Here is a 65,335-nt window from a genome sequence, read left to right on the forward strand (position 1 = left end):
GGAGCTCGGGCGGAGCCCTGCTGAGACAAGATCATCACCAACCTCCGGAGCGCCGTCACGCTGCCGGAGAACTCTTCTACCTCTCCGTCTCTCTTGCTGGATCAAGAAGGCCGAGATCATCGTCGAGCTGTACGTGTGCTGAACGCGGAGGTGCCGTCCGTTCGGTACTAGATCGTGGGACTGATCGCGGGATTGTTCGCGGGGCGGATCAAGGGACGTGAGGACGTTCCACTACATCAACCGCGATCTCTAATCGCTTCTGCTGTACGATCTACAAGGGTACGTAGATCACTCATCCCCTCTCGTAGATGGACATCACCATGATAGGTCTTCGTGCGCGTAGGAAATTTTTTGTTTCCCATGCGACGTTCCCCAACAATTGTTTCACATCGGTTGAAGCTTTTCTCGACACCGGTTGAATCTTTTTTCCATGTTTGAAACTTTTCTTCTACGTCGGTTGTACCTTTTTTTCATGGTTGAAGATTTTTCCGATGCCATTTGAAGATTTTTTTTAAGCCGGTTGAAGCACGCTTGACTAGTTCTGTAGTTCCCATACCAACAACACCTCGCTCCAGCACCGGTTCTAACACCCAGAGATGTCGTCTCCAGCTCCGATTGGTGTCGGTTACAACACTGCCATCGGGTGTGTCGTTGCAACAGGGGGTGGGTGCTCATGGGACGGACCATCGGGTCTGTGATGGCGGCGAGCCTGAGTGTGCCGCGACGCTTTGTCCTCCGACAAGGGGAATACAATGAGGGTCCCCGGCGCTCGCCGCGGTCTTTCTTCCTCCGACGTGCGGCGACTGCTCCTTTTTTCCGATTGACGATGCGGGAAAAAAGGAAGCCAGGATGAAGAAGAAGGGGATGATGCGGGATGAGAAGGACGCTGAATCGTGCGACATCATGGGGCTGCGGTGCGGCCGACGCACCGGCGCCTAGCAGTGTCCTTGATCAATCGACTGTCAGACAGATAGTCCATACAGCATGAAAGTGGGCTGTTTTAGAAGAAAAATTAAACGGATTTGATGAAACTCAGGCCTGTTTGGAACCATAATAGATTATAATAATCTGGATTATGAAGATAGATTATATAATCTGGTTTATAAAAATAATCTAGGTGGACATGTTTGGAGGTCAGATTATATAAACTGTAATTCAGGTTTTACATTGCATAATGACCTGTCTGCCCTTTGTTTTTTGAAGAAAAAGGAGGATGGCGGTGACAGGAATGTAATTATCTCCAACTTTACAAGGGTAATGGGTCATTATCAATCCATAATCTGATTTTAGCTAGGGTAGAGTAGATTGTGAGTTTTTAATAATCTGTCCATCTAGTTTTTATAATCTACACGATAATCTGTCTTGTTTGGAGACATAATAAATTATAAAAACTGAATTATGTAATCTGAGTGGTTCCAAACAGAGCCTCAGCTAGCTGAGATTCAGGTTTGGTCGCATTCATCGTGTCAGCCGTTCGATCGGTTATGCTCCGCGATTCGTGTGTTTCGGCCTTTTCTGTTTTGTTGCGGCCCGTTTTCTGTTTCGGGGTGTAGCGGGCTGTTTTTTTCCTGCTAGACGACGGCCCGTTATGTGTCTCTGCTAAGTCGAAGCGTCGTGGAGGAAAAGCACTCGTTTCCCATTTCTCCTCCTCGCCTGTTATCTCCCCATCTTATCTGTTTGCCTGACAGGAGAAAAGTTTCAGATCGGCGGAAGGAGGAGAGCTGAAAGGGGAGGGGAGTCCGCTGTCTCTTTTCGCGCCCTTGTTCAAGTGATTCATTCTCTCCCTCTTCTGTGTTTCCCTTTTGTTGTAGTAAAGTTTTTTTTCTATGATTTGTGCAGATGTGATGTATAGAACCGGGGGGGGGGGGGGGGGGTTATGAATGATGTAGATTTGTCTCTTGTAGGTGGGAGGGGGAGAGGATTTTAAGTGGTTGATTTTTGTTTTTCTTAGTGGGTTAACCTAGAGTTCTTTCGTCAAGAGAATCTGTGGCGGATATGATGAAGGGGATGAGCTTTTCTTATTTTGGAAAGCAGCAGAAGTTTTCTGTTGTGTGTAGTTTTTTATCTTTTTTTGTAGGATTTGTAGATGGATGGTAGTGCATTTTCGTCCCTTTTTTTGTTAAGGCATCTTGGTTTTGCTAGTGTAGTTTAGTTCTTATAAGAAGGTGTCATACATTTTTTTAGTTTTTCAGTTATGACATATTGCAGGTTGATGTTCTGTAGCATATGTTTTCTCCAAGCTTTTGTTAAAGCTGTTAAATGTAGTGGTGTGAGTGTTTACAATGAGGTAGGGAGTATACAGTTACTTGTGTTACATTTGTCTAGATGCGAGCATGAAGGTAATATTAGCAAAGAAGGCAAAGGACCCAGGTTTGTTTGAGTTCCTCTCGGTCGTCAGGTCGTTGTGCCAATTTAACTGTATTTTCTACTTTTTTAATATTGAAACAAAATCAAGTTATTACCTTGTTGGAGCCTGTAGTAGTTGAGTTCGTCGACGAGGTTGGCCGCATCATAGAGCAGCTCCTTGATATCAGCAATAGATTCAGTCCGAGGCTCTTTGCCGCTGGAAATCTCTAGTTTTAGCAGAACTCTGGTTTTCTGTTTTTTTATGTTCACTGAAATGGCAACATGTGGACTGTAATGATGCCCTTGTAGCTAGTATTTTTTGTTTGTTTGTTTGATTGTCCATTGTGAGTTTGAGTGGTCGTCCTTTTTGTGTAGGTTGGTACTGCCTTTTTTAATTGATATATATATATATATGATACTTTAATTTTTATGAGGGGGGATGAAAATATAGCATAATTCATAATTAATGTGAAGCACTCATCTACCAGGAGTTTAACATTTTTTGGTGATCTTTTGGTCCATTTTTAGTTGAAGCATTTTTCCTTCTTCCTACAGTCTCTGTGAAGCACTTATCTGATTATATACAGTTTTATGTTTTTGTTTGATTATATATAGGGATTGTTATTGTAGGAGCTTCTGGTTTATCTGGCAGCTCTACATTATTTGTCTAAAAAAGCATTAGTGGTATTTACTATTATGTCCTTTTTTTTAAAAAAAATATGGCAGGATGGTTTGCCCAGTTTGCCATTCTTACTGTGGTGTCGACACAGCGAAGAGGTGAGGAATCTTTGTGAATAACGCTGATGAGACCTACAGAGTAAGTTTTCAGAGACAGGCCGCAACTGCAAGTTTTCCGAGACATGCTACAACCGCAAGTTTTTCGAGGCAGCCCACAACTGCAAGTTTTCCGAGACAGGCCGCGACCGTAAGTTTTCCGAGGCAGACCACAACTGTAAGTTTTTCAAGGCAGCCCGCAACTGCAAGTTTTCTAAGGCCGCCCGCAACTGCAAGTTTTCCGAGGCGGCCCGCAACTACAAGTTTTCTGAGATAGGCCGCAACTGCAAGTTTTTTGAGGCAGGCCGCAACCGCAAGTTTTCTGAGGCAGCCCGCAACCGCAAGTTTTTTGAGACAGGCCGCAACTGCAAGTTTGACGAGGTAGGCCGCAACTGCAAGTTTCCTGATGCAGGCCGCAACTGCGAGTTTTATAACAGAGGTTGCAACTGCAAGCTTTTCGAGACAAGCCGCAACCGCAAGTTTGACGAGGCGGGCCGCAACTGCAAGTTTTCCGAGACATGCTGCAACCGCAAGTTTTCCGAGGCAGCCCACAACTGCAAGTTTTCTGAGACAGACCGCAACCGCAAGTTTTTTGAGGAAGCCCACAACTGCAAGTTTTCCAAGGCAGCCCGCAACTGCAAGTTTTCTGAGACAGGCCGCAACTGCAAGTTTTTCGAGGCAGGCCGCAACCGCAAGTTTTTCGAGACAGGCCACAACTGCAAGTTTGACGAGGCAGGCCGCAACTGCGAGTTTTATAATAGAGGTTGCAACTGCAAGCTTTTCGAGACAAGTCGCAACCGCAAGTTTGACGAGGCGGGCCACAACTGCAAGTTTTCTAACAGAGGTTGCAACTACAAGCTTTTCGATACAAGCCGCAACTGCAAGTTTTCTCACGAAGGATGCAATCACAAGTTTTCCGATGTGGGACGCAGTTGCAACTGCAAGTTTTTTTGTGAAGGTCGCAACCCGCAAGTTTTCTGAAGCAGGCCGTAACCGCAAGTTTTCCGAGGCAGCCCGTGACTGCAAGTTTTTTGAGACACGCCGCAATCGCAAGTTTGACGAGGCAGACTGCAACTGCAAGTTTTCTAACAGAGGTTGTAACTGCAAGTTTTTTTAGACAAGCTGCAACCGCAAGTTCTCTAACGAAAGATGCAACCGCAAGTTTTCCGATGCAGGCCGCAATTGCAAGTTTTGTAAGAGAGGTTGCAACTACGAGGTTTTTATCAATCATGATTGCATTTCTTCAGGAATGGTTTGATTGTAGGTATCCTTTCACGGTTGCATGTCTTATCAATTAACTTTTCTCTTTAGGAATGGTTCGATCTTTTTTTGCTTCAGGAAATGTTTTTGGCCGGGATGTAATAGGTTTTCACTGATGAGTCTGTCTCCCTCGAGGCGTTGTTGTCGTTCGAGTTTTTATTAAGATAGGCCGGAGTTGCAAATCTCATTTGCATACAATTTTTGAAGTTTCTTTCTTTCCCTATAGTCATTTTCTTTACTTTTTTACTTTTTTAGTTATTCTTGTTTTCATTTTTGGTGTAGTCATTGTATTTTTTTAAAATACTCATTTTTTTTACTTTTTCAATATTTTAGTGCAACTCCGTCGCCATTTGTATCATTTTCTGTTGCCATTTATATTTGGTGTGCACCTTGGATTTTTTTCTCTTATTTTTTTAATTTCAAAATTAACCTTGGATTCTTAGGCTAGTTCAAAAATTTTATTACATTTTTTTGTTTTAGTATACGTTTTTATTTTTATTTTTTATTTTGCAAACACAACACTTTTCGTAAATACGGGTATTTCAGTTTTTTATTGCTTTTTCAGGCAATCAAAATTTTCTTGCTTGTTAAATTCGAAATCGTCATTTGTCCTCTTACAGGAGCGTCGAGTAAAAGGCCTACTCGCTGTTTTTTTTTCGTTAGTGGCCTTGTCCACATAAAACAGAAAAGTTACTGCTAGATGGGGTTTGAGTACTTGTGTGAGTTAGTTGTTTGGACAACCCAGAACAAAACCCAACACAATCAAAGGCCCAATAGACAAGCAACGTCGGGCTGGGACAATTAAAGCCAATGGGCCACTGCAACTTCAAGTTTCAAAACACACAACAGTGGGCTGGGACAACTAACAGTGACATCATCCGACGTCAGATGACTGAGAGCATACAAAATCTCAGCTAGCGGAACTCCGGACGCTCCCGAAATGCAAGTATAAGCGCGATATCACTGGCAATTCCCAATATTATTTCTTTTATCGCGTAGTCACGTACAAGAGCCTGAACACAATCTAATCTCACTGAACTACTCGTGTGTGTGTAGGTAACGCGTCAGCACTGGCAATGCTCCGACGCATTGCCCCGCGAGCTCTGCCTCCTCGTCTCCGCACAAGGATGCTCCTCGCTCGCCCACGGAGAGGGAGCGTCGGAGGAGGCCGGCTCGTCGGAAATAACGATCTCCAAACGGTCCATATGGTCTGTCGCCGGCGCCGCGGCCGGGTTTGCTTGCCGCAGCGCGTCGTGGTCTGACGAAGGCGTTGTGACCTGGAATGGCGGAGCAAGGTTCGCGATCGGACTGGTGGCGCCGGAGGAGGCCGGCTCGTCGGAAACAAGGATCTCCAGACGGGTGGACGCCACGTCCATGCGCTCCATGCCAGCCGTCGGCGTGGCTGCTTCTGCTCGCTGCGGTGCGGTCTGGTCGGACGAAGATGTCGGCGGGCCGGGCATGGCGACGGCGTAGTAGACGGGCGGCATTGCCCCGGCGGCGGCGCGGTGCTTGGTGGTGGAGCGGCAGATGGGGCAGGTGGGGTGGTGCCTGAGCCAGGTGTCGATGCAGGCGGCGTGGAAGGCGTGGCCGCAGTAGGGCAGCACGCGCACCACGTCCTTGGCCTCGTACTCCTCCAGGCACACCGTGCACCTGCATCGCTCACGCGCGTCAGTATCAGAGTTCAGAGCTGAAACAGAGTAATGCCCTCAACTCCGAACTGAAACAGGAACAGAGTAATGTGCAGTGATTCTTTCTGTTGTGGAAGAACCGAGAGGTGGAGCTCTCTTAACTGCGACTCCTCCTGGGCGGGCGGCCGCCGCGAGTCGTCGCCGGCCCCGAGCTTGGCCGTCGGGAACGTGGTCACCACGGACGGCTCCAGCCCACGGATGCCGCGCTCCACCTGCCCAAGAGATAGATACTACAATCGTAAGTTCGCAATCGAACGGCAGTGTGCTTGCAGCACGTACGAGGGAAACCGAAGAATCAACTAGCAAGAAGATACGGTGAGAGGAGGAAGGATGCCTAACGTGAATGGGCGGGAAGGAGGAGGCGGCGTCGCTGGCCTGGGCGGCAGCGGCGTGGTCCGCCGCGGCGGCCGTGAGGTGGATGCGCGCGCAGAAGAGCCTGGTGAAGACGAAGAGCACGAAGAAGGCGCTGACGGAGAAGGCCATGACCGTGGTGACCGTGTTCATGCCCATGCCGCTCGGCCCCGCCGGCGCGGACGACATTGCCCCTCCTCCGCTCCTGTAGGCTTCCTCGGCTTGTTTCCTTTCCTCCACACGTACGTCTGTCGGACACAGGAGAAATTCACCTCCAAGGAAAGGGAATTGATCTCTGGAAAACAAGTTTGGGAGTAGATCGATGTCTGGAACGAGGCCTGCTTGTCGGCAAGAATCCTAGTATTATGTGCGTAATAAAGAGGAGGAAGAAGATGCGTTGCGGATAGAGGCCAGGCGTAGCGACAGGAAGCCCGCCCTGCCCCCTGATGCCCGTCTCGCCCCACAGAGATTGTTGTTTAATTACGTGCTAACTAGTAATAATCTATGCTCGCCTGTGGACTACTCATGGAGAATCCAACCTAGTTGCTCATGCGCTAACTTGTAATTACATGTAGGAGTATTAACTAGTCAATTATAGAGTAGGCTGGCCGTCGGTCTCATCCGTGGTGGCGCCCGCCCGTCGTCGCGTTATGAATTGCAGCGTGAGCGGGCGGGCGAGTTTTTGTCCGTGCGGCCTTTTCCACGGAACCAACACCGTGGCCAAAACGCCCTGCTTCATCTATCAATCGTTTGGACTCCAGCAAAACGGCCTCAGTTTCTTATGAGTATGAAGAAAGATGGTGGTCTACGTGGGTAGACGACGCACCGACCCGCCGGGGAGGCAAGGTGTGTGTGCGTGCTGTTGGAGCAGATAGCACGTCACGGCGAACGGGGGAACAAAATCTAAAGAGGGCGTCCACAATTTTTTCCGCTTGTACAAACCAGTGGCCAAGTGGCGCGACAATCGTCCAAGATCTCAAAAGTTTTGTGGTTTGCTCTATGTGTTTGTCATTTCATTGATTTCCTCAACGTTGCAACCTGTTGACGATCCATTGTGTTCCTTTGCTAGCCCATATGTGAGTGGATCGTTATATGCAAAGATGGAAAAGAAGCACTTGATCTATATGAAAAATAATTCTATAACGAAATTATCGTGACTTTAGACCGTCAAGCAAGCAAACAGGGAATTACTACAAAAAGGTAAGCAAAAAGATGGAGAGAAGTGAGAAAAATCATTTCTACATCACGAAAAGATACTTGTGTCAAAAAGGTAAATAAAAATAACAAAGAGATCCTGCCTGCACCTATTACTATTACTCCACCTACCGACCGCTATCCAACATGCATCTACAGTATTAAGTAAAACATAAGTAATGCTTGGAGAACAATGACATGATGCAGATAAAAAAACTTAATAATATGAATTAACCCCATCGTGTTGTCCTTAGTGGCAACAATACAAAGACGTAACTTGTCCCTTTCTGTCACTTGGGTATAGAAACCCGCCAGCTTAACCCAATAGAACGCACGCCACTTACTGAAGAAATATAAATTTATTTATTTATTTTTCTTTCATTTTTTCCTTTCTCTTTATTTTTAATTTTTTTCATTTTTGTCCGGAATCTCATCCCAACTTATGGGGAACCATAGTCTTCATCTTCCTTTCCTCACTGGGACAATGCTCTAATAATGATGAACATCATAATTTTATCTACTTACAACTTGATATAACAACTCAATGATGACAAAAGAAATGACTCTATATGAATGCCTGTGACAGTGTACGAGGATGTCTAATGATCAAGCATAACATGTAAATAATGATGAAAGTGGCCTTGCCATGAATGCTATGTCAACTACATGATCATGCAAAGCAATATGATGATGAACACACAAGTCATGTGGTGTAACGGTGGAAGTTGCATGGCAAATATTTTAAAATGTCTATGAAAATGTCATAATAGGTAGGTTGGTGGCTGTTTTGAGGAAGATGTAATGAGATTTAGGTGTGATATAGCGTATTATATCACGGGGTTTGGATGCACCGATAGTTGCATCCAGTGGTGGAGGCAGGAACAATTTTTAGATGTGGCGAGTTCAAGGAGTGAATGAATGTATACTATGACTGTGTGCCCGTTCTCCTTCTTGGCCCGCTAGCCGGTGGGCGTTGCCAAGTGCACACCCGACTGCCTTAGTGTGAAATGCTAAACGGAACCCGAAAATTGAAAAATGCATATAACCAAATTGTTCCCCAATTTTTAAGAGAGGTGGTAAGGGTTAAGAAAACAAATGTGGTCCTATTTTTTGTAACCAAATGAAAGCACTGTTTCATCTCATACATAAATTTTAGGACTAGCAAAGACCGAGAAAAGGAGAAAGAAAACCTTAACAGGCTTCTTTAATGACTTGTTCCGTACTGTAATTACCATGTGCAATCGAAATGGGGACATGTAAAATTGAATGTATGACATGAAGAAATACCTCACTCTTGCTACCGCACATTTCAGAACTTTTTGTTCACTTATCCGACTGCCTTAGTCTCAACAGAATGACCATTAATTAATCTATAATGCATGAATGATCAGTAATGAATAATAAATGAGTAATTTATATTGTTGCTTCATGGTTCATATGGTCAACATGCACACACGTATAAAATGTATATGAAATCTGCATGGCTCACCTATCCACATATCACGCATGTTCGGATGTTCTCCGCAGAACATAGAAGGACGACCATCTCCACCTGTTGGACGTCGTCGTGCTCCGCTGCTTCGCGCCCTAGGGGTTAGGAATTAGGTTCCTCGTTGCCTTGCCTGCCTCGACCCAAGGTTAACCTTAACAGGCTTCTTTGATGACTTGTTACAGACTGGGTCGCAAACTCACAATCACCCTTTGATGATTACGTTTCCAATTCATCAGGCCCAAGGTCCAAATAACGGTTTCGCCATCTTCTTCTTTCCCATTCCTTTTTTTTTAAAGATCCAGCTGCTGGCTGGCATATATTTAGATAGCAGGAAGCATGGCGGGAATACAAAAGGGTGGGGTTGATCAAAAGATCAAAAGGACATAAGAGGAAGAAAACCGCGGAAAAAAATTGTGAAGCCAAGATAGCCTGGCACAGACGCCGTACTCCTCACGTAATTTCCCAAACGGGTGCTTTAGGAAAACTGCTCCTGCTTGCCTCCAAGACTGGAGAGTTGTAGAGATGGAGGTGGATATGCTTGCTGCTCTTGCTGTTTTGTTTCTGAAAGTGCACTCATTCCTTTCTTTCTATATTTCTGACAGAACGAGCACGATCATTGTCCCGGTTCCTTTTTTGTACTCTGGTCTTGCCTTGCTTATCATTGTAGTGATGATCTCTCTGGCTGTTTTATTGTGGGCCCAAATTGTTGGGCTTAGTGAGGCGCATCCGGTGCGAGATGCCGTCTCCCCCCATACTGTTGTTGCGACGTTGCATTTTCAGAAAAGATGATCGGCTGATTCTAAATTTCTGAGGCATAGCTGACAGAAGTAGCTGTTTTGCCAGCCCCTTCTTTGCAATCTGTCGTTGCACCAGAGCCTATTTTTTGTCAGCAGCCATATGAATATCTTGATCCTTTGCGGTGCCCAAGTCTTCCATGTGAAGTTGCTGATTTCCAACGTTGTTCTTCCTAGGAATTGGGCTTTGTATGCTGAGTTGGCAGTGTAAGTCCCCGAGGCCTCATGTCTCCATTTGATTTGGTCTCTTGCTTGCTCTATCAGCTGGATGTCTGCTTCCTGGATCCATCTATGCAGACGGAGGACGTCAACCCAAAGGTGCGTCGTGTCTCCGTGCGCAAGGTCAGCTATCCATGTGTTTCCTTGTAGCGCCTCTTTCACATTCCTATTTTTTCTCCGTGAGTGCCTGAAGAGCGATGGGTATATCGTCTTTAGCGCCCCCTCACCCGTCCAGTGGCAGTTCCAGAAGGAGGCCGTTTTTCCATCCCCCAGGGTGACTGACGTGGAGGCGGTAAAAAGGGCTCGATCGTCGTCATTGCATGGCAGCTGCATGTCGTTCCATGGCCTTTGCGGACTTGTCCATGACAGCCATAGCCATCGCAGCCGGAGCGCTCTCGAGAAGCGATGCAGATCCAATACCCCAAGGCCACCGCTCTCCATGGGGGAGCAAACTATTGGCCAACTAACCTTGCATTTTCCTCCGCTGAAATCTTCTTCATGTGCCCATAGGAAGCGACGCCTAACCTTGTCTATCTCGTCTAGGAATTTTTTGGGCGTTCTCAGGACGGCTAGGGCGAAAGTTGGCAGCGCGGTGAGTACGCTACGAACCAGGACCCGCCTTCCTGCGATGTTCATTAGCTTCCCTTTCCATCCGGCTAGCTTAGCTCTAATCCTATCTAGGATGAATTGAATGTGTACCAAGCGAATCCTGCTAAGGGTGAGAGGTAGTCCCAGGTATTTTAATGGGAAGCCTACCCTCTCCCCTCCGAAGGCTGCGAGCACAACGTCGAGATTTATACCTTCGCAGCGTATTGCCGAGACAGTGGACTTGGCAGGGTTGATGTGCAGACCCGTGGCTCTTCCGAAGTCTACCAGGATGCCCATAATCTCTTCAATTTCGTCTTGTATGGGGTTTGCGAAGATGACGGCATCATCCGCATAAAGACTGAGCCGTAGCGAGATGTCTCTATTTGGCAGAGGTTGTAGCTTGTTCATCTCAGAGGCCCTACACAGGAGCCTGTGCATGGTGTCGATGGCTAGGATGAAAAGGAGTGGGGACAGCGGGTCTCCCTGTCGCAGACCCCTTTTGTGCCAGATGGGTCTGCCCGCGACGCCATTTTGTGTTACCATAGACGATGCAGAGCTAAGGAGTAGTGATATCCAATCTCGCCATCTTGCTGGGAACCCTAGATGCTGCAGAAGTTCTAATAGGTATTCCCAGGAGACGTTGTCGAAGGCTCTTGCAATGTCTAGCTTCAGCAGCAGCGCGGGGGTCTTCTTTCGGTGTAGGGTTCTAACGGCATTTTGTACGTAGAGGAAGTTGTCTTGTGTTGACTTGGCACATAAGAAAGCTGATTGTGCTGGCGAGATTAAGCTGTCGATGACCGTAGCTAGTCTTCTTGAAAGAACCTTAGCTATAAGCTTGGAGATCGAGTGAATTAGACTTATCGGTCTGTAGTCCTGTACCTCGGAGGCTCCTTCCTTTCTTGGCACTAGTACTATCGTGGCAGAGTTAAGTTTGGAGAAGTCTCCTCTAGTGAGGTGATAGAAGCTGTGAAAAGCCTCCATCACGTCTTCCTTAATTAGAGCCCAGCTCGTTTTGAAGAAGGTCCCCATGAAACCATCCGGTCCCGGTGCCTTCTCCGAAGGTGATGCCTTGACTGCATCCCATACTTCTCGTTCTGTGAAAGGGTTGTCCAAGCCTCTCCCATGAACCGATGGTAGTTGTAAGGAAGCCCAGTCTACTGTGACGGTGCGTGTAGCTGTTTTCCCTAACCCTTCGTTAAAATGCCTATAGATGACTTCCTCTTTGTGTTGGTGTGTCGTGGCTATGTCGTCTCCAGCCTTTAAAGTGTGGATGAAGTTTTTTCGCCGCCTTGCTCTCATCTTGATGTGGAAGAATTTTGTTCCCGCGTCGCCCATCCTAAGCCATGTAAGTCTAGATGCCTGTCGTCGTCGTGCACGCTCGACCGCAGCGAGTCCGAGCATACGCAGCTTGAGGAGTTTTCGAAGCTCAAACTCTGCATGTGAGAGACGCCTACTTTCTTGCGCTACATCGAACCTAAGCACTAATTCCGCCGCCAGGTGGAATTGCAATTTTGTATCGCTGAAGAAGGATTTGCTCCATATCTTTAGGTCCCGTGCCGTTCGCGTCATTTTGGTGAGGAGACGATGGAAAGCACAGGTAGACTGCACTGGTCTATTCCAGGCCCGTTCAACCGTGTCGTGGAACCGCGGGAACCCTGGCCAGAAGTTTTCAAATTTGAACACGGCAGGGCGTGCGGTTGCTGATGTGTCGGTGAGTACTAACGGGCAGTGGTCGGAGGTGGCCGTGGATGCCGCGTGCAGAGACGCAGAGGGGAATTGGCATTCCCAATGAAGGTTGCAGAAGAACTTGTCGATGCTGACTAGCGTCGGGTTTTGTCGCTCGTTACTCCACATGTAGCGGCGGTTTTTACATCTAATTTCCTTCAACCCGGCAGTGTCGATGGCCTGCCTGAACCTGCCTATGAGCCTCCTGTTGAGGTTAAGGTTATTTTTGTCCCTCGCCTCGTAAAATAGGTTGAAATTGCCGTTTATCAACCACGGCTCCGCAGGCGGTGGCGTAGAGAAGGATAGCTCGCGGAGGAACGCCTCCTTCCTGGCATCGTCCGCTGGTCCATAGACCGAGGATAGCCAGAAAGGCTGGGTCTGTCCTAGCAGGGTGACCTTTGCAGTGATCGCAAAAATTCCTACCGCATGTGAAACTATTGTGGCGAGCTCTTTATTCCATAGGATTCCCCCCCCCCCCCCGCTCGTGCCGATCGCCGGAAGAGCGATGCATTCTGTGAGTTGTGTTCCTCCTATCTCCTGCACTAGTTGTGGTGTCCATGCGTCTATCTTTGTCTCTTGTAGGCACAAAATTGCTGCTCGCAATGATTTTGCCATCGCGCACACTGATTCCCTCTTTGCTGGATGGTTTAGCCCTCTAACATTCCAACACATGATAGGGGGTAGATTTTCACTCATGGGGGGAGCTAAAAAGACTCCGGTGACTATATTTCGTTGGCCTTTGGCCCATAACAAACACCTCCAACCTAACCGGGGATCGCCGTCGCCCACCAATAGGCCCCAAGCTACGACGGCGATAGGATACGGCCTCGCTAACCTTACACAATGGAAAGAAACCTAGCTCTAACCGGCTGCCCGCCGGTCGCCACCGGATAAAAACGAAATTTACTCTTAACATAACTAGACTACGGCCTTCTCGGCCACTACGTCAGGGCCGGCCATGCGAGCCATGGCTGAAAGGGCCTCCCCGTCGAGGCGGGTGAGCTTGGCGATGACGGCGATGTCGCTGTCCGAGAGAGGCTCATCGAATCGTCGGATTAGTGCCTTTGCTACATCCTCAGTCATCTTCTCCTTCGGTCCTAGCAGCCCTAGCTCCTTGACGAGACGGAGGGAGGCACGCTGCGCTACCGGGACGGTGGACGTGTTTGCTGCCTGGCGCGTGTTGTGCCTGGTCGGAGCAGCCTGCACTCTACTCCTCGGCGGCGGCACAGATCTTCTGGTGGGTGGCGCGGCCAGCAGAGGAGGCCTGCACTCGCGGAAGAGGCCAGGTGCCCTGCTGCCGCTAGCTTCGACGAGCTCAAGCTGGCTCACACGGCTGGTCACAGCTCCCAGCTGGACCCCCATCGTGCGCGCGGAGGAGGGGGTCGCCCTGTTGAAGTGGCCGTAGTCGGACAGCGTGGGACTGAAGGTGTCTAGCTGCAGCGCCTCCCCTGCTGCCTCGAGCAGGGACCCTTCGTCGAAGAGCAGCGGCTCGGCCAGGACGGTGTCCGCTGCCGCCTGAACGTCCGCCGTCGTGCCGTCGACAATGGGGGGGATCGGCTGCTTGCTCGCTGACTTGAAGAACTCGTCCACCGGGTCTTTTCCCGTGGTCTCGGCGTGAGCCTCACGCGGCTGAGATGGTCTAACAGAGTGGGGTGGCGGAGGCCTGGACCTGCCCCGCGGTGCGTGGCGCTGCCTCCCGACCGAGACCCTCCTCTCACTGCGGCGGCGGCCGGAGGAGTCCCGTGACCAGCGTCTCGGCGCTGGAGAGCGGCTGCGCTGTCGAGGAGCCGGAGGTTGTGCATGGACTGCCGGAGCGCGGCTACGGCGGAGAAGAACGTCCTTCCAGGAGCGGTGTTCTCCCCCCCTCGGGTCACCATCCCCGTCGCCGTCTTGCTCTCGGCCGCTGCGAGCCATTCCCCGGCAGCCGACGCTGGCCACCGGCGCGCGTGCCAGACGCTTCTTTCTTCCCCCATCTTGGCCGTCCTCGGTCCCCATTGTCCAGGACGCGGGCGCGACAGCCGGGAAGGGGGCGTCGTCGCCGTCCGAATCAGAGGATGGGAGTCCGCTCCGCTCGGAGTGGGAGGAACGGGGGGACGGAGGAGTCCAATCTTCAACGCGGTCGACGTGGATGAGCATGGAGTACTCGGTCGTCGCCGGAGGAGGAGCTACTCTTCTGTCTGGAAGGGAAAATCCGACCATCTCCTCGACGCGGCCGGCTCCCCTCGGAAGGATCCCGAGGCAGTGTTTGGTGGGGATGCTTCCGACGTCGTCGGTCCAAACCCAGCACGCAAACGTCTTCGTGTGGCCTCGCTCGAGCGTCCTGTTGTCGAGGCGATCCACTCGGACCCTCCTCCCGAGGATCTCCTCCGCCCCCTCTACAGACCAGAGGTGCATGGGGACGCCCTCGATGACGACTCGGACATGGAGCAGCAGTGAGCCGAACGAGGCGTGGTCGTGCTCGTGCAGGAGGCGACGTTGAAGACGGCTCCGTCGACCCGGATGGATGCCCGGCGCAGCGCATTGACCTGCTGTGCCGGCTGGGAGAAGATCACCAGGTAGTGCTCTGGGTGATGCGCCGTGACGCGCAACGAGTGCTCGGGCACTGCGAGCTGCGCCTCCAGGGCCCTTCCCACCGCCATGGGGGACGAAGCGTTGACGCCGTCGGCGGCAGACAGGGTGACGGCGTGGCTTCTGAGGAAGAAGATGGCCTGGTCTACTGCCGGCCAGGGAACGGCCACCGAGCGGCTGTCCCTGGGCCGCCTCGCGGGGTCAATGTGGTGAAGCATTGCAGGCTTCGGCGGCGACATGAGAGGAGCGACCGGGGGCGGAGGGAAGCAGACGCGCGCTTGTAGCGGCTGCCCAGGAGCAGGCGGGCCTAGCCGGCTGTGAGCCGAGACCGGCGCCCCCGGAGGGAGACGGCGGCGAGGGCAGCTCCTGGCGATGTGGCCAGCTCTCCTACAGAGTATGCAGTGAATGGGGTCTCTGCACTCTGCCCTGCGGTGCTTGCTACTGAGGCACCGAAAACATCTTCCTCTGAATTGACTTAAGAAGGCCGGCGGGGCTGGGCAGAGCTGCAGCTCTGCCCGAGGGGCGGTGCTGCCTCTTATCCGCCCAGCGCTGCCCGGGGACCGACGGGTCTGCCGAGGCAACGCGTCCCCTCCGGCGAGCCACCTCTGACCATTCCCCAACCAGTCCCGAAATAGGAAGCAGTGGAGCAACTACTATGGACTTGAGGCGACGGGACTGCAGGGGCGTCACAGCGCCAGCATGGTCCGGGCGCGGAGCATTTACGCTGGGTCGTGGGGAGCGCAGCCTCGGCCGGTCCGTCGGCTGCAGAAGAGGGTGCCGCGCCGGGACCGGCTTGGAGAAGGGGGGAGCCTTCCTGCGCCGAGTAGGAGCATTCCCCCCGCAGCAGGATTCGCGGCGGCGCGGGGGGATTGCGCGGGGACATTGATGCCGGAGAAGCCGGAGGGGACGCGTCCCATCCCGCGGATCCCGCCCCCTGCTTGACGACAGCGCGGGCAGGCGAGGGACCGGCGGATCTTGGCGCACAGCTCGGGGCCATGAAGGCTGGTGGGTGGCCGCCGCGGCCGGAGCGGCCCGCGGCGCGGAGGGGGAGGAAGGGGCTCGCTAGTTCATGCCTGCGCGGAGGGGGAGGGAGGGGCTCCGCCACAGAAGATAAAGCAAGAGCTTCCGTCCATGGGGCAGCTGCAATATGCAACAACCAGTAGCAGATAAACACATTACAAATGGATAAAATCAAAGCAGGATGGATCCCATCTCTACCTATATGATCTAGTACAAACTCAAATCGAGTACCGAAGACATATAGTATATATACATAGAAGTTTTGCCGAATCTTAGGTATGGAGGCTGCCAAACCTCGCCTAGCTGGCTCCGTCCTTGACTACACCGATTCTCGAGGTGAGAATGAGCATTGTACAATACCGAAGAGGCTACTCCCTCCATTTCAGTTTATAAGTCCGGCACGTGTATCTAGATCATCAATTTGACAAACTTAATGAGAGGCATATATTATAAAAAATATATCATTAGAAACTTTAAATGTTCTATTTTTTAATGATATAATTTTTATGTTAAACAATATATTTTATATAAGTCAAATTGACGACCTGGGTACACGTGCATGCCTTATAAACTGTGACGGAGGGAGTAGCCAATATGAAAAGATGAGAGTGCGCATATTCATGGATTCACATTAGTCATAAAGAATCCATATACTTATTGCAAAGTCTATTAGCTCTCTCGAAGCAAAGTATTACTGCATACCCCTAGTAAGAAGGTTGATACGACTTAAGCATCTCGCGCCTTCGACCCAAACAACACATTGGATTTCATCCACGCATAAGAATGCTCACACATAATCATCATCATATGCCATAACCAATATTTAGATGAATAATTAATATCATGCTTTAACATCGATATTTCTACTAACAAGCAATCATGTATTCATGTCCTTTCATATTACTACATCAATATCATTAACCCACGGTTCCTCTTTAATGTGCTACATGAAAGTTTTTTTTATATCCTCCTTAAATACCTATCCTTTTGGGACTAGTATTATAACGTGAGTTTTATTCCAAATTTTTTAAGCCTAAATCATAATTATTTTAAAGCGTCTGTTCACCCCCTCTAGACGACATCCACGTTCTTTCATGGTGGGAGGGGAGATTTACCCTGGAACCAAGGCGAATACAAACTCCCCTAGTAAAGATCCATATCTCCCACCGTAAGAAGTGTCAATCTATACCTACTAATAAAGAAAACTAGTAAAGATCCATAACTCCCATTGTAAGAAGTGTCAACCTATACCTACTAATAAAGGAAACTAGTAAAGATTCATATCTCCCACTGTAAGAAGTGTCAACCTATACCTACTAATAAAGGAATTAGGTATTCTTGGTCTGTCATGATTTTTCTTAGACCCCCCCCCCCCCCGAAATTTTTGATAATCAACCCGCACTTCGTATTAATCAGTTTTTTAAAATCTGTATCTTTCTAACGCTAACTTCAAATCTAACATGTTATATATAAAATTTGGTTAGAAAAATATATAGAATTTGAATATTATATTATTTTACATGTTCATCATTTAAAAAATGCTATTTATGATGAAACCTTAATCAATAACGCATGATCAGTCTTTTCTTCATATCGGTGCCGATCCGAATTAAAAATGAACACTTCGGTAAAACCAGGATGGGGAACAAAACCAATATCTATAATCACACAAGCATGCGTCATCAAAACCTCATAGAAAAAATAATTTTATTATCTTATACCGAGAGGGAGACGTCTTAAGATTGACAATATTCAAACGTGTTGTGATGGTGTTAATACTAAGGCCAACCTCGACGAGCGTGGGAAGAAGGGTAAATATAAACACAGATGGGATGCCATGTGTCGAAATAAAGGACATGGACCTATGAACTCATTATTAGTGATCGTTTTTCTCATCTGTTGCAACGCAGGGGCTCTTTTGCTAGTATTATAGCGTGAGTTTTATTCCAAATTTGTTTAAGCTTAAATCATAATTATTTTAAAGCGTCTGTTCACCCCCTCTAGGCGACACCCACGTCCTTTCAATCTAACGTTAGGCCATGCGAGGGAATCACGAGTGGGGAGGGGGGAAGATTGATATGGTAAACGTGTGTGCCTGGTTTCGTCTAACATGTTTTCAATGAAAAACCAAAAACCCCTAACAAAAAACCCGATGGGAGGAAGATATACATGGTGGGAGGGGGGATTTACCCTGAAAAGCAAGGCGAATACAAACTCCCATAGTAAAGATCCTTATTTCCCACCGTAAGAAGTGAAAATTAGTACTCATGCCTCCGTCCCCTCTTCCTCTCGCTATCGTTTGCCCATGGTGCTCTCCTCGTCTACTCAAGATCTCTTGTCTTAGTTTTCATGACGAATACGGGAACATCATTACATGCATTATGCACACTTTCTACATCGTAACTGTCGTGGGTATAAGTCTGACAGTAGATGTGTAGGGTACTAAAGGATGGGTAGAGCCTTAGCTAGGACGAGGATGTATAAGTTCAGGCCCCTCTACGGTGGAGGTAAAAGCCCTATGTCTCAGTGCTCTTGGGAGCTTAGTGTCGAGTGGAATATCGGATTACAGTAAATGCCAACCCCTGCACCAGTGGGGAAGGAGGGCTTATATAGAGTGCGCTGCCCTTCATAATGGCCCGGTGGACAGGGGTGGAATAGTGGCGAATAAATGCCTACGTTACAGGTAACGTACGCCTTAAATGTTAATAATGGTGTATGAAAACGTAAGACCGTTGCCCTCCTGGGAGGTTACGATGTACAGAGTGGAATTCAGTCGGTACGTTAAATACGCTCCGAGTGCTCGTCACCGACTGGATGATGGGGGAGTCCTTAGTTCAGTCGAAACTGTCTAAGGGCCTTGTCCTCTATGAAGGGTAGTCCTTGGGTAGGACCTATAGGGCAGGCCTATGACCCTACCCTGGGACTATAACCCCATCATTAGTCCCCGAATGGATCGGGGTTGGAACGATGAAGTGATGCCTGAAGTATGGATCCGACTGGTAGGGATGTGACTTTGGCGTTGTTTGCCTCGATCCATTTTATCCTTTCAACCAGTGATCCAAGTGAATATACCCGTGAAACGAACCGTCAGGGACCGAGTGCTTCCGCGGAATCTTTCGATGTGACCGGTCAAACTGACAGCGGCGGATTTTCCGGGATCCTCAAATTTCGGTTGCCGCGCGCTCAGCGGGGATGACGACATCGCCATCAAGTAGGTTTTGCCGCCTCGATTACCATGCCTTTATCTTCTCCACTAACATCGCAGCAGCCGGTCGGGGGGATAAGATTTCGGGGCCACCTGTTAGTGACTTAGTCGGAAGCTTATTTAAGCCCCTCCGGCGGGGATTTCTTGTTGCGCTGCTCATCTTCATCGCATTAACCTCGCTCCTCCCGCAGCTCCCTGCGTGCCCCAAGCCTCCTCCTTCCTCTCCTCCTCTGCGGATCTGTTGCCTTCACCATGACGAAGGGGCAGACCAGCAAACTCGAAGCGCAGAAGAAGAAGAAGAAGGGGGAGGCCTGCTCAGCGGCGACAGCGGGCACTGCCGGCGGGTTGGATCCAGGGGGATTTCCTCCCCTCCACGGTGACGGAGCATGACTTGCTGGAGCTGGTGGAGCACGGCATGATCATCGACAAGTCATGGAGGCTGCCGGAGGGCGAGACGAAGCCGGCGCCGAAGGAGGGGGAGCGCGTTCTGCTGCTCAGTCATGTCTTCAGGGGCTTCTCCTTGCCTCCCCACCCCTTCTTCCGAGGTATCATGACTTACTTCGGGGCGCAGCTCCATCATTTTCCTACGAATGCAATAGCCCACCTTGCTGCATTCGTCACCCTTTGCGAGTGCTTCATTGGATGTCCCCCCCTAGTGGGGGCTCTTTAAGTACGTCTTCTCCGCTAGATCCCAAACCGTCAAAAAGCTTAGCCAGTCGGACGATAAGACCCATCTCCTCCAGCTCTGCGGGGGTTTAGGCTTCCAGAAGAAAACAAAGAGTAGCTACCCCCCCTCTCCAGTTGTCCGAGTCAGTTAGGAACTGGCAGTCGACCTGGTTCTATTGCCAGGACATTGCCTGTCCGAATGCTTCGAGTGGGTTGCCACCTTTTAGCCTAGACCGTCCGGCCCCTCCCAGGCAGCTCGCGCTCTCAAAGGGGGAAAAGATCCAGATCCAGCCTTTGGTCGACGCGCTGATAGCCGTCGTCCGCAAGGGAGTCACCGGCACGGACTTGCTGGAGACTTTTCTGGGTCGGCGCATCCAACCGCTGCAAGCCCGACACCACGCCATGTGGCACTACGCGGGGCCTTCGGATTCCACTCGGACTCATCCAGAGTGTGTGACCGGGGAGACTGTGATAGCGTGGGTCCGCGGCATCACAGGCGCATGCGACAATCCCGTAGGAGCCCGGCGGGTGAAGCCCTTCTGCGCCGATATTCCTCCTCCGAATGAGGTGGGCACATCTTGTCGAGTGCTTTCAATCTTCTTAGATTTATCGCTTTTCTTGTCCCGCCGCCAGACATTGTCGACTGTGTTTTGTGCAGGAGTGGGCCAACTGGTATTCTGCCGTCTCGAACGGGAATCCAGCCGAGGAAGAGGAGGGCAGCCAGGAGGGCAGCATGGATAGTGCCGAGTACGTCTCCGACAGTGGGGAGACGGAGGAGGAGACGGAAGAATAGGAGGAGGAGGTTGGGGAGCAGAGCTCGCCACCTCCACCATCAAAGCATCGAACTAAGCGCCGTCACGATCCCGCGGCTCCGCCGGCTCCTCCAGCGGCCCCGAGTGCTCCGCCAGCCCCTCCCGTGGCTCCGAGTGCTCGGAGTGTGAAGAGGACCAGGGACGCTGCTGCCGAGCTCACGGACCAGCCGTCCAAGGTGGCCAAACCTAGTGGGCCCAAGCCTCAGAAAGCTTTGCCTCGGATGAGGATCGCTGTTCCAGTTGCCTCAGCGTAAGTGACTTGTTCTCCCATCTTCTTTTAGTGTCTGATTAAACTCATGCTTATCCGTCGAGTGGATTTCACCCAACAGGGCTGCTACTTCCGCCACCTCTCTTCCGCGCGAGGACGATGATCCTATGGACACGGATAATGCCGCCACGTCCCAGCAAGGTATGTTGCCACGACTCCGAGAGTTTGCATTATTGTTTCGCGAGTGCTGTCTTTAATCTTGCCCCTTTTTCTGTGATTTCATGTTGTTCAGTCGGGCTTCCTTCGGAGGTGATCCATGTGGAGGATGACGACCAAAGGGGATCAAGGCCATCTTTGGTGCATGTCCTTGAGGTTGTCCCATCTGCTGCTGCTCCCATCATGAACGTGCCGCCGACCGAGACGGTGCCGCCGACTGAGAAGGTGCCCCTCGCGGCGGAACCGACTGGAGCGGAGCTCGGGATGCCCAAGGAGTCTTCTGTCGCGCCGGGTCCGTCAACCGTTCAATATGACGCTCGACACCTCCCGGAAGACCAGGTGGGGGCCGCCAAGGACGCCATGGTGCAGGTGGAGCTGATGGTGGGTGACGCCAAGGGAGCGTATGACTCCATCGCGTCTTTGTACAAGAAAAGCTTGGAACTCCAGGACGATATCCGAGTAAGTGCACTAGTAAGTGTTTACTTTCCTCTTGTTACCCACTGGGGGTTTCAGTGATATACTCGGATACAGTAGGATGATTTTGCAGTGGGTTCACTCTGGGTGAACCCAGCGGGTGTAGTCCCCGAGACTTCTGTCGAGTGCTTGCACCGACAGTTGTCTTTATGTGTATTTTCCATGACCTGAACATATCAGAGCTGATCTACCCGAATGGTACCAGTGGGGGCACTCCGGGTGCACCCACTGGGTGTAGTCCCCGAGAGCAGTGTTACTCAGGTCGGGTAATGGTAGTCTCATAGATTCGTCTGTTTGTCATGGAGCTCAATAGGGTCGACCTGTTCGAGCTTCATGCCAGTGGGGTCACTCTTAGTGAACCCACTGGGTGTAGTCCCCGAGACCGCTGTCGATTGCTTGCATCGGCACGGGTCTGAAGAACTTTGAGCTTTAATTGTTTTGTCATATGTGTCGCTACTTTTTCCTTGTTGAATGTGTCTGATCGTCCCTTTGCTCTTATTTGGCAGAAGACTTGCGAAATGGGATCCGCGTACAATGCTTTGAAGGCTGAGAAGATTCAGCTTGCTGCGGACTTGGAGGCGGCTGTGAATGACCTGGCTGGTGTGAAGGGGGCTCTTGCAGACCGAGAGAAGTCCTTGGAGGAGTCCCGGGAGACCAACAAGGCATTGCTAGCCGAAATTGAAAAATTGAAGAGTCAAAGAACCGAACGGATGGGCCAGCTGAAGTTGATGAACACTCGGTGCATGGCGCAGGAGAAGTACGTCAGCGACTGGGCAAGGAAGATGGTTGCACTGCTTGGTGGTAAGTTTTTGCCGAGTGCTTCTTGACTTTGGAGTTCATTCTGCGCTTACTTTCTGCTTGTCTTTTCTTTGCAGACTTCTGTCGGGACGCTGAGGCTGAAGCAGCCGACATTGAACGGTCGGTTGTGCCGAACGTTCCACTCGGCGACGAAGCCAACCGGGACTTGCTCCGAGCGCATATTCGCCTTAGCAGAGTGGGACCTTTCGTTGGCCGCCTGAGAGAAGTCATCGGCCGGATCGACAATGAGCTATGGCCTGAAGACGATTCCCGGCAAGAAATAGATGGGTTGATGACTCGGCTGGAGGACGTCCCGAGCAGAGTGCAGGCATGGAAGAAGTCTACCGCTCATTGTGGTGCGGACGTGGCGCTATCTCTGGTCCGAGTGCACTACAAGGAAGCTCACGAAGAAAAGCTGAAGACGTCGCAGGTCGCCAACACCAAGAATCTTCGATTCGAAGATTTCATGGAGACCTTCCTCGACACAGCCACTCGCATCGCAGACGGGATCGACCTTGACACCTTTGTGGAGCTTTCCAGTCCTGGTGACGCTTGAAAAACTTTATGGCGAACGCACATTTACCTCGGTATGCCGAGTGGTATCTATATCAACCTTTGGCCACTGCTGTTGGCCGTCACATTCGTGGTTCCAACTTTGAATTCGAATCGAATATATTTCGCTCTTCTTTCGCTAAGTTTTTTTTGACACGATTTTGGCTCGTGGTTTTCGTTTGGCGTTTCTTGGTGAAGCCAATGGAAAACATGAGGATCATGTAGTTGTCAGTTTTCTTCACATCCACATGAGCCTCAATGAGGGTCTGCCAAGTCTCCAAGTGCGCACTCGGAGCGAGCTTTTACTTAGGCGACTCTGGGTCCCGGCTAAGTCTCCGAGTGCACTCATGTAGTTGTCAGTTGTCTTCACATCCACATGAGCCTCAATGAGGGTCTGCTAAGCCTCCGAGTGGATCTCGAGTATACACTCAGAGGAAGCTTTTTTACTTAGGCGACTCTGAGTCGCAGCTAAGTCCCCGAGTGCGACTTTTCGTGCACACTCGGAATGAGTTGTTACTCATGTAGTTGTCAGTTGTCTTCACATCCACATGACCCTCAATGAGGGTCTGCTAAGCCTCCGAGTGGATCTCGAGTATACACTCGGAGGAAGCTTTTTTACTTAGGCGACTCTGAGTTGCAGCTAAGTCCCCGAGTGCGACTTTTCGTGCACACTCGGAATGAGTTCTTACTCATGTAGTTGTTAGTTGTCTTCACATCCACATGAGCCTCAATGAGGGTCTGCTAAGCCTCCGAGTGGATCTCGAGTATACACTCGGAGGAAGCTTTTTACTTAGGCGACTCTGAGTCGCAGCTAAGTCCCCGAGTGCGACTTTCAGTGCACACTCGGAGAGAGAGTTTGTACTTAGGCGACTCTGGGTCGCAGCTAAGTCCCCGAGTGCGACTTTTAGTGCACACTCGGAGAGAGTTTGTACTTAGGCGACTCTAGGTCGCAGCTAAGTCCCCGAGTGCTACTTTTAGTGCACACTCGGAGAGAGTTTTTTACTTAGGCGACTCCGACTCGCAGCTAAGTCTCCGAGTGCGACTTTTAGTGCACACTCGGAGAGAGTTTTTACTTAGGCGACTCTGGGTCGCAGCTAAGTCCCTGAGTGCGACTTTTAGTGCACGCTCGGAGAGAGTTTGTACTTAGGCGACTCTGGGTCGCAGCTAAGTCCCCTAGTGCGACTTTTAGTGCACACTCGGAGTTAGTTTTTCACTTAGGCGACTCTGGGTCGCAGCTAAGTCCCCGAGTGCGACTTTTAGTGCACACTCTGAGAGAGTTTTTTACTTAGGCGACTCTGGGTCGCAGCTAAGTCCCCGAGTGTGACTTTTAGTGCACACTCGGAGTTAGTTTTTTTAGACCGGAGTCTGCAAACGCGGAAGAATTTTGAATTAGCAAGAAATCAATTTGCTTTATATTACTTCAATGATACTTGTTCTTTACATTGTCTCTGTTGGCGGTCATGTGTAGAAGCGCTTCAGGAGATCCCAATTCCATGCTCGCGGCTCGTCCGTTTCCCTGTCGAGGTTGTAAAGTCGATACGCTCCATTGTTCAGCACCTTAGAGATGATGAAGGGTCCTTCCCAGGCGGGAGCCAACTTGTGTGGTCTCTGCTAATCCACTCAGAGCACCAGGTCGCCTGCTTGGAATGTGCGACTCCTGACGTGCCGCGCGTGAAATCGTCGCAGATCTTGTTGATAAATTGTTGAGCGAGTCAGTGCCATCTCGCGCTCTTCTTCCAGAAGATCCACTCCGTCTTGCCTAGCTTGCTCCGCTTCGACTTTGGAGAAGAGTTCGACTCGTGGAGAGTTGTGAAGCAAGTCACTCGGAAGGACCGCCTCTGCTCCATAAACGAGGAAGAACGGGGATCGCCCTGTAGATCTATTCGGAGTTGTGCGGAGGCCCCATAACACCGAAGGCAGTTCGGTGACCCATGCGTCGGCGGCATGTCCAACTTCTCGCAGGAGTCGAGGCTTCAACCCTTGAAGAATAAGCCCATTCGCCCGCTCTGCTTGCCCGTTTGTTTGGGGGTGTGCCACGGATGCAAAATCCACTTGGATTCCTTGGCCTGTGCAAAAGCCTTTGAACCTGTCCGAGTCGAAGTTTGTGCTGTTGTCGGTGATTATGCTGTGTGGAACCCCGTATCCGGAGATGATGTCTCTGATAAATTTGATGGTCGTAAGGGCGTCAAGCTTCTTGATGGGCTTGGCTTCAATCCACTTGGTGAACTTGTCGACTGCTACCAGCAGATGAGTGAATCCTCCTTGACCTGTTCTGAATGGTCCGATTGTATCTAATCCCAACACGGCGAATGGCTAGACGAGAGGAATTGTCTTCAGCGCAGACGTTGGCTTGTGGGACTTGTTCGAATAGAACTGACAGCCTTCACAACGGTCGACCATATCCTTTGCCATTTCATTCGCCTGCAACCAAAAGAAACCAGCTCTGAATGCTTTGGCGACGATCGCCCTTGAGGAGGCATGATGGCTGCAGGTTCCCGAGTGAATTTCTTCCAAGATTAACTGTCCCTCCTCAGGGGAGATGCACCGCTGAAGGATGCCTGAAACACTTTCCCTGTACAACTGGCCATCAATGATGGTGAAGGACTTCGATCTGCGGACGATCTGCCTAGCTTGGACTTAGTCTTCTGGTAATTCTTGCCTTAGGATGTACGCAATGAACGGCACAGTCCATTCGGGGATGAGAGCAAGAATCTCCATGATCAAATCAACCACAGCAGGGACCTCAACTTCAGTCGGATCTGTTGAGCTCTTCGGTTGTACTGGTTCCTCTGTAAAAGGATCTTCTTTTACTGAGGGGAGGTGTAGGTGCTCGAGGCAGACATCACTCGGGACCGGTCTCCAAGTGGATCCAAGTTTCGCCAATTCATCTGCCGCTTGGTTTTTCAGTCAGGAAACATGGTGAAGCTCCAGACCTTCAAACTTCTTCTCAAGCCTTCTTACTGCGTTGCAGTATGCAGTCATGGTGGGGTTCCTCACATCCCACTCCTTCATCACTTGATTAACCACCAAATCCGAGTCGTCATAGACCATCAGGCGACGGACGCCGAGTGTGATGGCCATGCGCAATCCGTAAAGGAGAGCTTCGTACTCTGCCTCGTTGTTGGAAGAATCAAAATGTATCTACAACACATACTTGAGTTTATCACCTTTTGGCGATACGATCACTACGCCAGCGCCGGAGCCATTCAACATCTTGGACCCATCGAAGAACATGGTCCAATGACCCGAGTAGACGTGAGTCGGTTGCTGTTGTTCTACCCATTCTGCTATGAAGTCAGCTAGAGCTTGAGAATTTATAGCCTTCTTGGCTTCGAACTTGATGTCGCAGTATAACATCTCCATTGCCCACTTCGCCACTCGGCCTGATGCGTCCCGATTGTGGAGGATTTCCGACAATGGAGCATCAGATATGACAGACACCGAGTGGTCTTGGAAATAATGAGCCACCTTCTTTGCAGTCATGTAGATCCCATAAATAAGCTTTTGATAATGGGGATACCTCTGTTTGGAAGGAGTGAGGACTTCGGAGACATAATAAACTGGCCGCTGAACCTTGTACGCTTTGCCTTCTTCTTCGCGTTCGATTGTGAGAACAGTGCTGACGACTTGATTTGTAGCCGCGATGTACAGAAGAAGGGGTTCTTTACTGAGCGGGGCAGTAAGAACCGGCTGGGTGGAAACCAGGGCTTTGAGGTCGTCGAATGCAATTTGGGCTACGTCTGTCCACTCGAAAGTATCTGATTTCTTCATGAGTCGGTACAGAGGTAACGCCCTCTCGCCGAGCCAAGCGATAAACCTGCTCAAAGTCGCTAGGCAACCTGTGAGCCTTTGAACATCATGTATTCTGACCGGCTGCTCCATTCGGACGATGGTCCCGATCTTTTCGGGGTTGACATCGATCCCTCGTTCAGAAACGAAGAAACCGAGTAACTTCCCGCTGGGAACGCCGAATGAACACTTGGCTGGGTTGAGCTTGATATCGTACCTACGTAGGTTGGCGAATGTTTCTGCCAAGTCAGTCAGCAGGTCGGAACCTTTGCGTGACTTGACTACGATATCGTCCATATATGCCTCCACATTTCGACCGATCTGGTCAAGGAGGCATTTTTGGATCATGCGCATAAAAGTTGCTCATGCGTTCTTCAAACCGAATGGCATAGTGATGTAGCAGAAACACCCGAATGGGGTGATGAAGGCTGTTTTTAATTCATCTGGACCATACAGACGGATCTGATGATAGCCCGAATAGGCATCAAGGAATGATAAACGCTCACAGCCCGCAGTCGAATCAACAATTTGATCAATGCGGGGAGCGGGAAATGATCTTTCGGGCAGACCTTATTGAGATGCTTGAAATCGATGCACATACGGAGAGATTTGTCCTTCTTGGGCACCATGACAACATTGGCGAGCCACTCGGAGTGGTGTACCTCGTGAATGAAGTTGGCTGCCAAAAGTTTAGCCACCTCCTCTTCGATTGCCTTCCTTTTGTGCACGGCGGACCGACGCAGGCGTTCTCGGACGGGCCGAGAAGCAGGATCCACATGCAGCCGGTGCTCAGCCAACTCCCTGGGTACACCTGGCATGTCAGCGGGCTTCCATACAAAAATTGTTGGGGAACGTCGCATGGGAAACAAAAAATTTCCTACGCGCACGAAGACCTATCATGGTGATGTCCATCTACGAGAGGGGATGTTTGATCTACGTACCCTTGTAGACCGCACAGCAAAAGTGTTAGTGAACGCGGTTGATGTAGTGGAACATCCTCACGTCTCTCGATCCGCCCCGTGAACCGTCCCGCGATCAGTCCCACGATCTAGTGCCGAACGGACGGCACCTCCGCGTTCAGCACACGTACAGCTCGACGATGATCTCGGCCTTCTTGATCCAGCAAGAGAGACGGAGAGGTAGAAGAGTTCTCCGGCAGCGTGACGGCGCTCCGGAGGTTGGTGATGATCTTATCTCGGCACGGCTCCGCCTCATCTCCGCAGAAACGCGATCTAGAGGTAAAACCGTGGAGATATGTGGTCGGGCTGCCGTGGCAAAGTTGTGTCAAATCAGCCCTAAAACCTCCGTATATATAGGGGGAGGAGGGGAAGCCTTGCCTTGGGGTCCAAGGACTCCCAAGGGGGTCGGCCGAGCCAAGGGGGGCAACCCTCTCCTTCCAAACCGAGTCCAACTAGGTTTGGAAGGAGGAGTCCTTCCCCCTTTTCCCACCTCCTCTCTTTTTTTTTCTCTTTGATTTTTCTTCCTATGGCGCATAGGGCTTTCTTGGGCTGTCCCACCAGCCCACTAAGGGCTGGTGCGCCACCCCTAATGCCTATGGGCTTCCCCGGGGTGGGTTGCCCCCCCCCCCCCCCACCCCGTGAACTCCCGGAACCCATTCGTCATTCCCGGTAACTCTGAAAACCTTCCGGTAATCAAATGAGGTCATCCTATATATCAATCTTCGTTTCCGGACCATTCCGGAAACCCTCGTGACGTCCGTGATCTCATCCGGGACTCCGAACAACATTCAGTAACCAACCATATAACTCAAATACGCATAAAACAACGTCAAACCTTAAGTGTGCAGACCCTACGGGTTCGAGAACTATGTAGACATGACCTGAGAGACTCCTCGGTCAATATCCAATAGCTGGACCTGGATGCCCATATTAGATCCTACATATTCTACGAAGATCTTATCGTTTGAACCTCAGTGCCAAGGATTCATATAATCCCGTATGTCATTCCCTTTGTCCTTCGGTATGTTACTTGCCCGAGATTCGATCGTCAGTATCCGCATACCTATTTCAATCTCGTTTACCGGCAAGTCTCTTTACTCGTTCCGTAATACAAGATCCCGCAACTTACACTAAGTCACATTGCTTGCAAGGCTTGTGTGTGATGTTGTATTACCGAGTGGGCCCCGAGATACCTCTCCGTCACACGGAGTGACAAATCCCAGTCTCGATCCATACTAACTCAACGAACACCTTCGGAGATACCTGTAGAGCATCTTTATAGTCACCCAGTTACGTTGCGACGTTTGATACACACAAAGTATTCCTCCGGTGTCAGTGAGTTATATGATCTCATGGTCATAGGAACAAATACTTGACACGCAGAAAACAGTAGCAACAAAATGACACGATCAACATGCTACGTCTATTAGTTTGGGTCTAGTCCATCACGTGATTCTCCTAATGACGTGATCCAGTTATCAAGCAACAACACCTTGTTCATAATCAGAAGACACTGACTATCATTGATCAACTGGCTAGCCAACTAGAGGCTTGCTAGGGACAGTGTTTTGTCTATGTATCCACACATGTATATAAGTCTTCATTCAATACAATTATAGCATGGACAATAAACGATTATCTTGATACATGAATTATAATAATAACTATATTTATTATTGCCTCTAGGGCATAATTCCAACAGTCTCCCACTTGCACTAGAGTCAATAATCTAGCCCTCACATCATCATGCGAATTACATTGTAATAAATCTAACACCTATACAGTTCTGGTGTTGATCATGCTTTGCCCGTGGAAGAGGTTTAGTCAGCGGGTCTGCTACATTCAGATCCGTGTGCACTTTGTATATATTTACGTCCTCCCCTTCAAAGTAGTCGCGGATGAGGTTGAAGCGTTGTTTGATGTGTCTGGACTTCTTGTGAAACCGTGGTTCCTTTGCTAGGGCAATGGCACCCGTGTTGTCACAGAACAAGGTTATTGGATTCAGTGCGCTTGGCACCACTCCAAGATCCGTCATGAACTGCTTCATCCAGACACCCTCCATAGCCGCCTCCGAAGCAGCCATGTACTCCGCTTCACATGTAGAATCTGCTACGACGCTCTGCTTGGAACTGCACCAGCTTACCACACCCCCATTAAGAATAAATACGTATCCGGTCTGCGACTTAGAGTCGTCCGGATCTGTGTCAAAGCTTGCATCGACGTAACCTTTTACGGCGAGCTCTTCGTCACCTCCATACACGAGAAACATCTCCTTAGTCCTTTTCAGGTACTTCAGGATATTCTTGACCGCCGTCCAGTGATCCACTCCTGGATTACTCTGGAACCTACCTGCCATACTTATGGCCAGGCTAACGTCCGGTCTAGTGCACAACATTGCATACATGATAGAACCTATGGCTGAAGCATAGGGGACGGTGCTCATATGCTCTCTATCCTCATCATTTGTTGGGCACTGAGTCTTACTCAATCTCGTACTTGTAAAACTGGCAAGAACCCTTTCTTGGACTGTTCCATTTTGAACCTCTTCAAAACTTTATCAAGGTATGTGTTTTGTAAAAGTCCTATCAGGCGTTTTGATCTATCCCTGTAGATCTTAATGCCTAGAATGTAAGCAGCTTCTCCTAGGTCCTTCATAGAGAAACTTTTATTCAAGTAATCTTTATGATCTCCAAAAACTCTATGTTGTTTCCAATCAGCAATATGTCATCCACCCATAATATTAGAAATGCCACAGAGCTCCCACTCACTTTCTTGTAAATACAAGATTCTCCAACCACTTGTATAAACCCAAATGCTATGATCACCTCATCAAAGCGTTTGGTCCAACTCCGAGATGCTTGCACCAGTTCATAAATGGATCGCTGGAGCTTGCACACCTTGTTAGCATTCTTAGGATCGACAAAACCTTCGAGTTGCATCATATACAACTCTTCCTTAAGGAAACCGTTAAGGAACGCCGTTTTGACATCCATCTGCCAGATTTCATAATCGAAAAATGCAGCTATTGCTAACATGATTCTGACGGACTTAAGCATCGCTACGGGTGAGAATGTCTCATCGTAGTCAACTCCTTGAACTTGTGAAAAACCCTTTGCCACAAGTCAAGCTTTATAAACGGTCACATTGCCGTCAGCGTCCGTCTTCCTCTTAAAAGATCCATTCGTTCTGAATAGCCTTACGGCCCTCAGGCAGTACTTCCAAAGTCCACACTTTGTTCTCATACATGGATCCTATCTCGGACTTCATGGCTTCTAGCCATTTGTTGGAATCTGGGCCCACCATTGCTTCTTCATAATTTGCAGGTTCATTGTTGTCTAACAACATGATTGACAAGACGGGATTACCGTACCACTCTGGAGCAGCACGTGGTCTCATCGACCTGCGTGGTTCGACAGAAACTTGAACCGGAGTTTCATGATCATCATCATTAACTTCCTCCTCAACCGGCGTCGCAACGACAGAGGTTTCCCCTTGCCCTGCGCCACCATCTAGAGGGATGAGAGGTTCGACAACCTCATCAAGTTCTATCTTCCTCCCACTCAATTCTCTCGAGAGAAACTCCTTCTCAAGAAAAGCTCTGATGGGGTCATAGTCCTAGGGTAGGGTCATAGGCCTGCCCTACATGTCCTACCCAAGGACTACCCCACACAAAGGACAGGACCTTAAGTCTGCCCCGACTGAATTAAGGTATCCCCATCATCCAGTCGGTAACAGGCCCTGGATCATCCTGTCGGTAACTAGCATTCGGAGGACACCAGGCTCACCGACTGGATACACTCGGTACGTCGTAACCTCTCAGGAGGGAAACTGCCTATGTTTCCGGGTGCATTTATTAGCATTTAGAGCATACGTTACCTGTAACATACGCATTCAATCGCCACTACTCCACCCCTGAGTCAGAACCGTTGTGGGGGGCAGCGCACTCTATATAAGCCGCCCTCCCCCACTAGTAAAGGGGTTAGAAAAACATTGTACTCTATATTACACTCGGTAACAAGCTCCGAGAGCACTGAGACGTAGGGCTATTACCTCCACCGTAGAGGGGCCTAAACTCATACAACCTCGCCGTAGCTAGGACTCTGCCCATCTCATTCGTACCCTACACATCTACTGTCAGGCTTATACCCACGATAGTTGGCGCCCACCGTGGGGCAGGCGTCTAAGCGACTTCCGGCGAGTTTGCGACTACTTCCTTTCGTCATGTCGTCCGGTGGAGATTCGAGCATGGGTCACCAGATCCTCTTCCGTGCTTTCTCCTTCGTCGTCGACGATTCGGCGTGGCTTCGGGAGGCACCTCTCGACGTCGAGGCGCTTCCCCGTCGCGGGGCCACGCACTTCTGTGCCGGCGCTCGCGGCGTTCTTCTTCTCCAACAATCGGCTCCATTGCCGGCTTGCACCTTCGTCACGCGCCGCAGTAAGCGGTCCCGCAGTCCACGTCTCCAAAGTTGGGTGCAACATGCCCGAGCGCGTTAGATCACGTCCTCTCAGGTGGCAGTTCTGGAGTCTGTTGTGGTCGCCCCGCGTTCCCAGTGCTCGGGCTCGGTTCCGACTGAGCTCCCTTCCGAGTACGCGGGTCGTGGGCGTGCAACAGAAGTACACATGGCCAACTCCCACGAAGATCCTCGTCAAGCCGACCGAGGTGAAATCGGCGAAGCATCCGGTGCGCGCCGTCCGCCTCGTCGTTCTGCCAGTAGACACACTCGGCGGAGCAACGTGGTGTTGTTCCGCACACCTCTCCTCAACTTGGCCGCGGCTGCCCAGATTGCCGATTCCCTCCAGCCGACTGATTCAGAGGCAGGAAGGGGAATCGAGCAAATCCGAGCTCTGTTGCGCACGGCGCAGCAGCAGAATTCGGCAGTCTCCCAGTCACACAATCGGATCCACAATAGTTCCGTCCATGCAAACACGCATCGATCGGTTCACAGCCCTGGTTCTCATCAGTATCGCCGCCGCTCACGCACCCCTCCGCGGGATGGGCCCTATGGGTCCCGACATCATGATGATCGGCGTTCGGTCGGCGACACTTACGACCCAAGACCCGACGCGAGGGGGCGAATCGCCCAGCGAAGAGTCGACAGGGGTCGAGCCCACCGCGATGGTCGCGATATGGACCGTCCGAGTGGAAGCAGGACCATCGTGTCCGGCCCCGTGTGTTTTAGTCGAGCCATCCACTCGGCTGATATCCCGCCCAACTTCCGATTGGCAGCGGGAATCGGTAAATTCTCACGGGAGTCCAAGCTCGAAACATGGCTAGACGACTACCGAGTGGCAGTCCAGATCGGAGGAGGAGACGACCATGTCGCTATGAAGCACCTCCCTCTGATGCTCGACGGCTCGGCTCGAGCTTGGCTGAACCAGTTGGCCCCCGCAAGCATTTACAGTTGGGCAGATCTAGCCCGAGTGCTCATCAGAACCTTCGAAGGGACGTGCAAGCACCCTGCAGGTCTTGTGGAGCTTCAACACTGTGTCCAGAAGCCGAATGAGCCCTTGCGCGACTTCATCCAGCGATGGACGACTCTTTACCACACGGTGGAGAACGTCACCGAGCATCAAGAAGTCTGCGCCTTCAAGGCAGGCGTGCGGTACAGAGAACTGTACTTGAAGTTTGGTCGAACGGGCGACATCTCCATGAGCAAGATGATGGAGATAGCGGCTCGCTACGCAAATGGCGAAGAAGAGGACCGCATCCGGAGCGGCAAACACAAGACAGTCGGCGATGCCGACGGAGGTAACACTCGGAAGCAGAAACAAAAGGTTCCGCCCACACCGCAAGCAGAAGCTGCAGCTGTAACCAGCGCCAAGTTCAAGGGCAAAGGGAAAGCGCAGTTCACCCCCAAGAAGAAGCCTTTCAACAATCCCATCCTGGACCAGCCTTGTCCAGTTCACACGAAGATGGACGAGGAAGGCAACCCCATATACGCGAAGCACACCACTCGGCAGTGCCGTCTCCTGATCCACGGGTTCAGCGAAGGGCATCCGAGTGAGAAGAATCCCGAACAGGATGAGGAGGACAAGGAGGATCCGTTCCCCCAAGTCCATGCAACCCTCATGATTTTTGCTGACGTCGAAAGCAAGAGTCGACTGAAGTTAGTGAACAGAGAAGTCAACATGGCCGTTCCGACTGCCCCAAGTTTCTCAAATGGTCTCAGACTGCGATCACCTTTGACCAGTCGGATCATCCAACACATGTCCCCACCCCAGGAAGGCAGGCTCTGGTCGTCGACCCGGTGGTGGAAGGAGTCCGACTGCGCAAAGTCCTCATGGACGGCGGTAGCGGACTGAATATTATGTACGCTGACACTCTCAAGGGGATGGGCATTCCGATGTCCAGACTCAGCGAGAGCAATATGCAGTTCCACGGAGTCGTCCCTGGACGGAAGGCCAAGTCACTCGGCCAGATCGTATTGGAAGTCATCTTCGGCTCTGACAAGAACTTTCGCAAGGAGAAGCTCACGTTTGAGGTGGTGGATTTCCAGAGCGCTTACCATGCAATTCTGGGCCGCCCGGCATACGTGAGTTTCATGGCACGCCCGTGCTATGTGTACTTGAAGTTGAAAATGCCAGGTCCAAAAGGCGTTATCACCATCACCGGCAACCGTCAGCGAGCCGAGGAGTGTCTGCAAGAGGGATCAAGGATCGCCGACCAGCAGATGGCTGTACTCGAGCTCGAAGAGTACAAGAAGACAGTCGACCCTGCCGACTTAATGCGCTCAAAGAAGCCAGCTTCTGAGTCCGCGTTCCAGTCGGCGGGAGAGACTAAGAAGGTCAGCATCCACCCGACGGACGAGTCTGCCGCCCCGACGAACATCTCCACCACCCTAGATCCTAAATAGGAAGCCGAGCTCACCCAATTCCTCCGTAAGAACTGGGACATCTTCGCATGGAAGCCATCTGACATGCCGGGTGTACCTAGGGAGTTGGCTGAGCACCGACTGCATGTGGATCCCGCCGCTCGGCCTGTCCGAGAGCGCCTGCGCCGGTCCGCCGCGCACAAGAGGAAGGCAATCGAAGAAGAGGTGGCTAAGCTGCTAGCTGCCAACTTCATTCGCGAGGTTCACCACTCCGAGTGGCTCGCCAATGTAGTCATGGTGCCCAAGAAGGACAAGTCACTCCGAATGTGCATTGACTTCAAGCACCTCAATAAGGTCTGCCCGAAAGACCATTTTCCGCTCCCCGCATAGATCAAATTGTCGATTCGACTGCGGGATGCGAGCGTTTGTCATTTCTTGATGCCTACTCGGGTTATCATCAGATCCGTCTGTATGGTCCCAATGAGTTGAAAACAGCTTTCATCACCCCGTTTGGGTGCTTCTGCTACATCACTATGCCTTTCAGTCTGAAGAATGCCGGGGCTACCTTTATGCGCATGATCCAAAAATGTCTCCTCGACCAGATCGGTCGCAATGTGGAGGCATACATGGATGATATCGTAGTCAAGTCACGCAAAGGTTCCGACCTGCTGACTGACTTGGCAGAAACATTCGCCAACCTTCGTAGGTACGATATCAAGCTAAACCCAACCAAATGTTCATTCGGTGTTCCCAGCGGAAAGTTACTCGGTTTCTTCGTTTTCGAACGAGGGATCGATGTTAACCCCGAAAAGATCGGGACCATCGTCCGAATGGAGAGGCCGGTCAGAATACACGATGTTCAACGGCTCACAGGTTGCCTAGCGGCTTTGAGCAGGTTCATCAGTCGACTCGGCGAAAAAACACTTCCTCTGTACCGACTCATGAAGAAGTCAGATACCTTCGAGTGGACAGACGAAGCCAGTTCGCATTCGACGACCTCAAAGTCCTACTTTCCACCCAGCCGGTTCTTACTGCTCCGCTCAGTAAAGAGCCCCTTCTTCTATATATCGCGGCTACAAATCAAGTCGTCAGTACTGTTCTTACAGTCGAGCAAGAAGAAGAAGGCAAAGCATACAAAGTTCAGCGGCCAGTGTACTACGTCTCCGAAGTCCTGACACCTTCCAAGCAGAGGTATCCCCATTATAAAAAGCTTATCTATGGGATCTATATGACTGCAAAGAAGGTGGCCCATTATTTCCAAGACCACTCGGTATCTGTCGTTTCTGATGCTCCGTTGTCGGAAATTCTCCACAATCAGGACGCATCGGGCCGAGTGGCGAAGTGGGCGATGGAGATGATGTACTGCGACATCAAGTTCGAGGCCAAGAAAGCTATTAAGTCTCAAGCCCTGGCTGACTTTATAGCAGAATGGGTAGAACAACAACAACCGACTCACATCTACTCGGCTCATTGGACAATGTTCTTCGATGGGTCTAAGATGTTGAATGGATCCGGCGCTGGTGTTGTGATCATATCGCCAAAGGGCGACAAGCTCAAGTACGTGCTTCAAATACACTTTGATTCCTCTAACAACGAGGCAGAGTATGAAGCTCTTCTCTACGGATTGCGCATGACCATCTCACTCGGCGTCCGTCGCCTGATGGTCTACGGCGATTCGGACTTGGTGGTCAACCAAGTGATGAAAGAGTGGGACGTAAGGAACCCCACCATGACGACATATTGCAATGCAGTCAGGAAGCTGGAGAAGAAGTTTGAAGGTCTAGAACTTCATCATGTTCCAAGACTGAAGAACCAAGCAACAGACGAGTTGGCGAAACTCGGATCCACTCAGAGACCAGTCCCGAGTGATGTCTGCCTTGAGCACCTCCATCTTCCTTCGGTTAAAGAAGATCCCTTCACGGAAGAACCAGTACAACCCAAGAGCGCAACAGATCCGACTGAAGTCGATGTGCCTGCTGTGGTTGATCTGGTCACAGAGATTCTGGTAATCATTCCCGATTGGACTGTGCCGATTATGGCATATATCCTGAGACAAGAACTTCTAGAAGATGAAGTCCAAGCCCGGCAAATAGTTCGCAGGTCGAAGGCATTCACTGTCATTGACGGTCAATTGTACAAGGAGAGTATTTCACGCGTCCTCCAACGTTGCATTTCCCCAGAGAAAGGACAGTTGATCCTAGAGGATATCCACTTGGGAACCTGCGACCATCACGCTTCTTCGAGAGCAATCGTCGCCAAGGCGTTGAGAGCTAGATTCTTCTGGTTGCAGGCTAACGAGATGGCCAAAGCTATGGTCGATCGATGCGAAGGCTGTCAGTTCTACTCCAACAAGTCCCACAAGCCAACATCTGCACTAAAGACAATCCCACTTGTGTGGCCATTTGCAGTTTGGGGATTAGACACAGTCGGACCATTCAAGACAGGCCAAGGAGGCTACACACATCTGTTGGTGGCAGTCAACAAGTTTACAAAATGGATAGAAGCCAAGCCCATCAAGAAACTCGACGCCTCCACAGCCGTTAAGTTTGTCAGGGACATCATCTCCAGATTCGGAGTGCCTCACAGCATAATCACGGACAATGGGAGAAACTTCGACTCGGACAGATTCAAAGGTTTCTGTGCGAGTCAGGGTATCCGAGTGGATTTTGCTTCCGTAGCACATCCGCAATCCAATGGACAAGCTGAGCGTGCGAATGGACTTATCCTTCAAGGTTTGAAGCCTCGACTCTTGCGAGAGGTAGGACATGCTGCTGGTGCATGGGTAACCGAGTTACCTTCAGTACTTTGGGGCCTCCGCACCACTCCGAACAGATCAACAGGGCGATCATCGTTCTTCCTCGTCTATGGAGCAGAAGCGGTCCTTCCGAGTGACCTGCTTCACAATGCCCCGCGAGTCGAACTCTTCTCCGAAGCCGAAGCAGAACAAGCAAGGCAAGATGGATTCGATCTTCTAGAGGAGGAGCGCGAGATGGCACTTACTCGCTCAACAATTTACCAGCAAGATCTGCGACGTTTTCATGCACGTCATGTCAGGAGCCGCACATTCCAAGCTGGCGATTTGGTGCTCCGAGTGGATCAGCAAAGACCACACAAGTTGGCTCCGGCCTGGGAAGGGCCTTTCATCATTTCCAAGGTGCTGAACAACGGGGCATACAGACTCTACAACATTCAGAGGGAGACAGACGAGCCTCGCGCATGGAACGGAGACCTCCTCAAGCGTTTTTATACGTGATCGTCGACTGAAGCAGTGTAACGAACAAGTTTTGACGAAATAATATACAACAGATTCAGTTTCTTTTGCAGATTCAGAGTTCTTCCGCAGTTGCAGACTACGGTCACACACACAAAAAAAAAACTTAGCTGCGATCCCGAATCGCCTAAGTACTACCTTCCTCCGAGTGTGCACTTCACGTCGCACTCGGGGACTTAGCTGCGATCCTGCATCGCCTAAGTACTAACTTCCTTCGAGTATGCACTATACGTCGCACTCGGGGACTTAGCTGTGATCAAGAATCACCTAAGTAATACCTTCCTTCGAGTGTGCACTATACGTCGCACTCGGGGACTTAGTTGGATCCTGCATCGCCTAAGTACTAACTTCCTTCGAGTGTGCACTATACGTCGCACTCGGGGACTTAGCTGCGATCCTGCATCGCCTAAGTACTAACCTCCTTCGAGTGTGCACTATACGTCGCACTCGGTGACTTAGCTGCGATCCTGCATCGCCTAAGTACTAACTTCCTTCGAGTGTGCACTATACGTCGCACTCGGGGACTTAGCTGTGATCAAGAATCACGTAAGTAATACCTTCCTTCGAGTGTGCACTATACGTCACACTCGGGGACTTAGCTGCGATCCTGCATCGCCTAAGTACTAACTTCCTTCGAGTGTGCACTATACGTCGCACTCGGGAACTTAGCTGTGATCAAGAATCGCCTAAGTAATACCTTCCTTCGAGTGTGCACTATACGTCGCACTCGGGGACTTAGCTGCGATCCTGCATCGCCTAAGTATTAACCTCCTTCGAGTGTGCACTATACGTCGCACTCGGGGACTTAGCTGCGGTCCTGAATCGCCAAAGTATTAACCTCCTCCGAGTGTGCACTATACGTCGCACTCGGGGACTTAGTTGTGATCAAGAATCACCTAAGTACTAACCTCCTCCGAGTGTGCACTATACGTCACACTCGGGAACTTAGCTGTGATCACGAATCACCTAAGTCTTAATATTCTCCGAGTACACACTAAGTGTTGCACTCGAAATAGCATTCAAGCAAAAGACTAAATGTTTTCATTCCGACTCCAACAGTCTAGAAACAATAATTGACTCGGTGCGGATCAAGCTTACCCGCACCGATTTAAAAGTATGACGGCCAACAGAAGTGGCCAGAGTATCTTACAGGCAAACACTCGGCATACCAAGGATAAAGTTTGATCATGCGTCAGCTAGGCCGGCGTCAGGACTGGAGGGCTCCACAAAAGTATCCAAGTCGATTCCATCAGCAATGCGGGTAGCAGTCTCCAGGAACGTCTCCATGAAGTCTTCGAATCGAAGCTTCTTTGTGTTGGCGACCTTCAATGCTTTCAGCTTATCTTCCCGCACCTCCTTGCAATGGACTCGGACCAAGGACAGTGCAACATCAGCACCGCAACGCGCTGCCGATTTCTTCCAAGATTGCACTTGGCTCGGAACCTCCTCCAGTCGGCCCATCAGGGTCTCCATCCCCTCCCGCGACTCGTCTTCTGGCCAAAGTTCCTTGTTAATTCGGCCGACGACTTCTCTCAGTCGACCGATGAAAGGACCTACTTTGCCTACGCGGATATGTGCTCGGAGCAGATCCCGATTGGCGTACTCACCGAGTGGAACTTTGTCCTTAACAGACCGCTCCACAGCCGCCGCTTTAGCTTTAGGGTCTCCGCAAAAGTCTGCAACAAACGAGCAAGCAGACAATGAAAACCGAGTGTAGGGCACACGGTACAACCACTCGACAAAGCATAAGACTTACCAGCCAGACGAGTCATCATTTGCGCAGCCCAGTCGGTGACATACTTCTCTTGAGCTATGCATCGTCTGTTCAGGACGCCCATCTGATTGTGACACTCAGTCCTCTGTTTCTTCAGTCTCTCCACCTCTGCCATCAACACCATGTTTGCTTCCAGGGCCTCTTCCAAAGACTTCTCTCGAACTTCCAGCGCGTCTTTCATGCCGGCCATGGCGAGCGTTGCAGCTTCCAGTTCACCAGCATACTGGTTCTTTTCCGCTCTAAGGGCTTCATAAGCAGTTCCCATTTCACAAGTTTTCTGCACCAAGAAACAAAGGGTAATCAGCAAGTTTATCAGTTCACAGGCTAAGTTCTTCAGACCCCTGCCGACGCAAGCAGTCAACAGCGGTATCGGGGACTACACCCAGTGGGTTCACTAAGAGTGACCCCACTGGCATGCACCTCAAACAGGTCTGCCCTATTGAGGTGCACGTTTTAACCTACGCCTCCGAGGCGAATACTACTCGACCTACGTGCAATTTAGTCTCGGGGACTCTTACCGCAAGAGTGCTCCGACTGTAGTAAGTACTCGCACTCGGAAATCTTGTCTACGGACAAAACCAAACTAAAGACCAAATGTATAAAGACAACTGTCGGTGCAAGCACTCGACAGAAGTCTCGGGGACTACACCCACTGGGTTCACTCGGAGTGAACCCATTGCAAAAACAATACCACCCAGTGGGTTACAGGAGAAAAGTAAATACTTACTGGACTACTTACTCGGATGTCGTCGCGCAGCTCCAAGCTCCGCTGGTACAACGCCGCAACGGAGTCGTAAACCCTCTTGGCTTCTCCAGCCATGAGCTCCGCCTGCACCATGGCCCCCTTGGCCGCTCCCACCTGCTCCTCTGGAAGACGCCGGATGTTGAATTCAACATTCGACGAACCGGGAATCGTGGGAGGCCCCTGGGGCATCCCAAGATCCACCCAAGTCGGGTCCTCCCCCGCCGGCACCGGTTCAGTCGGTGGAGGCGCTTCGGTTGGCGGAGCGTCGGCGACAAGGGTGGCAGCAGGAGGAGCAGCCTCAGGGACTGGCTCCAGGACAGGCTCCACAGCGGGGTCGGCTCTCCCTTGCTCGTCCTCGTCCAGGTGAATCGCCCCTGACAAGCCGAATGGCACGACGACTCAGAAAAAGAAAAGGATGGTACAGTCTACAGGAATAAAACACCCGACTCTCCTACAACATACCTGGCTGGGACGAGACGACGTTGTCCGTGTCCATGGGGTCATCCCCTTGGCGGGCCGGAGAGGTTGCAGAAGTGGCGACCCTGTCGAGTGAAGCCCATTTGACTTGTAAAGCAGGAGTTCACTCGGATAACGTAAAAAGCCGAAAGTTAGATTCACTTACATGGATGTGACGGGGATGGCAACCCTCATGCGCGGCAGAGCCTTCCCAGGTTTGGGCCCACTCGGTTTGGGCGCCCTGGAAGACTGGCCTGCGGGCTTAGCGGGGGCGTCCTTGGACCTCTTCGTGCCTCGAGCACTCGGGGCCACCGGAGCGGCAGGAGGAGCTGAAGGGACGGCAGGCTCGTGTCGACGCTTACTTCGATGCTCTGGCCGTGGAGGTGGCGAGTCGCGCTCTTCGTCTTCTTCCTCCTCCTCGCTGTCCTCCTCCTCCGACTCCCCGCTGTCGGAGACATATTCGGCGCTCTCCACGCTCCCCTCCTGGCTGCCTTCCTCCTCTTCCTCCTCCGGATTCCCGTTCGAGACGGGGGAGAACCAATTGGTCCACTCCTGCATGAGGATCAGTCGGAAACGTTAAACATCACACAAGGATATAAATAAGCGACTGGAATAAAGATGATTCGACGCACTCGGCCGATGCCACTCACCTGATTCGGTGGAGGGTTGTCCGCGCTGTAAGGCGCCACTCAGCGAGCTCCTTTAGGGTTCTCACAAGGGCCCGTGATTTGGAGCACCAACGAGGTCACCTTCTCCTCGAGTATGCCCACCACGATGGTCCGAGTGGAATCCTCGGGCCCTGTGTAGTGCCACATAGCATGGTCCCGAGCCTGCAAAGGCTGGATCCACCGACCGATGAAGACTTCCAGCAGGTCTATACCGGTGACTCCTCTCCTGACAACGTCCACGAGTGCCTCGACCAAAGGCTGGATATCGTTCTTCTCGGCCTTGGAGAGCGCGAGTTGTTTGGGCGGAGCGGGACGGTCTAGACTAAACGGAGGCAGCCCAGTCGATGCATTCGAACAGGCTATGTCCTGGCAGTAGAACCACGTCAACTGCCAGTTCCTGACCGACTCGCTCAACTGGAGAGCGAGATAGCTACTCCGGCTCTTCTTCTGAAACCCTAAACCCCCGCAGAGCTGGAGGAGATGCGTCTTGTCATCCGACTGACTAAGACGTTTGATGGTTTGAGAGCGGGCGGAGAAGATATGTTTGAATAAACCCCAATGGGGGGGCAACCGATAAAGCACTCGCACAAAACAATGAAGGCAGAAAGATGGGCGATGGCATTCGGAGGGAAGTGATGGAGTTGAGCACCAAAATGATTCATGATGCCTTTGAAGAAGGGATGCGGGGACAGAGAGAAACCTCTGTGAACATGGCTGAGGAGCAAGACGCGCTCCCCTCCCGTGGCGCCGGCTCGACCTCGTCGTCCGCCGGCAACCTCCAGGACTTATGCGCGAGCAGGCCGTGCTCTACCAGCTCCAGCAGGTCCCCCTCCGTCACCGTGGAGGGGAGAAAGTCTCCCTGGATCCACCCAGCCGGCAACGGCCGCTGCCGCCGCTGAGCAGCCGCCGCCTTGCTCTTCTTCTTCCTCGCCTCCATCTTGCTGGTCTGACCTTTGGTCATGGAGGCGACGGTGAGCTCTCGAGAAGGAGAGGAAGAGAGGGGTGTATGAGTGCAGGAGGTGGCGAGGAAGACGGAGCAGGCAAGAGCGAAAGATTCGGCGAGCGTAACCGAAGGGTCTCGTCGCCCAGAGTTAAATAGAGCACCGACTGGGTCGCTGGCGAGCGGGCCCGAAATCTTATCTACCCAACCAGCCGCGGCGATAACAGTGGAGGAGTTGAAGGCGCGAGGATCGAGGAGTCAGGCGCTACTCGAGCGCGCTGACGTCGTCCCCGCTGAGCGCGCGGAACCCGAAATTTGAGATCTCGGAAAATCTGCCGCTGTCAGTTGACAGGTCGCGTCAAAAGATGCCGTGGAAGCACTCGGTTCCCGACAGTCTGTTTCGCAAGCACTTCCACTCGGAGCGTTGGTCGAGAGAGATAAAATGGATAGAGGCAAGCAACGCCCAAGCCGAACCTAGTTCAGTCGGATCTGAACCTCAAGCACCGCTTCTACGTTTCAACCCCAATCCATTCCGGGACTAATGATGGGGTCATAGTCCTAGGGTAGGGTCATAGGCCTGCCCTACATGTCCTACCCAAGGACTACCCCACACAAAGGACAGGACCTTAAGTCTGCCCCGACTGAATTAAGGTATTCCCATCATCCAGTCGGTAACAGGCCCTGGATCATCCAGTCGGTAACTAGCATTCGGAGGACACCAGGCTCACCGACTGGATACACTCGGTACGTCGTAACCTCTCAGGAGGGAAACTGCCTACGTTTCCGAGTGCATTTATTAGCATTTAGAGCATACGTTACCTGTAACGTACGCATTCAATCGCCACTACTCCACCCCTGAGTCAGAACCGTTGTGGGGGGCAGCGCACTCTATATAAGCCGCCCTCCCCCACTGGTAAAGGGGTTAGAAAAACATTGTACTCTATATTACACTCGGTAACAAGCTCCGAGAGCACTGAGACGTAGGGCTATTACCTCCACCGTAGAGGGGCCTGAACTCATACAACCTCGTCGTAGCTAGGACTCTGCCCATCTCATTCGTACCCTACACATCTACTGTCAGGCTTATACCCACGACAAGCTCCGTTTTTAGCAACAAACACTTTGCCCTCGGATTTGAGATAGAAGGTGTACCCAACTGTCTCTTTTGGGTAACCTATGAATATGCACTTTTCCGCTTTGGGTTCCAGCTTTTCAGGCTGAAGCTTTTTGACATAAGCATCACATCCCCAAACTTTAAGAAACGACAACTTTGGCCTTTTTCCATACCAAAGTTCGTATGTTGTCGTCTCAACGGATTTTGATGGTGCCCTAATTAAAGTGAATGCAGCTGTTTCTAATGCATAACCCCAAAACGATAACGGCAAATCGGTAAGAGACATCATAGATCGCACCATCTCTAATAAAGTACGATTACGACGTTCGGACACACCATTACGCTGTGGTGTTCCAGGCGGTGTCAACTGTGAAACAATTCCACATTGTCTTAAGTGAGCACCAAACTCGAAACTCAGATATTCACCCCCACGATCAGACCGTAGGAACTTGATCTTCTTGTTACGATGATTTTCAACTTCACTCTGAAATTGCTTGAACTTTTCAAATGTTTCAGACTTGTGCTTCATTAAGTACACATAACCATATCTACTCAAATCGTCAGTGAAGGTGAGAAAATAACGATATTCGCCGCGTGCCTCTACGCTCATCGGACCACACACATCGGTATGTATGATTTCCAACAAGTCACTTGCACTCTCCATTGTTCCGGAGAACGGAGTTTTAGTCATCTTGCCCATGAGGCATGGTTTGCACGTGTCAAGTGAATCAAAGTCAAGTGACTCCAAAAGTCCATCGGCATGGAGTTTCTTCATGCGCTTTACACCAATATGACCTAAGCGGCAGTGCCACAAAAATATGGCGCTATCATTGTTAACTCTAACTCTTTTGGTCTCAATGTTATGTATGTGTGTATCACTATCAAGATTCAGTATGAACAATCCTCTCACATTGGGTGCATGACCATAAAAGATGTTACTCATAGAAATAGAACAACAATTATTCTCTGACTTAAAAGAGTAACCGTCTCGCAATAAACAAGATCCAGATATAATGTTTATGCTCAACGTAGGCACTAAATAACAATGATTCAAGTTCATAACTAATCCTGATGGTAACTGAAGTGAAACTATGCCGACGGCGATTGCATCAACCTTGGAACCATTTCCTACACGCATCGTCACTTCATCTTTCGCCAGCCTTCGTCTATTCCGCAATTCCTGTTTCGAGTTGCAAATATAAGCAACAGAACCGGTATCGAATACCCAGGCACTACTACGAGAGCCGGTTAAGTACACATCAATAACATGTATATCAAATATACCTGATTTTTCTTTGGCCGCCTTCTTATCAGCCAGATACTTGGGGCAATTGCGCTTCCAGTGACCCATACCCTTGCAATAGTAACACTCTGTTTCAGGCTTAGGTACAGCTTTGGGTTTCTTCTTCGGATTGGCAACAGGCTTGCCGCTCTTCTTTGAATTACCCTTCTTGCCTTTGTCGTTTCTCTTGAAACTAGTGGTCTTATTCACCATCAACACTTGATGCTCTTTACGGAGTTCAGACTCTGCGACTTTCAGCATCGCAAACAACTCGCCGAGAGACTTGTTCATCCCTTGCATGTTGTAGTTCAACACAAAGCCTTTATAGCTTGGCGGCAGTGATTGAAGAATTCTGTCAGTGATAGCCTCTTGCGGGAGTTCGATCCCCAGCTCAGCTAGACGGTTTGAGTACCCAGACATTTTGAGCACAAGTTCACTGACAGACGAGTTCTCCTCCATCTTGCAAGCATAGAATTTATCGGAGGTCTCATACCTCTCGATCCGGGCGTTCTTCTGAAAAATAAACTTCAACTCCTGGAACATCTCAAATGCTCCATAACGCTCAAAGCGACGTTGAAGTCCCGGTTCTAAGCCATACAAGACTGCACATTGAACTACTGAGTAGTCCTCCTTACGTGCTAACCAAGCGTTCTTAACATCCTGATCAGCCGTAGCGGGTGGTTCATCTCCTAGCGCAGCATTAAGGACATAATCCTTCTTCCCAGCTTGTAAGATTAGCTTAAGATTACGAGCCCAGTCTACAAAGTTGCTTCCATCATCTTTCAACTTAGCTTTCTCTAGGAACGTATTAAAATTCAGGGTGACTGTCGCGTGAGCCATGATATACCACACAAATATATTCAAAGTGGACTTAGACTATGTTCAAGATAATTAGAGTTTAACTTAATCAAATTTCTCGCTAAACTCCCACTCAAAAAGTACATCTCTCTAGTCATTTGAGTGGTTCATGATCCACTTACACTAGCTCAAGTCCGATCATCACGTGAGTTGAGTATAGTTTCAGTGGTAAGCATCCCTATGCTAATCATATCATCTGTATGATTCATGATCGACCTTTCAGTCTCATGTGTTCCAAGGCCATGTCTGCACATGCTAGGCTCGTCAAGCTTAACCCGAGTGTTCCGCGTGCGCAACTGTTTTGCACCCGTTGTATGTGAACGTTGAGTCTATCACACTCGATCATCACGTGGTGTCTCAAAATGACGAACTGTAGCAACGGTGCACAGTCGGGAGAACACAATTTCGTCTTGAAATTTTAGTGAGAGATCACCTCATAATGCTACCGTCGTTCTAAGCAAAATAAGGTGCATAAAAGGATTAACATCACATGCAATTCATAAGTGACATGATATGGCCATCATCACGTGCTCCTTGATCTCCATCACCAAGCACTGGTACGATCTTCTTGTCACCGGCGCCACACCAGGATCTCCATCAACGTGTCGCCATCGGGGTTGTCGTGCTACTCATGCTATTACTACTAAAGCTACATCCTAGCAAAATAGTAAATGCATCTGCAAGCACAAACGTTAGTATAAAGACAATCCTATGGCTCCTGCCGGTTGTTGTACCATCGACGTGCAAGTCGATATAATCTATTACAACATGATCATCTCATACATCCAATATATCACATCACATCGTTGACCATATCACATCACAAGCATACCCTGCAAAAACAAGTTAGACGTCCTCTAATTTTGTTGTTGCATGTTTTACGTGGTGACCATGGGTATCTAGTAGGATCGCATCTTACTTACGCAAACACCACAACAGAGATATATGAGTTGCTATTTAACCTCATCCAAGGACCTCCTCGGTCAAGTCCGATTCAACGAAAGTTGGAGAAACTGACACCCGCCAGTCATCTTTGAGCAACGGAGTTACTCGTAGCGATGAAACCAGTCTCTCGTAAGCGTACGAGTAATGTCGGTCCGAGCCGCTTCGATCCAACAATACCGCGGAATCAAGAAAAGACTAAGGAGGGAAGCAAAATGCACATCACCGCCCACAAAAACTTTTGTGTTCTACTCGAGAAGACATTTACGCATGAACCTAGCTCATGATGCCACTGTTGGGGAACGTCGCATGGGAAACAAAAACTTTCCTACGTGCACGAAGACCTATCATGGTGATGTCCATCTACGAGAGGGGATGTTTGATCTACGTACCCTTGTAGACCGTACAACAGAAGCGTTAGTGAACGCGGTTGATGTAGTGGAACGTCCTCACGTCCCTCGATCCGCCCCGCGAACCGTCCCGCGATCAGTCCCACGATCTAGTGCCGAACGGACGGCACCTCCGCGTTCAGCACACGTACAGCTCGACGATGATCTCGGCCTTCTTGATCCAGCAAGAGAGACGGAGAGGTAGAAGAGTTCTCCGACAGCGTGACGGCGCTCCGGAGGTTGGTGATGATCTTATCTCGGCAGGCTCCGCCCGAGCTCCGCAGAAACGCGATCTAGAGGTAAAACCGTGGAGATATGTGGTCGGGCTGCCGTGGCAAAGTTGTGTCAAATCAGCCCTAAAACCTCCGTATATATAGGGGAAGGAGGGGAAGCCTTGCCTTGGGGTCCAAGGACTCCCAAGGGGGTCGGCCGAGCCAAGGGGGGCAACCCTCCCCTTCCAAACCGAGTCCAACTAGGTTTGGAAGGAGGAGTCCTTCCCCCTTTTCCCACCTCCTCTTTTTTTTTCTCTTTGATTTTTCTTCCTATGGTGCATAGGGATTTATTGGGCTGTCTCACCAGCCCACTAAGGTCTGGTGCGCCACCCCTAATGCCTATGGGCTTCCCCGGGGTGGGTTGCCCCCCCCGGTGAACTCCCGGAACCCATTCGTCATTCCCGGTACATTCCCGGTAACTCTGAAAACCTTCCGGTAATCAAATGAGGTCATACTATATATCAATCTTCATTTCCGGACCATTCCGGAAACCCTCGTGACGTCTGTGCTCTCATCCGGGACTCCGGACAACATTCGGTAACCAACCATATAACTCAAATACGCATAAAACAACGTCGAACCTTAAGTGTGCAGACCCTGCGGGTTCGAGAACTATGTAGACATGACCCGAGAGACTCCTCGGTCAATATCCAATAGCGGGACCTGGATGCCCATATTGGATCCTACATATTCTACGAAGATCTTATCTTTTGAACCTCAGTGCCAAGGATTCATATAATCCCGTATGTCATTCCCTTTGTCCTTCGGTATGTTACTTGCCTGAGATTCGATCGTCAGTATCCTTATACCTATTTCAATCTCGTTTACTGGCAAGTCTCTTTACTCGTTCCGTAATACAAGATCCCGCAACTTACACTAAGTCACATTGCTTGCAAGGCTTGTGTGTGATGTTGTATTACCGAGTGGGCCCCGAGATACCTCTCCGTCACACGGAGTGACAAATCCCAGTCTCGATCCATACTAAATCAACGAACACCTTCGGAGATACCTGTAGAGCATCTTTATAGTCACCCAGTTACGTTGCGACGTTTGATACACACAAAGTATTCCTCCAGTGTCAGTGAGTTATATGATCTCATGGTCATAGGAAAAAAATACTTGACACACAGAAAACAGTAGCAACAAAATGACACAATCAACATGCTACGTCTATTAGTTTGGGTCTAGTCCATCACGTGATTCTCCTAATGACGTGATCCAGTTATCAAGCAACAACACCTTGTTCATAATCAGAAGACACTGACTATCATTGATCAACTGGCTAGCCAACTAGAGGCTTGCTAGGGACAGTGTTTTGTCTATGTATCCACACATGTATATAAGTCTTCATTCAATACAATTATAGCATGGACAATAAACGATTATCTTGATACATGAATTATAATAATAACTATATTTATTATTGACTCTAGGGCATAATTCCAACAAAAATGTCCCAGTTCTCACGGAGGAATTGGATGAGCTCGGCTTCCTATTTTGGATCAAGGGTGGTGGAGATGTTCGTCGGGGCAGCGGCGTCGTCCGTCGGGTGGATGCTGACTTTCTTCGTGTCTCCCGCTGACTGGAATGCGGACTCCGAAGCTGGCTTCTTCAAACGCATCAAGTCAGCGGGGTCGGCGGTCTTCTTGTACTCATCCAGCTCGAGGATAGCCATCTGCTGATCGGCAATCGTCGACCCCTGCTGCAGACACTCCTCGGCCCGCTGCCGATTGCCTGTGACCGTGATCACACCTTTGGGACCCGGCATCTTCAGCTTCAAATACACGTATCATGGACGGGACATGAAACGCGCATACGCCGGACGGCCTAGAATGGCATGGTATGCACTCTGGAAGTCCACCACCTCGAATGTCAGCTTTTCCTTGCGGAAGTTCTTGTCGGAGCCGAAAACGACGTCCAACGCGATCTGGCCGAGTGACTTGGCCTTTCGTCCTGGGACGACTCCGTGGAACTGCATGCTGCTCTCGCTAAGTTTGGACATCGGAATGCCCATCACCTTGAGAGTGTCGGCGTACATGATATTCAAGCCGCTGCCGGCGTCCATGAGGACTTTGCGCAGTCGGACTCCTTCCACCACCGGGTCGACGACCAGAGCTTGCCTCCCTGGGGTGGGCACGTGTGCTGGATGGTCCGACTGATCAAAGGTGATCGCAGTCTGAGACCATTTGAGGAACGTGGGGTTGGTTGGGTTCGCCATGTTCACCTCCCTGTTCACCAGTTTCAGTCGACTCTTGCTTTCCACGTCAGCAAAAATCATCAATGTTGCATGGACTTGGGGGAACGGATCCTCCTTGTCCTCATCATCCTGCTCGTTGTCCTTTTCACTCGGCTGCCCTTCGCCGAATCCTTGGATCAGGAGGCGACACTGTCGAGTGGTATGCTTCGAGAATATGGGATTGCCTTCTTCGTCCATCTTCGTGTGGATTGGACACGACTGATCCAGGACGGAGTTTTCGAATTGTTTCTTCTTGGGGGTATACTGAGCTTTCCCCTTGCCCTTGAACTTGGCATTCGTAACGACTGCTGCCTCTGCCTGCGGAGTGGATGGAGCTTTCTGCTTTTGCTTCCTTTTGCTGTTCCCATCTCCGTCGGCGACTGCCTTATGCTTGCCGCTACGTATGTGGTCCTCTTCTTCGCCATTTGCATAGCGCGCGGCTATCTCCATCATCTTGTTCATGGAGATGTCGCCTGTCCGACCGAACTTCAGGTACAGATCTCTGTACAGCATGCCTGCCTTGAAGGCGCAGACTGCTTGGTGCTCTGTGACGTTCTCCACCGTGTGGTAGAGGGTCGTCCAGCGCTGGATGAAATCGCGCAGGGGCTCGTTCTGCTTCTGGACACAGTGTTGGAGCTCCACGAGACCAGCAGGACGCTTGCACGTACCCTCGAAGGTCCTGATGAAGACTCGGGACAGATCTGCCCAGCTGTAGATGCTTGACGGAGCTAACTGGTTCAGCCAAGCTCGCGCCGAGCCGTCGAGCATCAGGGGGAGATGTTTCATGGCGATCTGGTCATTTCCTTCACCGATTTGGACTGCCACTCTATAGTCATCCAACCAAGTTTCTGGCTTGAACTCTCCTGTGAACTTGCTGATTCCCGTCGCCAATCGGAAGTTGGGAGGGATGTCAGCTGAGCGGATGGCCCGACTGAAACACTCGGGACCAGAAACGACGGTCCTGCCTCCACTCGGACGGTCTCTATCGTGACCATCACGGTGGGCTCGACTTCTGTCGACCTTGTTCTGGGCGATGTACCCTCTTGCGTCGGGCCTTGGATCATACGCGTCACCGACTGAACGACGATCATCATGATGCCGGGACCTGTAAGGCCCACCCGCGGAGGGGTGCGTGAACGGCGACGATCTTCGGGATTCCTGGAACGGCTGCCCCCTCCGCGTCGCTGATGAGAGTCGGGGCTGAAAACTGACCGATGCGTGTTCGCGTGAACAGAACTATTGTGGATCCTGTTGTGCGACTGGCAGAGCGCCGAATTTTGCTGCTGCGCCGTATGCAACAGGGCACGGATCTGCTCGATCCCTCTACCAGCCTCTGAATCAGTCGATTGGAGGGAATCGGTTATCTTGGCAGCGGCAGCCAGGTTGAGGATGGGTGTGCGGAACACCTCGACGTTGCTCTGGCAAGTGCGTCGACTGGCAGAACGGTGGTGTTGACGACGAGCACCGGATGATTCACCGACCTCGTGCTCGTTCCGACCAGTTTGGAGGGGACTTTCATGGGAATCGGCCATGAGAACTTCGGCTGCAGGCCCGCGACCCAAGTACTCGGAAGGTAACTCAGTCGGAACTGAGTCCAAGCACTGGGACGGCGGCGCGACCACAACCGACTCGAGGACCGCCACTTGAGAGGACGCGTTCTGTCGCGCCTGGGCGTGTCGCACCCAACGCTGGAGCTGCGGACGGCGGGACCGCTTGTTGCGGCGCGTGACGGGGGCGAAGATCGACACCGGGGCCGATTGCTGGAGAAGAAGGACGCCGCGGGAACCGGCATGGAAGTGCGTAGCCCCGCGACTGGGGAGCACCTCGACATCGAGGGGCGCATCCCGAAGCCATGCTGAATCATCGACGATGAAGGAGAGTGCGCCGAAGAGGATCTCATGACCCATGCACAAATCTCCGCCGGACGACATGATGAAAAGATGAAGTTGCAAACTCGCCGGAAGTCGCTTAGACGCCTGCCCCACGGTGGGCGTCGGATATAAGTCTGACAGTAGATGTGTAGGGTACTAAAGGATGGGCAGAGCCTTAGCTACGACGAGGATGTATGAGTTCAGGCCCCTCTATGGTGGAGGTAAAAGCCCTACGCCTCAGTGCTCTTGGGAGCTTAATGTCGAGTGGAATATCGGATTACAGTAAATACCAACCCCTGCACCAGTGGGGAAGGGCGGCTTATATAGAGTGCGTTGCCCTTCATAATGGCCCGGTGGACAGGGGTGAAATAGTGGCGAATAAATGCCTACGTTACAGGTAACGTACGCCTTAAATGTTAATAATGGTGTATGAAAACGTAAGACCGTTGCCCTCCTGGGAGGTTACGATGTACAGAGTGAAATTCAGTCGGTACGTTAAATACGCTCCGATTGTTCGTCACCGACTCGATGATGGGGAAGTCCTTAGTTCAGTCGGAACTGTCTAAGGGTCTTGTCCTCTATGAAGGGTAGTCCTTAGGTAGGACCTATAGGGCAGGCCTATGACCCTACCCTGGGACTATAACCCTATCAGTAACCATGCGGTTCGTAACATCCATAAGTAAGTTCAAAATAATTCAAACTTCCGTAGTTCTACCATGTATACTGTTCATTTGAATTCGAATTCGAACTTCACATCGGCAGCGCCTCCCACAGAAAAAAGCACATCATAATCATGCGATTCGTAACATCCATGAGCAGTTCAAAAATAATTCAGAGTTCCGTAGTTCTACCATGCAGACTGTTCATTTGAATTCGAATTTGAATTTCACATCGGCAGCCCCTCCCATATATATAGAAAAAAAAAGCACCCTCCGTTTCCAGAAACGCACCCCGGCTTTGGGAGGAATTACCTGCGGCTGCCACCGCGTGCTCCCCAAACCCCCCGCCCGCAGCCGCAAGGGGTTCTCCTCTCCTCATCACTCCCCGAAGCGTTGCGCCGCGGCTATAGGCTCTCTCCCCTCTCCCCCGTGCGCGACAAGCGGCTAGGGTTTCGCCCTCCCAACCCACCCCACCCCCGCTCCGCCGTCGCCCCCCACCCTCGCCGTCGCCGCCCCGCCTACCGCATCCCGCATACAATCTCCGACGCCGTCCCCGACCGCGTCCTCCCTCTGCCGCCGGCCACTACCACGGAGCCCCCGCGCCAGCAGATCGACGCCGCCGGGCCCGTCCACCCCGTCTCGCCGCCCGCCAGCTCGTCCCCGGCCTCCAGCTCGCCTCCGCCCAGGTTTGACCTCCGCCTTCAGCTCGCCTCCGTCCACCTTCCGGATAAGCTTCAGCTCGGACGCAGTGACCCGTAGATTCGGCCCCTATCTATACATAGGAGGCCCTGGGCAGGCGCCCGGCTGGGATTTGCCTCGTTCGATTCCGAGTAGTGCGGTAGCGGTTGCGCCGAAGCAATGCTCTCGCTGAGTTGCTGCTAAATTCTCCCCCCGACAAACTAAACGTGTGTAATTTGTGTCGGTCCATGATTTCTAATTGTATTTAGGGTATGCGGTTACAAATTCGAATTGCTGGATGATTAGGGATGTCCGAATTTACTCCAAATAGAAGAATGAAAGGGAGGAGCCGGGCTAACCCCTATTTTTGTAAAGGAAGGAGTCTCTGGAGTGCTGGGTGCATAGGCCTGTGATTATTTTAAATTTCTAAGCATTTGGAATGTAGACTCGAGGAAATTTGCGTTTCTCCGAGGCTAAACTTTTTTTTTTCTTCGTATAAGATTGGCGCATACTGCGAGTTCATTGGCACACCGACTGCTGAATTTGAAATACTGTCATTGTACTCAACGTTTTGTAGCAAATTTAACTCTCTCTACATTGTGATTTGGCCGAGAGAGATTTGGGCTGGGCTTTGCTATACTTCTGGTAGCTAATTCCCTTTACCAATTTTCTTCAGGTCTGTACTCTGAGGGTTATTTGCGTTGAAAGCTCTACGTGCCACTTTGACGGAGTTTGTGCAATTACCCTGAACTGACTTGGCGGAAGTGTGCTGTGTGGTCTGGTGTTCCTTTTCTCATATACGAGCCAACTGCAGGCAAGAAGTCTTCTTGATTGAAGGATGCCGACAAGAAAAAAAGGACCTGCAAGAAATGCAACTGTCGAGCATGTTAATACGAAAACTAGCAGGCAACCTAGAAGACCCACTCAGACCGCAGCTGCTGATAAGAAAGTCAATGATCTAATTACTTCTTCTTCCAAAAAGCAGAAACCTGGTAAAGTTCCCTCCACCTCGCATCCCCCCACTCATTGTTCTGCGTTATGGTGCAACTCCATTTGCAGTATATTATACGGCATTAGTTGATAGATACTTGGATAGAGCGGCAAAGATAAATATTCGTGGTCACTATCCAATTTGTCATATACTGCCATCTGTCAGTTCTCTTATTGTACAAGCTAATTTTTGTAGCATCTTTGACACACCATCTCACTTTTGGCAAATGTTTTGTCTGGGATTATTCCTCCAGTTGACTGGAGTTGGTTTGGGAGATGTAATATTATCAACTTTTAGGAAGTTGGCTGCCTTGTATCTACTAGAGCTGTCTTGGTTTTGTACTAACATTGCTCTAATTGTTGACTCTGCAGCCGGAGACCCTCTGAAGAAAAACCAAGTTCTAAGCGGTGGAAGAAAATTAACATCTCTATATGATTCTGAAACTGAAAATGAAGTGGCTGATGTGCCAAGTAGTAGTATGCTTGATCACAAGGTACGGTTCATTATGGTTTAAGTGAGGTATACGATCTGGCTTTGTGTACGTTGTTATCCTGCAGTGCAGTCCAGCAAGATAATGAAATGAGCTAAAAACTGTTTACTGTCTTTTTTAAGTATTCTTTTTCTGCATAGCAACTTTTTTGGGATGTAAACACAAAATATGTAGGTCCTTTATAAGCTGTATTTGAGATATGTGTATGCCGTAGGTCTATTTTCCTCATTTGCAAGACTACAACTATGAACTATTGTTCTTCATTGTGCAGCAATCAATTAATTCTGCCACTGTTCTTTATGTTACATTCTTATACATCTATTTGGCCTTTATTTTCGCCAGCAGTCTCACGGAGATGATGAAGAGCCATGTGAGAACATATTTTCTCAACCATTCCACCATCATAATGAAGACGACAGTGATGGCTTGAGCAAAGGTACACAATTAGAACACTGAAACTCCCTCTAAACGATGCTGTTTGAATATCTCGCCATCTTAAGATGTATCAATGTGATGCATTAATGCATAAGTCTGTATTCCCTCTGTTTCTTTTTACTCCACACATTGGGTTTTTCTTAAGTCAAAGTGTAAAGTTTGACAACATTTATATAAATTGTCAACATCTACAATACCAAATAATAAATATAGGACCCTGATAAGTGCCACACGTGTGGCACGAACACATGACAACTCCGAACTTTTTTGATGGCAAGTTTAGTGGCCCGAGGATCGCAACTTTAGTTGTTATAAGCATGGCAACTTCCTTTTTGGATGGCAAGTTTCAGTTTTTTTTTTGGTTTGTTTTTACTTTTTGGATGGTAACTTTAGTTATAAAAAACGTCAGGGTTGGAATGCTTCGTGCCACACGTGTGGCACTTATCATTTGGGTAAATATAATATAAAATAGATTCCATCATGGATTTAATAATATTGATTTGGTATATTGAATGTTTGTATTTTTTCTATAATATTGGTCGAACTTCGGAAAGTTTGACATAAGACAAACCTAATATGCGAAGTAGAAAGAAACAGAGGGAGTATCTAGTAATCTGGTTGGTATGGCTTCTTATTTTCCTCGTTATCTTCAGTATCTAGAAGGCATATATGCTTATATCACCACATCCACATCCACATCCTTCCCCTAATTTATATGTACTTAGACCTGTCCCACTAGTCAATGTAACCTCACCTTTGTAGAATATTCAGTTTTTATATTAATATTATCAAGCTCTTTTTTAAAGCAGACATGTGATTTCTGACAATCCTTTATAAGTGGTAAGTGAAAGTTTTGAAGTCCTTAGTCACTGTATCTGCTTTGCCTTTCCCTGACTAATCTAGACTGCGTGGTGCAATGCTATTTTTCTCTCTTATTTCATTTGTTGTATATTCAGAACATGCAAATTAGTATTTTTATCTACAGCTTGTACTGTGAAAAGTGGATCTGTGAGTGTAAGTATGCCAACACCTTGTAATTCATGTACATTAGCAATTTTCAGATCTATGTTTGAATTTTCACATCCATTCATATAGTGAATAATAAGTACTCCTTTGTAAGATGGCTTGACACTCTTATTGCAGTTCCTGTGCAATCAACATGTGGAAATACGAAGCGTGCAAACGATGAATACAGTGAATTGGGTAGTCTTTCTCCCGAAGTGTCTGCTATATATCTTGCAATGCAGCACTCCAAACTGGAGTGTATTGATGAACAAAGTCAAGATTCGATCTCAACAGATGAGTGCGCTGATCCTGATGAGGCTGAGGAGCTTGATGAGTTTGACCCTTATAGCTTTATAAAGGATTTGCCTGAGTTATCTATGGTTGTACCCAAGTTTCGACCCGTTCTTCTTCCAAAGCAAACTCGGAGCTGCCCTAGAACCACCCTTGTTCTTGATCTGGATGGTAAGATTATTGTTTGGGTGAACATTTTATCTCTGATATATGCACTTGAGTCTGATGAAATATCTTGATGGAATAATTATTTTAATGATGTTTCTTCTGTGTAAATATTATCATTTCGCTATATTAACCCCTCTTTTCCTGTTATGAGCCATTCAAGTTAAGTAATGATTAATATAACTGGTGACTGAACCAAAGATGGCCTTAATCAATATGTTTAGTACAAGAAAGGGCATCAATTGCATGCAGAATTATCCATTTAACCCAAGGGCGCCAGATGGAACAATTGTGGTAAATTTGTCGTGAAGTAGTAGAACAAATAGTAATGTCAGATGAAAAAAATGTGTGTGTGTGTGTGTGTCGGGGGGGGGGGGGGATCCAGGATCCAGTTACTTCCGTATGTAAACAAAGACATGCTAGTTTACGACCGGTAAGGCCAAGGGTCTGCAGCATTTTTGTTGACAGGTGCCAAAAGCTCTTTTTTGGGGAGGAAGCGAAGGATCTGGGTTGAACCTGAAAAACCTATAGAAACCCATGAAGCATGCTGTCTGCGCAATTATAAGTTTCTGTTGAACATGATTGCACATGTTTGTTAATATTGTGGCTACTGCAACATGATCATCATTATTTATGTACCATGTTCAGTTTCTTATTTATGTACTATTCACATAAATATTAACTTTTTCACTTAATGTTAGCCTAGTGGAATTTTGTGGCTGGACACCAATCTATGGCCTTTTTGATTACGTCTTTTTACTTGTTCGATCTAATGTAATTATACCCTGGTGTTAGTTCTTATTTGTAACCTTGGTGTTTCCGTTCATTATGAATTCAGTGTTAATCTAACCTGAAGCTATTGCCATAATGTCATGCAGAGACACTGGTGCATTCTACTCTTGAGCCCTGTGAAGATTCTGATTTCACTTTCCCAGTTCGTTTTAATCTCAGAGATCACACAATCTATGTACGGTGTCGTCCATATCTGAAAGACTTCCTGGAGAGAGTAGCCAGCATGTTTGAGATAATCATCTTCACGGCTAGTCAAAGTATCTATGCAGAACAACTGCTTAATGTTCTTGATCCGAAAAGAAGGTTGTTCCGTCATCGAGTTTATCGCGAGTCTTGCGTCTACGTGGAGGGCAACTACTTAAAGGATCTATCAGTTCTCGGACGTGACTTGTCTCGTGTTGTCATAGTTGACAATTCTCCACAGGTAGTTACTAAACCATACTGGTTGAAACTCTCTGAAATGCTATTGTAGCCAATCTAATCTAGTCTTCATGATTTTATTATCACTGGTATCCTTATGTGCTTTTCTTCCTTGCAACTCAATTTTATACTCCCTCCGTCCGGAAATACTTGTCATAGAAACAGATGTATCTAGATGTATTTTAGTTCTAGATACATCCATTTTTAAACATTTGTGCGACAAGTAATTCCGGACGGAGGGAGTATATAGTAGGTCTATACATGTTACTCAAGTGGTTGCAACATAAATTGTTCAATCGGGGATAGGCAGGCACTTGGTGAAGTAAAACATAAGCCATTATCCTGTTTTATCATCGTGACGTTTTGTGTCTGACTTTTCTGGCTGTTCTGGAATAGCAACATGAATGACCTTATCCATAAAAGTTATCTTACTGACCAATGCCTTTTAACTATTTTTCTTCAGTTTTAAATGTCACCTGTACTGAAATATTTTCAGTTGGAACATAATCTTCCACTTTACTTCTCACTGGGATTAGAGTGCCCCAGGAAGAAACTTGGTTTACTCACGCAATCTTCCGCTTTTTCATGTTCTTGTTCTGTCCAGTCCTCCTCTCCCCACATGGATTCATCAAGATAGTCATCGATCATGCCTTAGAATTGATTTGCTGAGCAGCGCGCTTGTTGTACCATGGGTGTAGTTAATTCCTTCTTGCTGTGCAATGAGATTGTCACAAATTATTATTTATTTACAAAAAAAATGTGTGTAGCAATGAGTACTACAATTACATTTGCATCACATGTAAGCAGATGAATCAAGATTTATTCTCTGATATTGTTGCTTTCAGGCCTTTGGGTTCCAGTTGGACAATGGCATACCGATCGAGAGTTGGTTCGACGACCCAAACGACAAGGAGCTCCTAGCACTGCTACCGTTCCTGGAAAGCCTGGTTGGTGTGGAAGATGTCCGGCCATTCATCGCAACTAAGTTCAACCTCCGCCAGAAGGTGGCCAGCGCGACTTCCCTTGCGATGCACTTCTTTCCTAATGGGGAGTGTGCCAGCTGAAGGGCTCCCGGAGAAAACAGGCAATCAAGTGCTCGAAAGGATACCTGAAAATTTAGAATCCTTTGTTGTTCTGGTACAATCATGTGTCATTTAATTTCGAACCGCCAGACGGACAGAGTCATAATTTGGGCTGTTGTAAGTTTCTAAAAACCGGTAAACCTTAGGGAACCTTGTACAAGCAGTAGCCAGGACCCAGAGGGGTCACTGCCCAGCATTGTAATAGACCAGCGGATATTTGTCGGAATTTGCTGCCCAGCATTGTAATAGGCCAGCAGATATTTGTCGGAATTTACTGCTAAGCACTGTAATAGCCCAGCGGATATTTGCCAGAATTTGTTGCGTTCAACGCAGTTATGTCGCAGTCTGTAGTTGTCAAGTCTAGTAAAGAAGTGGGCCAGTGAGGGATTATGCCCATTTGAGCCACTATATCCCCATTTGTGATCTAGCTTTCGTTTGTGTTTGAACCGTGCAATTTAAAACCGAACCAGTAAGAGCATCTCCAGCCGTTTGGGGCATTTTTTTCGCTGCTTGGGGTGCTGCTGGCGAAAATTGGGGGCAATTTTTTTCACTCGTGATGGGCCTAGCAAAAAAATGAAGGAGAGAGAGAGACAGGAAAGAGGCCAACCAGTGTGACTTGTGTATGTAAAAATAGCTTCTTTGGTCCGCCCTCCCGCAGCTCAGCATACTCTGGTCCTGAAACAATGTTCTCAAATGCTCCAATCAGGATATCTATATCAGTGACAACATCAAATACATTAATGTAGCGTCCATCAGGTCCTTTTTTCAACTTCTTGAGAGCATTTTCTACAGCAAGTTTTCTTGCTTGCTTTCCTGGTTATGTTGGAAATAAGTCGTGACGGAGCACGGTGCAACCGGCGTCAGTGCGTCAGGTCGGGTCCATAACGGTGCGACCGACGTCGGTGCGTCTGGTCGGGTCCGCAGGCTAAGTCACGGTCGTGTACGTATGTGCGTACATGTGTAGCGTCTGTGTGCTCGTGGTTGTAGTAGTAGGCCTATAGCAGCGAGATGTGAAGCTGCATGTGTTCGTTAGTCTTTTAGTATCTGTAGGCTAGATGCCTCGAGGCTTGGCCGGGTCTTGTGGAGGAGCAAATGGTTGACCAAGACGTGGGTTGCATGCGGATCATGCGAGCGAAGCCTGGCGTGGAGTTCACGCGTGCGTGCGCGTAAGTCGCTGGAGTGGGTTGCTCAGACGTTGGTTCAGCTGGGCTATAAGACTGCCATGTAACCCGTTGTGTTCCAGTTGAGCCAGTCAAGGAAATATACACGAAAAGGCTGAGGCTGTTTGTGCGGCCGACCACCAAATACCATTGTCTTTCTTGTTCATTAGTTAGCTGCAGAGAGACGGTCTGCAGGTTCAAGAAGAGAAGCTCCGGTCGGCTCCAACAATTGGTATACAGAGCTTCGTTGCGATCCTATCGGCGGCCATGGCCCTCGTCCCGTACGGCGCCGGAGGGAGCACGGTGTCGTTCCCCGTGCCGATGCTCACCGGTGACAGCTACACCGTGTGGGCGATCAAGGTGGAGGCGAACCTCGACGCGCAAGGGCTGTGGGAAGCGTTGGTTCCGTCGGAGGACCCGGCGGCGGCGGTCATCGCGAAGAAGCACAAGCCGGCGAGGGCATACCTCCTCGGAGCGCTCTCCGAAGACATCCTGCTGCAGGTGTCGTCGAAGAAGACGGCGGCGGAGCTGTGGGCGAGCCTAAAGACGTGGTTCGTCGGTGCGGATCGGGTGAGAGCGGCGCGACTCTCCACTCTCCGCGGTGAGTTCGATCGGCTACGCATGGACGACGGCGACGAGCTGGACGCGTACGCCGGAAGGATCAGCGGCATGGCAACAAGGTACGCGGCCCTCGGAGCGACGCTCGACGACGCGACCATGGTGAAGAAACTGCTCGACACCGCGCCGGACCGGCTGTACGCAGCGGTGGCCGGTATTGAGCAATTCTGCGACGTCGACAAGATGCCGTTCGAGGAGGCGCTCGGCCGGCTGAAGGCGTTCGAGGAGCGGACGAGGCGGCGCAATCAGGACAATGGCGGACGTGGCGGTGACCAACTCCTACTCACGGCGGCTCAATGGGCGGCAAGGCAACGTCAGCATGACGACGGCTTCGACCACGATGATGACGGTGCGGGCGGCACGACGTCGGGCGGTGCAGCAAAGCGACGAGGAGGCCGTGGGCGCTGCTACAACTGTGGCCAGCGTGGACATTTCCGGCAGGAGTGCCTTAGGCCACGTCAGGCGGAGGCGGCGGAGCACACGCTTGTCGTGGCAGTCGACGACGACGTCGGGCTGGTGCTGCTCTAGGTCACGACGTAGGGGGTGATTGTTGGAAATAAGTCGTGACGGAGCACGGTGCGACCTGCGTCAGTGCGCCAGGTCGGGTCCGTGACGGTGCGACCGACGTCGGTGCGTCTGGTCGGGTCCGCAGGCTGGGTCATGGTCGTGTACGTATGTGCGTACATGTGTAGCGTCTGTGTGCTCGTGGTTGTAGTAGTAGGCCTATAGCAGCGAGATGTGAAGCTGCATGTGTTCGTTTGTCTTTTAGTATCTGTAGGCTAGATGTCTCGAGGCTTGGCCGGGTCTTGTGGAGGAGCAACTGGTTGACCAAGACGTGGGTTGCATGCGGATCATGCGAGCGAAGCCTGGCGTGGAGTTCACGCGTGCGTGCGCGTAAGTCGCTGGAGTGGGTTGCTCAGGCGTTGGTTCAGCTGGGCTATAAGACTGCCATGTAATCCGTTGTGTTCCAGTTGAGCAAGTCAAGGAAATATACACGAAAAGACAGAGGCTGTTTGTGCGGCCGGCCACCAAATACCATTGTCTTTCTTGTTCATTAGTTAGCTGCAGAGAGACGGTATGCAGGTTCAAGAAGAGAAGCTCCGGTCGGCTCCAACAATTGGTATACATAGCTTCGTTGCAATCCTATCGGCGGCCATGGCCCTCGTCCCGTACGACGCCAGAGGGAGCACGGTGTCGTTCCCCGTGCCGATGCTCACCGGTGACAACTACACCGTGTGGGCGATCAAGGTGGAGGCGAACCTCGACGCGCAAGGGCTGTGGGAAGCGGTGGTTTCGGCGGAGGACCCGGCGGCGGCGGTCATCGCGAAGAAGGATAAGCCGGCAAGGGCATACCTCCTCGGAGCGCTCTCCGAAGACATCCTGCTGCAGGTGTCGTCGAAGAAGACGGCGGCGGAGCTGTGGGCGAGCCTAAAGACGCGGTTCGTCGGTGCGGATCGGGTGAGGGCGGCGCGACTCTCCACTCTCCGCGGTGAGTTCGATCGCCTACACATGAAGGACGGCGACGAGCTGGACGCGTACGCCGGAAGGATCAGCGGCATGGCAGCAAGGTACGCGGCCCTCGGAGCGACGCTCAACGATGCGACCATGGTGAAGAAACTGCTCGACACCGCGCCGGACCGGCTGTACGCAGCGGTGGCCGGAATTGAGCAATTCTGCGGCGTCGACAAGATGCCGTTCGAGGAGGCGCTCGGCCGGCTGAAGGCGTTCGAGGAGCGGACGAGACGGCGCAATCAGGACAATGGCGGACGTGGCGGTGACCAACTCCTACTCACGGCGGCTCAATGGGCGGCAAGGCGACGTCAGCACGACGGCGGCTTCGACCACGATGATGACGGCACGGGCAACACGGCGTCGGGCGGTGCAGCAAAGCGACGAGGAGGCCGTGGGCGCTGCTACAACTGTGGCCAGTGTGGACATTTCCGGCGGGAGTGCCTGAGGCCACGTGAGGCGGAGGCGGCGGAGCACGCGCTTGTCGCGGCGGTCGACGACGACGTCGGGCTGGCGCCGCTCTAGGTCACGACGTAGGGGGTGATTGTTGGAAATAAGTCGTGACGGAGCACGGTGCGACCGGCGTCAGTGCGCTAGGTCGGGTCCGTGACGGTGCGACCGACGTCGGTGCGTCTGGTCGGGTCCGCAGGCTGGGTCATGGTCGTGTACGTATGTGCGTACATGTGTAGCGTCTGTGTGCTCGTGATTGTAGTAGTAGGCCTATAGCAGCGAGATGTGAAGCTGCATGTGTTCGTTAGTCTTTTAGTATCTGTAGGCTAGATGCCTGGAGGCTTGGCCGGGTCTTGTGGAGGAGCAAATGGTTGACCAAGACGTGGGTTGCATGCGGATCATGCGAGCGATGACTGGCGTGGAGTTCACGCGTCCGTACGCGTAAGTCGCCGGAGTGGGTTGCTCAGGCGTTGGTTCAGCTGGGCTCTAAGACTGCCATGTAATCCGTTGTGTTCCAGTTGAGCAAGTCAAGGAAATATACATGAAAAGGCTGAGGCTGTTTGTGCGGCCGGCCGCCAAATACCATTGTCTTTCATGTTCATTAGTTAGCTGCAGAGAGACGGTATGCCGGTTCAAGAAGAGAAGCTCCGGTCGGCTCCAACAATTGGTATACAGAGCTTCGTTGCGATCCTATCGGCGGCCATGGCCCTCGTCCCGTACGACGCCGGAGGGAGCACGGTGTCATTCCCCATGCCGATGCTCACCGGTGACAACTACACCGTGTGGGCGATCAAGGTGGAGGCGAACCTCGACGCGCAACGGCTGTGGGAAGCGGTGGTTCCGGCGGAGGACCCGGCGGCGGCGGTCATCGCGAAGAAGGACAAGCCGGCGAGGGCATACCTCCTCGGAGCGCTCTCCGAAGACATCCTGCTGCAGGTGTCGTCGAAGAAGACGGCGGCGGAGCTGTGGGCGAGCCTAAAGACGCGGTTCGTCGGTGCGGATCGGGTGAGGGCGGCGCGACTCTCCACTCTCCGCGGTGAGTTCGATCGCCTACGCATGGAGGACGGCGACGAGCTGGACGCGTACGCCGGAAGGATCAGCGGCATGGCAGCAAGGTACGCGGCCCTCGGAGCGACGCTCGACGACGCGACCATGGTGAAGAAACTGCTCGACACCGTGCCGGACCGACTGTACGCAGCGGTGGCCGGAATTGAGCAATTGTGCGACGTCGACAAGATGCCGTTCGAGGAGGCGCTCGGCCGACTGAAGGCGTTCGAGGAGCGGATGAGGCGGCGCACTCAGGACAATGGAGGACGTGGCGGTGACCAACTCCTACTCACGGCGGCTCAATGGGCGGCAAGGCGACGCCAGCACGACGGCGGCTTCGACCACGATGATGACGGCGCGGGCAGCACGGCGTCGGGCGGTGCAGCAAAGCGACGAGGAGGCCGTGGGCGCTGCTACAACTGTGGCCAGCATGGACATTTCCGACGGGAGTGCCTGAGGCCACGTCAGGCGGAGGCGGCGGAGCACGCGCTTGTCGTGGCGGTCGACGACGACGTCGGGCTGGCGCTGCTCTAGGTCACGACGTAGGGGGTGATTGTTGGAAATAAGTCGTGACGAGCACGGTGCGACCGGCGTTAGTGCGCCAGGTCGGGTCCGTGACGGTGCGACCGACGTCGGTGCGTCTGGTCGGGTCCGTAGGCTGGGTCATGGTCGTGTACGTATGTGCGTACATGTGTAGCGTCTGTGTGCTCGTGGTTGTAGTAGTAGGCCTATAGCAGCGAGATGTGATGCTGCATGTGTTCGTTAGTCTTTTAGTATCTGTAGGCTAGATGCCTGGAGGCTTGGCCGGGTCTTGTGGAGGAGCAAATGGTTGACCAAGACGTGGGTTGCATGCGGATCATGCGAGCGAAGCCTGGCGTGGAGTTCACGCGTGCGTGCGCGTAAGTCGCTGGAGTGGGTTGCTCAGACGTTGGTTCAGCTGGGCTATAAGACTGCCATGTAATCCGTTGTGTTCCACTTGAGCCAGTTAAGGAAATATACACGAAAAGGCTGAGGCTGTTTGTGCGGCCGGCCACCAAATACCATTGTCTTTCTTGTTCATTAGTTAGCTGCAGAGAGACGGCATGCAGGTTCAAGAAGAGAAGCTCTGGTCGGCTCCAACAATTGGTATACAGAGCTTCGTTGCGATCCTATCGGCGGCCATGGCCCTCGTCCCGTACGATGCCGGAGGGAGCACGGTGTCGTTCCCCGTGCCCATGCTCACCGGTGACAACTACATCGTGTGGGCGATCAAGGTGGAGGCGAACCTCGACGCGCAAGGGGTGTGGGAAGCGGTGGTTTCGGCGGAGGACCCGGCGGCGGCGGTCATCGCGAAGAAGGACAAGCCGGCGAGGGCATACCTCCTCGGAGCGCTCTCCGAAGACATCCTGCTGCAGGTGTCGTCGAAGAAGACGACGGCGGAGCTGTGGGCGAGCCTAAAGACGCGGTTCGTCGGTGCGGATCGGGTGAGGGCGGCGCGACTCTCCACTCTCCGCGGTGAGTTCGATCGCCTACGCATGGAGGATGGCGACGAGCTGGACGCGTACGCCGGAAGGATCAGCGGCATGGCAGCAAGGTACGCGGCCCTCGGAGCGACGCTCGACGACGCGACCATGGTGAAGAAACTTCTTGACACCGCGCCGGACCGGCTGTACGCAGCGGTGGCCGGAATTGAGCAATTCTGCGACGTCGACAAGATGCCGTTCGAGGAGGCGCTCGGCCGACTGAAGGCGTTCGAGGAGCGGACGAGGCGGCGCACTCAGGACAATGGCGGACGTGGCGGTGACCAACTCCTACTCATGGCGGCTCAATGGGCGGCAAGGCGACGCCAGCACGACGGCGGCTTCGACCACGATGATGACGGGGCGGGCAGCACGGCGTCGGGCGGTGCAGCAAAGCGACGAGGAGGCCGTGGGCGCTGCTACAACTGTGGCCAGCGTGGACATTTCCGGCAGGAGTGCCTGAGGCCACGTCAGGCGGAGGCGGCGGAGCACGCGCTTGTCGCGGCGGTCGACGACGACGTCGGGCTGGCGCTGCTCTAGGTCACGACGTAGGGGGTGATTTTTGGAAATAAGTCGTGACGAGCACGGTGCGACCGGCGTCAGTGCGCCAGGTCGGGTCCGTGACGGTGCGACCGACGTCGGTGCGTCTGGTCGGGTCCGCAGGCTGGGTCATGGTCGTGTACGTATGTGCGTACATGTGTAGCGTCTGTGTGCTC

The 65,335-nt window shown here is 50.9% G+C and overlaps 1 protein-coding gene, 1 long non-coding RNA gene and 1 pseudogene across 3 annotated transcripts; 2 read left to right on the plus strand and 1 right to left on the minus strand.

The window, feature by feature from the left end:
- The first annotated feature begins 1,617 nt into the window (after window positions 1-1,617).
- Window positions 1,618-2,264, plus strand: LOC123399524. The gene is made up of 2 exons (XR_006610388.1): window positions 1,618-1,768; window positions 1,905-2,264. It is a non-coding gene; the product is annotated as an uncharacterized LOC123399524 (long non-coding RNA).
- A 3,076-nt stretch (window positions 2,265-5,340) lies between these two features.
- On the minus strand, window positions 5,341-6,872 carry LOC123399525 (annotated as a pseudogene).
- A 45,507-nt stretch (window positions 6,873-52,379) lies between these two features.
- Window positions 52,380-58,650, plus strand: LOC123395093 (CTD small phosphatase-like protein 2). Of its 2 annotated transcripts, none has more exons than XM_045090025.1 (7): window positions 52,380-52,673; window positions 53,342-53,657; window positions 54,028-54,149; window positions 54,489-54,582; window positions 55,725-56,048; window positions 56,921-57,258; window positions 58,100-58,650. In XM_045090025.1, exons 2-7 carry the CDS (start codon window positions 53,504-53,506, stop codon window positions 58,316-58,318), a joined length of 1,251 nt encoding a protein of 416 aa, XP_044945960.1. In that variant the 5' UTR covers window positions 52,380-52,673; window positions 53,342-53,503; the 3' UTR covers window positions 58,319-58,650. The 2 variants fall into 2 exon arrangements, with proteins under 2 accessions (XP_044945960.1, XP_044945961.1); XM_045090026.1 differs by having other exon boundaries at window positions 54,492-54,582.
- The last annotated feature ends 6,685 nt before the right edge of the window (window positions 58,651-65,335 follow it).

This window comes from Hordeum vulgare, chromosome 5H (genome assembly GCF_904849725.1).
Source record: "Hordeum vulgare subsp. vulgare chromosome 5H, MorexV3_pseudomolecules_assembly, whole genome shotgun sequence".
In the NCBI taxonomy this organism is placed as follows: Eukaryota; Viridiplantae; Streptophyta; class Magnoliopsida; order Poales; family Poaceae; genus Hordeum; species Hordeum vulgare.

Excerpts from the sequence above, each read along its gene's own strand:
- LOC123395093 (XM_045090025.1), top strand. The coding sequence starts at position 53,504 with ATGCCGACAAGAAAAAAAGGACCTGCAAGAAATGCAACTGTCGAGCAT. Across the intron at positions 54,583-55,724 it reads CAGTGATGGCTTGAGCAAAG|TTCCTGTGCAATCAACATGT; the intron begins GTACACAATTAG and ends CTCTTATTGCAG. Across the intron at positions 56,049-56,920 it reads CCTTGTTCTTGATCTGGATG|AGACACTGGTGCATTCTACT; the intron begins GTAAGATTATTG and ends AATGTCATGCAG.